Source organism: Onychostruthus taczanowskii, unplaced genomic scaffold (assembly GCF_017590055.1).
Source record: "Onychostruthus taczanowskii isolate IOZ18803 unplaced genomic scaffold, ASM1759005v1 scaffold94, whole genome shotgun sequence".
NCBI classification, from domain to species: Eukaryota; Metazoa; Chordata; class Aves; order Passeriformes; family Passeridae; genus Onychostruthus; species Onychostruthus taczanowskii.
In genome coordinates this window covers 776,494-848,582 of record NW_024507435.1, presented here as the reverse complement: position 1 = coordinate 848,582, position 72,089 = coordinate 776,494, and the positions used below count along the sequence as shown (strand labels likewise).

General features: G+C 39.0%; 1 long non-coding RNA gene across 2 annotated transcripts; it reads left to right on the top strand.

Annotated features, from left to right (window-relative positions):
• Window positions 1–22,820: 22,820 nt before the first annotated feature.
• LOC121347822 lies at window positions 22,821–69,942 on the top strand. Of its 2 annotated transcripts, none has more exons than XR_005954284.1 (5): window positions 22,821–22,946; window positions 63,770–63,885; window positions 65,612–65,643; window positions 67,114–67,366; window positions 69,003–69,942. It is a non-coding gene; the product is annotated as an uncharacterized LOC121347822 (long non-coding RNA). The 2 variants fall into 2 exon arrangements; XR_005954283.1 differs by lacking the exon at window positions 22,821–22,946 and adding an exon at window positions 63,067–63,180.
• Window positions 69,943–72,089: the final 2,147 nt, after the last annotated feature.

The following is a 72,089-nucleotide window of genomic DNA, read 5'->3' as shown; positions in this document are numbered from 1 at the left end:
TATAATTTTGCAACTTGCCTTAAATTGAGAATCTCCAAAGGAAAAGGACAGGGTGTTTTACTTTGAGTCTTGATAGAAGGTGTAGCACTGTTGGAGTTGAAAGATTTTGTCACCAGGAGAAAAGCCTTTTCATATTTAATGTTTGAAGAACAGATCAAAAACTCCTATGTTTTCCACAATAATTCTTGAGTGTGACATGTTGAACAAGTCTTACAAGGACAAGACTTTCCTCAGCCTAGAATATATCAGTTAAGTCCAACTGAGATACAGCCTCTTAAGCTGGAAGGTTGTCTCTTTGCTGTGTCCATTAAATCGTCAGCTTCTTTGTTGCCAACACAAATGCTGATTAGTTTTAATCATGGTGAGAGAAGCCCCGATTTCTTTATAGACAGTTCACTGAGTGGGTCACTGATCCTTTTCTAAGATTGCAAAAGATCCAGAGGGGCTGAATGCTTTAGCTCTTACAAACCCCAGGTCATCAATTGAACTTTTATATTGGCAGAGGGAGTCCTCATTTCTTCCATGCATCTTTTCCTGTTTTATTCATTGAATCTTCTCTCAACAAGGGAGTGGTAGTTAAATATTGGGATGTTAAAAAAAAAAAATTACAAAAATAACCTTTTGTCTTATACTTAGAGACCTCTGTCTGAAAGTAATTCAAAAGAAAATACTCAGGATGCCCCTGTCTTCCCTATCTCGTCTCTACAGACTTGTGAGGATGGTGCATCAACTTTTTAGTGACCCTTGGTTTCTCTGGGATGTCAGTGCCCCACGTAATCTCAAGGGAAGAGAAATGCATTATGCTAATTTTCCTTCTAGGCAAGAAGTCCACAATTCTATCTAACTGCTTATTCTTTAAAACTGTGCTTACTTTGTACTTTCTTCTAGGGCGTGTGCCAGTAGTCATGACTCACAATAACTCCACTAGAAGTGATATCGGGCTTTTACTCCAGGTTATAACTATCAGTCCCTCTTGAGTTATGGGTCAAAGGCAACACAGAAAAAAAATTTGCACTTTTTTGGGGAACAGTGAGGGGAGAGACTTTTTGAAGTGCTCGGATCCTGTCAGAGCTTTGCAAGGACTGGAATGGATTGAACTGCTGCCAGGCTGCAAGAGATCTCTCAAGAGCTACCTCCCTTCCCATCTATCTTGGACTCACGATGAGTGAGGTGAACCACCTGCTCTGCACACTTGCCTCATTATGTCACAGTCTGAGGTGCAAAGTCCTGCTGCAGAGTTTGGAAGAACCCTAGATTCCTTTAATCTCCTTGTCAGAGCAAAGTATCTCCTGTAAAACAACATGCCATGTAGTCCCCTAGCCTGCCTCCAAGGCGTTTGACTCCCAGACCTCTCAGAGAAAACTGTGCTCTGCATCAGGCACAGTTTTGAGAATACTCTGTTTCTCTTACAATGGCAGCATTTTTATGGCAGAAGTTTTTCATATCTCCCAGCAAGGAGAATGATAAAACATTCATTCAGTGGTGGGCTGTTCCTTTTGTACGTACTGTTCATTTGTACAAAGTGACATTCTCTTCCAGCTTTATGGAATCACACCCCTTTCATGTATGGCATATGAGTTTTCCTGAATATTTGCACCACTTCTGGGCTTTTATGTTGATGCCTTGAGAGGTTACATAGAACACAGGCTCGACAGTGTTAAAGGAATAAAGCAGGTATTTATTAAAAGGACTTCAAAGGATACACCTTGGGCAGTCCCACAGCCCGTACAAGGCTACACTCAAGATGGACAGCGGACTGCAAGTTTTCACACTTTTATAAGTTTTGGTCCATTTACATATTAGAGTTAATTGTCCGGTTACAGCTTCAGGTTATGAAGTCCCATCCTCCCTTGCACTCCTCAGTTTGCTGTTTATACTTTTTGGGCATGAAGCTGCAACAATGTTCTTTGTTCTCCGGCTGGAAAAGGATTGTTTTGCCTAACTAAACTTTGACGAGAACGGGCTAACACTTTATATGAAGTTCAGAGTTATATACTAGTGCAGCGCAGAATCTGGAAAATGTAAGAGCAAAACCTTATGTCATCTATGTCATCAGTGTCATCCAGAGAGTAGTATAAGTTCCAATTACATTTGGGAGGAAAAGCCCTAGAAAATATTCGTCATTTCCAGCATCACTTATTGCAGACAGAGGTAAAAATGGAATTAGGCTGGGGTCTCTCCTTTAAGCTGAAAGAGAGATGATAACTGTGTGGTAAATCCTTTGTCATTGGAGAGAAGTCCCAGTCCAAAGCTCACTATAGCCACAGAAATAGTCTTTATCTGCCATTTTGTGTTTCATGCCCTTTTAGGCAGTACCTGCTCCTTGCTGTCATCTCCCTGTGAGTAAAGAATGATGTAACAAAAAAAGGCATTTCTTAGCAGAATTTTCTCTCTCCAGATCGATATGCAGTTATGTAGCTGGCATCAGGAAGAAGTGAAAGGGCATCACCATCAGGAGAGAGTAGGACAGAGAATGCTTCAGCTGGAAACAGATCTGTGTAGCCATGGCTCCACCAGCTTCAGCAGTCTTTGAACTTCCCTCTTAGTGGTTTCTCTCATGTCAGGTGTTATGTCTAGATACTAAATAGCTGATACTGTAATTTGCTTTAATTATTTGTAGTTGGTGTCTCTCCCAATAAGGATTTACAGAAATTTTAATTTAAAGAAATTTAAAGAAATAGTTAATTCCTAAGACTATTGATTAGGGAGCGCAGTGAGTGTAGATTGTAATTTGCTATGGCTGTTGTTATCTGAGAGTGGTGGTTTAGGCTGTTTTGTTTTGCTTGGACAGTCTGTTTTCTAAGTGTGTTTTTTCAGTTGTTTAGGTACACAAAGCTGTGATTTTCAGTGTGGCTCATTCTCTGGATATTCTCTAGGATTCATGGGTAGCTTCAGAAGGCTTTTTGCTATCCTCTCTTACATATAGATATATTGGATATAAGACAAGGAACAACAACATCTGTTATGTGTTCACAAGGAATAGATTCTATATTTGAAACTTCTGACCAAAGACTGGACCAAAGACTGTTGAGCAGCAGAAGTTTCACAAGATTTTAATCCCTCACCTTACAAGTTCACATAGGTTCTTTGGTCTAAATCTTCAATGTTTCATTGAATTATTTGAATTATTTGTTTTCTATTTTTATTTGATGACAGTTCATTAAGGAGCAGAACCAAAACTACAGATTTTCAAAAAACTAAGATAATTACTTCCCCAGTTATTATTATGTTTAAAAATGACCCCAATACTAAAAAAAAAAAAAAAAAAAAAAAAAAAAAAAAAGACAATATGTCAAAGATGACAACCTTTAGATGCCAGCTCTGTTATAAAATAATTTTTTTAAAAGCTTTGATTTTGTTATGGATCATGTTGCACTCTCTGACTAAGGTCTGCACTGAGGCAGAAGTTTGAAAATTTCACTGGTGGATGAATAAAAGGGAATTAGAAAGTTATTTTTAACCTCACCTCAGTTTTTCATAAGAGCAGTTCCTTTGACTGAAATGTACTTGTATTATATTGCTGTGCATAGGTGCAGCCTGCCTGCCCAAAGCAACATGAAATGAATGCGCTCAAAACTGAGAAGCAGAGCTGGTCCTAAGACAAAATGTCAGTGTCCCTGAAAATGTAGGAAGTTTAAATCCCAAACCTGGCCTATTTTTCTGCAATTACTTCAGTCCAGCCCCCTGATCCAAACTCTGCTGAACTCTGGGAGTATTTGGATGTGGTTCCAGAGTCTGCAGTCTGAATCCAGCTATATCTAGGAGGACAGATTTGTAAAACAGATGTTTTCCCACTGGAAGTATGTGCATGAGCCATATTAGTAAAACAAAAGGGTTTGTCCTGCAAAACATGTCTGAAACATTCCCTAATGTGCTCAGCAAACAGAAGAGGAAAGTTTATTCTCTGGGCAGCAAGTTAATGTCTCTCCTGGAGTCAGTTTGAAATGCTTTCAGTATGGCTGGCATCTGTCACCATGTTGAAACAAAAACAGGGGCTTTGAGGAGTGTTGTAGAAATATGTTATGTCCTGATTGACTTGAGGGAATGTTTAGGACAAATGAAGTATCAAGTGGTTATTCTCCCATCCAAAAGGTGAAATCCAAGCCATAATGAAATTTGTGCAATAAATCTCATTCATTTCAGCAGGGTTAGGATTTCATGCCAAGCCTTCAACATTGCAACAGGACTTACCTATTTCATTTTTCAGAAGATCTGGAAAATCTGCGTGCATACACATTGGACAGTGTTTCTTGAAGAAGACAACTTTATGCACCTGTTATAGCCAAAAGCTGTATGGTACAAAAGGTATTTGCTGAAACTAAGCCATCACCACTATTGTGGTCTTAGCTGATGGAAAGGCACTGCTACTTTGAGCTTCTGACAGTTGTTTGAATGTCAAAGAACAATTTAATATTACCAGTGTAGATACTTGAATCTGTATTTAGCTTCCTTTATTTTTTTTGGTGGCCCAAACCCAAGTAATTACCTATCTAAATGTGATTCTTCATTTCCTTTGGCAATGAATCTTCATCTGTCATCATTTTAATCCATCTACTGAGGGAAACGATACAGACTGCCATACCTGAGAAAGAAAGAATGCTATCTCAGATTTCTCTGTGCTAGAAGTATTTCAACAGATGCTGGTTTTTGTCATGCCTTAGAACAGCCTCTTTATCTGAACTCTGAATACTGCTGTTTGTCTCATAAATATTTTCTAACATTTAACCACTGTGTATTTGAATTTTTGAATGACAGACTGTAATTCCTCTTGAGCCGTAGTAGCCTAACAAGTTGACATCTACTTCAATTTTATACTGTGTTTCCTTTATCATTCGTTTAATGATTTGTGTGTTTACAGTCTGAAGTATTCAATGCATTAAAGAAAACAATTATTTTGCAGTTAGATGAAATAACTTAAAAATTCTTCAAATTATAGAAACAGATGTTATAAATCATGTTACCACTAAAGGGCTCTGCACTGGGCATGAGAAAAGAAACAAAAGCAACATCACAATAAGGGACAGTCCCCCAATAAACCCTCTAGCAGCCCATACAAAATGGATGAGGGAAAGAAGAGATGAAAATGTTAAAAGGAGTTGCTTATTGTTACCCCATGGCTTTACCATAAAATGAGGACTGCAATCCAGACTATTATTTTGAGTGCCTTTACCCTGTTTGTTGAACAAGGATTTCCTTGTGACAGGTGGATATATTAAACTCCTTTCCAGTTCTATCCAAGTAGACAAACTCTCTTCTTATTCATTCTAGAAGTGGGAAATCTGAGCTACTGGGAGGTGAAGACATGTGGATGAGATTAATATTGAGAAAGGTCAGAGTCTTTTTAATAAGAAATTGAAGTCCCATCCATATGCTGTGTCCTGCTGAGTGTATTCCCTTTCCAACTACGCTGTAGAGCATAGAGAAGCTGTCAGTCATGGAGCAACCCTGAACATCCCAGTATTCCATTTTGAATGCACAGTACATACACACCATGCAAAAAAGTTTAACATAGTCTCTGGTGTTTCCATCGGAATGAGCAAGGAAAAAAAAAAACATCTTGGCAGTCTTAACTTTTACATTAACATGTAATATTGGGTATATGCACAGGCAGCTGCCTGAATACTATTTAGGCTGGGTGCTGAACTAGATGCATGCACTGACAGGCAGTAGTTAAGCTGTTCTTATCTTTTTTTTTTCATGTCATTGATAATGATATTCTAATTCTTTTCATACCGTGTTCCTTTGGCTATGTTTTGATAGCATGGTTGTTATTCCGATGGTCTGTGCCATCCTGTGACAGTGTCATTTCTGCCAGAGGATTTTCCCTTAAATTTTGGTTTTGAGTACCTTTAGATATATTTTTTAAGAATCATTACTACTCTAAACCACATGGCTGTACTTAAGCACAGTAGTGTAAATTAATGTAGTCATTTTGGGAGTTCACAAGAATGTTTGCAGTTTATAGCACCTGGAAATTGGCTTTGCCACCACTGGACATGTCAGATTTGTTGTTGTTTTTGAAAATACAATTGTTATTTTAGCAGAAATGGAAGAACATTTCAGAGTGTTCTACAAGATAATAACTGATCTGTATTTTTTTTTTTTTTAAAATTTTTTTTTTTTTTTTTTTTTTTTTTTTTTTTTTTTTAATCTACAGTAGCATATAGTAAATTCAGAAATTTTTGCCCTGTTCAAAAAATTTACAGTATTCTTGTCAAATTTTTGTAGCGGGCAAATGTATTGTAAATTGTGGATGACTAAAGGGGTCTAGTGTATGCTGCTATGCCTTGAAGACTGGACTACAGGAATCAAGGAATAGATTTTGATAATGTTTCTTATATACTATATTCCTTTTCAACTTTCAGTGGGAGGACACCTGAGGTAAGACAATATGAAATGTAAGAAAATTAAAATCTATTTCAAAACCAGTAAGTAGGTTTTTATAAAAATATCAAAAAAACCCCACCAAACCCCAAAAAAACACCCCAAAAACCAACAAAAGCCCCCAAACTTGTTCTTTGAACTTTATACTTTGCTAAAGTTAATGCCATTGTCATAACCACACAGGCAATTTACCAAGAAAATTATTGCTTTTCCAGTGTCTAATTTGCAGACAACTACTGGTCATACCAAATCATACAAAAAAAAATTTAAAAATCTATAAATTACAGTGACAAAAGTAGACTGATGTCCATCCAAAAAGCCTGATGTGAAGGAAATGAGACACTTCTATTCTTTGGAGAAGTCATGTAAAATGTGAAAATGAAAATTTGTCTTAATTTTTTGAGGTATTCCATCTAAAAAATGGCAATTTCTACAAGTTTGGCTGAAAACCAATAATCCTTAGGTTCTTTATTAACTGCAATTGTCCTTTCATCTTTGAGACTAGAGGAGCAGGGATAGAGAAGGATGGGACAGAGATCAGACTCAGATCTATAAGGATATTTTGGGTAATTTAGATGTTTGGGAGACAGAAATGTGGAGAGCCATCGGAGGGAGCAGCCTGAAGCTTTTGAACTGCATTTCCACTCAGATTTGGAAAACCACATCAAATTTATGAATTACAACATTACTCCCATTTATGAAGCAAGTAATTGTGAAATGCAGTGTCAAACTTTGTCCTTCATCCACTGCTAAGGGCAGATTACTGAAGATAACAGACTCCTGCTTCCCATTGCTACTGGTTACTCTATATAATCAGTAGAAGACAATATGGCAGAGGCAAAGACTGAGTTCCATTGTGCTTCCCTTTGATGAAGTTTTATATATTAGTTTTTAACATAATTCTCTTCTCTATTTTTTTTTTTAAATTTATGTTACACAACAATGTGGTTAGAAGCCTGGGATACCAGCCCTCAATTTGTAAATTTGAATTTGGGTCCCTTTACAGGTTCTTGTTGCTTATGCACATGACCATGAGTTTTCTTACATTGGCTCATTATCATTCAGTAGGACTGAGTAAACCTACTCAAGGAAAAAGTTGACGCTGACTAGTAAATAAAGATATTACTTGAACATTTGTGCCTCTCTGATAGCAGGATTTGGACAGTGTGCAATGGGTAAGGTAAGATGACAGGAGGGGATTGCATGATTTTGTTGCAAAGGCAGCATAATCCTTGCCATCAAAATGCAATTCTACCCTTTGTATCAGCATTTAATTTCTGTATAAGTCTGGGAAATCCATGGACATAAACACACATTTGGGCAGCTGTTCTTCTGTGTCCCACTGTGGTGTGTTTAGTACTTACAACTGAATTTTAACTTTTCTGAAGTTGTCAGTGCACAGAATAATACAACAAGCAAAGGAACCTGAAAAATTGGATTTTAGGTTTTTCAACTGAGAAATGAAGAACTCCTCTAAACTCATGTATATGCCTTAGCTCTTCATTTATTACATAAGAAAAATCCTATGTTGTCCTTCCATACAAAAGTCTGATAGACCATTAATAGTTTGGAATAAAAAACCCCACAAACATTAAAATGCTGGACATCAATGAGGAAATTGATATCTATGCAGAACAAGACCTGTATTCTGTCTCTGCCCTGAGGTTACTCTATGAGGCACTATGGAAAGAATATTGATTCCCATTCTGGAAGTGTTTTCTTTCCTGTAGCCTGGTAAGCCAGGGAGTATGAAGAAAATACAGTGTGACTGAGTGGTTAAATACCCACATCTCAGATAAATATCCACAGACTTGACTTTGTGGTCAAAATTTTCTACAGCACCTGATATTTTGGAACAGAAAAGGTCTAGACAATTTCTTCTGCGTTGCTTGTAACCCTGTGTAAGGTGTTTTGCCTGTAAGATGGTTTTAACAGCTATTAGTCAAGAGATTAACACTTAATAAGCCCTCTGTAAGTAGGTCTTTAAGGTGACAAGCTGTGTGAGAATATCTCCTGAATTTTGTTCAACCAAATGTGCCATTCCGAGGGTTTTCTCAGGCCCAATAACAGTATTTAACAGCTTTTGGTCTCAAAACACAGGCAGTGCTGCATACATTATAGAATTACAATGTGCTGAAGGCAGCTTTGACATCATTCATCCAAATGGTCAAAAGTCACTTCCAAGTCTCTTTGCTCATTTCCAGGTTCAGAAAAGTTCATCCCTTGGGAATGAATTTCCTGAGTTTTTTTTTTTTTTTTTTTTTTGCTTTGAATAGCTAGCACACCCACTCAAAGCCACATCCAGCCAATCGATGATGATGTAGAACCTCCTGAAATGATCCATACAATCTTAAAATAGTAGTCTTTATTTTTACATAAAACAGAAATGACATATAGTTTTTCCTTTCTTTTCTCAAGATAAGCTGAATATCTTCTGTGAGTTTTGCACTTTAGTTACTTTTAGAATCCCAGGCTGAATCTCTTGACCCGTGCATCTGAAACCCACTCTAGCTGTGTTTTCCAAGCCAGCACTTCATTAATTACTATTTTAGGGAGATGAGGTTTCTGAAAACTGAAAGAAAAACTATGCAAGTAAAAGCAGAGATTAGTTTCAATTTTAAGTTTTATTGTAAAAGTATGCCAGACTTGTTACTGCTGTAGTCTGCCTGGATAAAAGTCTTCCTTTAAGACAGTGCCTTGTAATTTGTCTCAGCCTCCATAATGTTAGTGAGATATTAATATATGCATGAAGAGCAGCAGTCAATGTAATTAAAGTGGCAAAGTGATAAATGCATAACCATTTTGCCTGGTAATATTGTGTGTTTAACAGGTTTATTTGTTCAACAGTTCTTACTTTAATTATATTTTGCCATTTGGGAATTTCAAGCATATAACAATCATAGCTCTTCCACGAATATTATTCTTAAAATAAGTGTTCATGCATTATTAAAAATGCACGTGTGTTTGCTCATTTATTCATTTACAGTGATTTTTCCGTCTTTTTTAAAAACACTGATTTTTTTATTTTTCCAGCAAACTTGGAAAGAAAAAACAACTCATCTGTTACAAGAAAAGATACAAGGCAGATTTCTTCCTGTGTGTGAGCTCTAATTAGGACTTATGCCATATTTTATGACAGAGAATCTAGAGGCTGATGTCACTTGTTTTGAAGGGATGGTCCCAGAACTTCCCATGGATCCTGTGAATGTACAAAAACAGTGAAGGAAAATAAACAAGGTATTTGTATAACAAACACCCAGACACAAAGGAGTGGTGTCAGAGTTTAATGTTGGTGTTATTTGGTTGGGTCTCAATTGTGACAAAATAGTCGCTTGGAATATTTGCATATTTAGACAAGGTAAATTTTGGGTTAAACCTACCTGGGATAAAATTCAGCTCGCACAAAGAGACCTATAAGGCAGACTGCACAAACTGGAATACACTTTTATCCCTTTACACTGAGTAGCTGAGCATAGTTTGATTGTTGAGGAACACAGAGAAATACCCATTTACAGGTGATTTGTACAGTTGGAGCATGTGCACTGTTGAAATTAGAGACCAAACTAGATTCTCAGTTGATGTAAGTTGATATAGCTGAACAAAGCATTTAAACTTGCATTAGAAAGATCTCATTTGGACTGTGACCTTTTTAGAGTGATCTTTTGTGATTTTTGTCATAAGTCTCACAATCTGCTTTCTAAATCTCTATCTCCTTGAATGGTGGGATTTCAAAGAAGCTATAGCCTTTTCTCAGGGTCCTGGAAATCCATGCTCTGGCTGTGAAAGAAGCTTCAAAATACATATCGTGATGATTTAAAGTAGTGAGAACAGAAATAGCAATAACTTTGCACCCCAAAAAAGTGTTACTATTTTTAAGTGAATGTTCCTATTTCTTCATTCTTATTATACTTGTTGTTTTTGAATGGTGATTGCTGGAAATAGAGTCACCCTGAGTTTTCAGAAAGACGGTAGCTTCAGTGCTTAGGACTGCTTTTTCAAGCTCAACAGATGAGTTTCAGAATGTTTCCTCCCAGAAATCTGATGGATGGAAAGGTAACAAGCTTCAGACTGATGGTGATGAGGTCTTATTTGCTGGAGCACAAAAGTTTAGTGAACAGTCCACTCCAGCTCTAATTAAAAAAACATTACAGCTCTAACAGTTGCTGGCCATGAATTATTCTGAAAATGTTTAACCTGCAGATAAGAAACCACTATCAACCTGTCACATTTCCCCCACTAACGAGTTCAGCATCAGTTTAAAAGGAAGTGCAATTCATGAAGCAATGGCTCTGTGTCATAAATTATAGGGGTCCGGCACACATTACAAGGACAGAAACAGTAAAATAGCAAGGGACTCTCTCTTTGCTATACACTGACAGTGACAGAAAAACAGCACTCCATGGGGTTTAATCTACCATGGCTTGTTTATTCCCTTTCACATCCATGCCAGTTCTGAAACACATGACGCTGTATTCCTCCACTACCTGCAATTAACACAAGTATTTATTTAATGCTTTATGTGAGAGAAGGAGGTTGTCTGATATAAACCACTGGACTCTAATCACTCAGGCAGTGGAAAATGATGTTGTCACTTGATCCTTCCTCTCATTTGTTTCCTTGTTTGCGCATATCTGTGCGTGCTCTCATGGGTTGCTTTGGATGGTTTTGGTTTTTTTTGGGTTTTTTTGCCTTTAATAAAGTACGCAATTCATCTCTGAATCAAAATCTTATAAAAAACATCTGGTGATTAAAAATCATGGTGTACACATTCAGAAAAAAAAGAAATTCAATAAAACACCTTCATGAAATATCTAATGAAATGAAGAAGAACTTTAAACCAAAAAAAATCCAGAGGAATGTTTTCCCAAATAGTAACAGCTACATGATATGGATTAATCATGTTTGCTCTTATGAATGAGTGTGGTATGGTAGCAGGAACATAGGAAAATATTCCCAAAATCCTTCCCCAGTTCTGTCATTATTTATGGGCTTGTCTTTCATGTCTCTCCCTTCCCTCTTTTGAAAACTAGGTAAGCAGAAAACATGTTTAGCTTTATCACAATAGTACTTAACACCTTATAAAGACAGATTATGATATTTCCCTTGTAAATTTGCACAAAAGGATGAAGGGAAGAAGCCTGTCCTGTGAAAGGGATGGCTGCAAGCAGAGTGACAAGCTATGGGTGCACAGAGAACAGACAACAGAAGAAGGGGGAAAACTTATCAGTGGTTACAAAGAAATGCTGAAGTATGAGAAGGTGGTCTTATTATCATGTTTCAGGAACAAAAGGAAGCAACTGTAACTGGTATTTCTTTCCTGTGTGATACAGGTCTTTGTCACTGAAAAGTGGGGTAAAATAATTTTTTTATTCTCTTACTTCTTACTTAACTCCTTCAACTAAACTATTCATTTTGCATGCAAACTAAAAAAAAAAAAAAAAAAAAAAAAAAAAAAAAAAAAAGTATAAACCCTAAAAATTGCTCTTCTTGTGCTTTAGTGAATAAAGCCACAGCAACACATCTTCATTTCATTCAGATTGGACTCTTGTTCCCTTGGGCTTTACCTCTGACTGGAATCTGCACAGAAAAACCAGCTATTTACATCCTTGTGCTTTGAAACATTATGAGGCCTTACTCTGATTGCAGGCATTTGCCACGGGGTCATTAGAGCTTGGTCTTTGTACAAAGACTCAAGGTATGAGGAATCACAGAATGAAGGCTTTGGGGTGCTTATCTGTTCATCATGTGTTTCCAGCGTTTTGGCAGGTAACCCAGATTCTCCAGCTCTCATAACCAGTGACACAGTCCAAAATTCCTTAAAACCAAAAAACTGGAGGGATTGCTATGGAGATTGGGTCTTGGAAACAGTTCCTTGTGGCTTGGAGAAACAGGAGTTATGCATTAGGTGCAGAGATTTAAACTTTGTCAGCAAAATCAAAAGCCTGAATACTGGTGCAGTAATCCTGCTTAAATTTGCTATGATTTCAGGATATTATCGGATGGATTCATGATGTTCAAAATGTTTATTTCAGGCAGACATTGAACTATTTTAGGGAAAAACCATTTATATTATCAATGAATTATTAAACATACACCATATTTTTTTTACTTGCTTTTTTAGATAGTCTGTAAAGAGGGAAAAAATTATTTTGTTTCCTAGTGTTTTTATTTTTCTGTCTTTGAGAAAATTATAATGCACAGAACTAAGACTAGAAGTTGATACAGAGTTATGTACTGGTAGAGCAGCTGTTTGACATTGGTCTTCTTTGGTACTCTGAGCAATATCAATACTATGAATACTTTAAGCCTTTCAGTTCCATAGCACTTGAATTGCAGCTGACTTGTGCCTTCGCTATCCAGACCCTTAAACTGCTTTCTAAGCCTTATTCCAGTTTATCTTACTGTTCTTGTTTTTGACTTTACTCTTTGATTCTTCTCTGGTACTTTACTGGATAAATTGAAATCTGCACTGGAGAGTCCATTTGTCTCCACAGAAAGGAGTTAATCAGTATCCCCAAAACACTGTGAAGGCTATCATACAAACAGGAGTACAGTGCCTAACAGTGCCATCAGAAGAGGGCCAGCAAAGGGCTGTTGCTTTACCCCTTTTAAAAGCAAAAAATCTGCAGACATCTCTGAGCAAAAATCATCCTGCTTTGCTTCTTACTGGCCTTGTCAGTTAACACAAGGAAATGAACACCTTCTCTTAAGGAATATATCTGTAGCAACATCCAGGTCTTTCCTACTTTCTTGAGTCTCTTTTTCAACTCAGTTTCAATTTGCCTGCCTCAGGTAAGTTGACCGACACATCCTGCTTCCAGGGCTGATAAAGAATCTCTGCCTTCCATGTCCCCTCCAGAGGTGTCTGGACTGTCCATGCTTGGCAGTGACATGAGACTGCTGAAACACTTGTGCTGGGGATGCACCCGTGTCAGCAAAGACGTGCTTTACCCTGCACAGTGGAACTGCCTGTCCACTGGGGTCAAACAATCTCCTCTGTTGAAAGGATAATCTGTGCCTCTAAATACTAATCTGACTTTAAGTCTGCTGAAACTTTATGGGCTTCCCAAGTCTTAGATGTGGGTTAAGCCACAGTTTGACTGCATCTGGGTGTTATATGTGGACATATGCCCTCTCCTTAAACTGTTAATGTTTCCACAAAGATTAAACACGTCTTCCTATCTATCCACCTTCCTAGCCTGATAGGTGATATTTCTTCTGAGGTTTCCTTCCTCTTTAGCAAGGGTACCTCTCCTGCATCTTGACCTAGGGAAGAAAACGAAAGAGGAGGCTGGACAAAGGGGTCTACCAATTGATAATCCCAAAGCACAAAGTAAGAAAGCTTCTTAAATCAGGAGATACTGTGGCAGCACATCTCAAATAACTGTTTTGCATTTTGGCCAAAATATATTTTTTTTAAAAACATCTGAGTCTTTCAGCCTCCAGCAGAAAAACAAAGCAAATAAAAAAACACCAAATGAACAGACCAAATAACTGAAGACCACAGAGGGAACATCTACTTCTAGATACAATTTCAACATGTTGAAGCCTGGCATGTTTGTTGATGGGTTTATGAATACTTTTGAGCATTTGAAGAACCAGTAGATGGTGCTTAAGAATATGCTGCACAGTTTCTTAACTTTTTAGCATCAATAGCTCTTATGGTAATTTAAGTTCCCTGGGAGTAGTTTATCTGGTACTGTTTTAACAATATTTTTACACACTAAGGGAATGGGCCTCCTACACAGAAACTTTCCTGCACAGAAACTGTATAAAACACTTCAGTGCCTTATTTGCAGTAACTAAGTGTCATAATATTACTACAATGTAGCTTAAAGGCATTATCCTTTCTGTGATCCTGTATGGATCACCCAAGGAGGAGATTTACTATGACTTGCTCAATCTTACACTGAAAAATCACAAAATGGCCAGGAGTGGATACTTGAATTTGTTTGAATTTTGTTCTAATCCTCAAAATCCACAAATACGTTTGTGCTCTGTAACACCTCAAGGAGAAATATCATTAATTTTATACCGTAAAATTGTCAAGGCATGGAAGAAATACAGATGAGACAGGTATTTAGAAATAACAATGTTCCTTCCTTCTTTATCCATTAGTGAATCAAGAATGTGCTATAAATATCAGACAGAGAAATAATTACACGATTTTTTTTTTAAATTTAAATCTGAAAGCACATACTCACTATAGCTGAAGACTATCCTCTTGTATCAAGGATGAAAACTGCAGTATTCAAGAATTTCAAGATGAACAACACTGTCTTAATGCATACCTCAAGCAAAATTTGCTGGCTATGAGCAAGAGCTCCTATAATTTTTATTCAGTTTATGTGAGTAGCTTTCTCTACATGACTCCTGCATATGACAGTCTGTGGAAGGGGAAAAATGTCATTGTATGTTCAGTTGTGACTTTATGCATATTCAGTATTTATGGTGGCACCGCTTGAGCAAACCTATGATTAATGATCAGTGCCATCCATCTTTCCATAAAAAAGGCTTCCTCAGTGGCAGAAATGCAATGGTGCAAATCTCAGATAACATAAAATTGAGGCCTAGTCTAGCTTTTCTTTTAATTTTTTTTTACTTTTATGTTACATGTCTCATGCAACAGCTCCAGCCACTATCAAAAAGGTTTAGTTTTAGGTGTTGTGTAGGAAATATTCACTAAATGTTTTCCTAGATAATGCTTTACACCTTATTTCAAAGTATTGCAGGTCTCTTTTGAAATCTTGTTAAATCTTGCTATTTTCTGAAGTTTTGGCACAATGCTTTTTCCCCATCCACTTTCCTGTTTATAGCTCCATAACTATTCCTTAAAATGTGGGATGAAGCTATTTGAAGAATGGGATCGGCTCTGGCAGATGATAAAATTTAAATAAATATAGTTACACTTGGAACACATAGAAAATGGAGTTCTCATAACCGTTACTGTAGTAAATGTTACAAATATTTTGTTGGCAGACATTTAGGCTTTCTCTAATCTCCTCTGATTTAAAGTACATTGAGGCTTCCTTTACTCTGTAGCACTTCCTAATCTTTCAAAAAAGTTGAATCAAACATAATTTGATCATGGTAGACTTAGAAGCCTTAATTGATGATTTCAAATCGAGAGTACAGCAGTGAATTAGGAAGTAGTAAATTTACCTTGGGCATAACTTTGAATATTGGAATTTTACTTGTTTTTACTGGAGTAGAATAGCTTCATCAAATTTTGCACAACTACTTCCCTATTCAGTCTGTAAGCTTTCAAAATTTTCCAACTTAAATACATCCAAAAGTGCATTAGTAACTTCAAAGGAAGAACTGTCTCTGTAACTGTATAGGAATTAAAGCAATACCCATCATCAAAATGCCAATGTTGTTAAAAGAAAAAATAATGTCTTTTTCATCTTCCTTGCTGGCACATGTTCACTAGCCATGTATGGGTCCTGCTGACAAAGAATCAAAAGATTACCTTTGTCTTTACAGCTAAATATGATGATGTACGTGGACATTTTTTTCCTTGACGTGCCAGAATCTAGGCCAGTTCTTCATCAAACAATGTCTCAGGAGTTGGATCTGGTAATCTGGAGACTGTACTATCAGGACAGACACGTCACAGGCTACTGGGGTTATTTGTACCTGTGCAAAAGGGTGAAAAATAAACCTCACGTCAACTCAAAATGACATCGTGCTCTTTCTCATCTTCTCAGTAATCTTTCACAAAAAAATTGGTGTCATAAAATGAGATTTGAGGAGTCCAAAATGTATCATCTGAGGCTTTTCTTTTAAATCAAAGCATGGCTTGATGAGTTCCACAGTACATGCCTAACATGATTAGCTCCTGGATGTTTGTCCACACTTTCCCACTTGTACCTCAAACTTCCAGGGGCTGTGTTTGGGCTGAAATTCAGGGAACATAGAAGAAAAAACTCTAAACTGAATGCATCCATGCCACTTTACACCCGGATTAAAAACCCTGTTTAGTGGTGTGCTTACCAGCATCTGAGATTCAAGTCCCTTCTAAGGATAGAGGCAGGTTTTGGAAATTAAATTTCAATTTGTGTAGAAATCTGTTAAGTGTTTTAAAAATATATTTTTTAAATATGTGTTTTAATATTGGACAGATTTCTAACTTCTTTAATTCCAAACATCTCTCAACCCCCAATTGCAATGGCAGTTTTTACTAGCTCCGTACGTTAGTCTGTAAACAGCAAAGTTGTAGGTATTCTACCATCTAAACTAGGTGCTTATAGGATCCTGTGTCTCATTCCTGTAGAATCAAGGGCACCTGGATGCAAGTCCTCTCTGTCTATCTGTCTAGTATTAGCATTGGCTGCATACTGCCAGTGTGAACCCAAATGTAAAGAAACCTCCCTCTGGCTAAGCCATTAAATGCTGTGCCAAGTGTATCTCAGCTGGAAGTGGCTTTTTCTGTATCTTCCCAATCTCATATGAGTTGTTTTCCCTTCCAAAGGTTGTGAAATACCTGGGTCAGCAGGTATAATAGAAAGGCAGGTGGAAAAAAGATATTTTTGCCACTCCTGAGCCCCATTTCCAACAATTTATTGAAATAAGATGTCATGCATGCATATGTATAATTGATTTCAGATGTATGATAAAGTTGCCAGAGATATACTCAGCAGAAATAACTGTAATTTTTTCAGATGTGCTCTTTTCCCATCAACTTGGCCTCCAGAACAAAAATTCAGCCTGGAAAGAAATGTATTCTTACTGCCGGGTGCCTGCTGCTGTATCTCCTGTCCTCAGCTGGGAGAGGAGGGAAGATTGAATGCAATCATGACATCTGCTAGAACTGGACTTGCTCACATTGCACCTTAACGTTTTTGCAATTCTGATTTCTTTTGTAATCATTGTTTTAGCCCTGTTCTCTCTCTGATATTGAACTCTCGTGACACTACTTCAGGAGCAGCAAACAACATGCTGCAGTGAGAGGAAAGACTCTTTTTCAGTGCTTTTAGCAATGTGACCTTAAGTATTGATTTATAGCCTGCTGCAGTGCTCTAGTGCAAAAGGGAACTGTGGTAATTAAGTTAGTATCTGCGCTTTCTAAAATAGTGCTGAGCTGCAACAAAAAGGGAGCCTTTATTTTTCCTCTCTGCCTCTCAGTGAATGCAGATGCAGGCACTGCCCTTTGACCCTGCTCAGCTTTCCCCAGCTGCAGATTATTTTTCTCACTCTGTGCCTTTAGGTGCTGATAGACAGAGTAGAACCCATTAATTCTTGTGTCTGACTTTTTTTTTTAGTACAGGCAATGGAGTAAGTCTCTACACTTGTACCTGACTTTTAAAACATTTTTTGTCCTTATGGGGGTAAAAAAAGAGCAGTGGCTAAGGAGATATAGGAAGAATTAGAAAATTCAGCAGAGTGGTGGTCACGATGTGGCCCAAACTAGAAAGCAAAACCTTTTACATGAAAATTCCCACTTCTCAGCATGACACATTATTCTGAAACTCATGTATAAGGTAACAGGGTAAACACAATGAGAAATCTCTTTTGTATTCCATTATAGTCATTAGAGAAATAGGCCACAAAAGGTAATGGCAATAAAACTGAGTACTTTGCAGTGAGCATGTAAATTACATGTTAATGTATGCAAATTAGAACACCATGTTCAGTGTCCATAAAACTACAAAATACAGCTAATTAATGGTAGGTAAGATGCTTCATTTTATATTCACGGAGTTGCAGAGGAGGTAGTATATTTTTATAATTGTGGAACATCGGCCTTGGGGAACACATCAAACATTCGGTTTCCCTGCTCTGGCAAATTCGTCCAGCACACTGGAAGTAATTGCCTTTCTGCTTCCTTACCCAAGGTCTTACTCTGAGATCAGTCTCTGATATTAGAAGTAAAAAAAAAAAACCAAAAAAAAAACCAAAAAAAAAAAAAAAAAAACAAAAAAAAAAACACTGAAACAAAAAAACAAAAAGATTCCCAGTTTAACAATTACTTTCTTGAGGAACTAGTTCTTATTAGTGCTAATATTGTGTCTGTTCAGCAAAATGCTTAAACACATTTGGTACCCTTGGCATAGCTGAATGGATTCTGTAACTGAATCCCCAGATTGATATAGACTCCATAAAGCCCAGCTTTTTAGGTAATCTGTTGCCAGAAGAATTCACAGTTCAAGTTCCCAATACAATATGAAAACAGAGCACCTGAGAACAGATTTACAAAAAGTGACTCATCCAGGAAAAGAGGTGAAGGGAGCATGGGGTTCAAGCCCCATTTCTGGAAGATACAAACAGCACCAACAAGGCAAACTTGTCTGCCCACATTCTTGAATTCTGCCTGGGACACAGCTCTGGTTTTAAGGCCATATCTATCCTGGGCCTGAAATTAATACCCCCATCTTTTCGACTATCCATCTGACAAAGTGCAGGGGCCCAGGTCACGATGGAACAAAGCCCTGTTAAAGCCATGTGTAAGTATGTGGGTGCCTATGTGCATGTCTGTGTGCAGCCTGGGAGAATGCTGCAATCGGAGTGGAGTGAAAAAAATGAGTATTTGAGGTACACATAAACATTAATACAAGCAATGCCTATCAGTGAAAGGTCTTCTGGGTTCCCTTTTGCTGTAAATGTGCTTGCACTCTAATTTGGGTCATAGAATCACAGGATCACAGAATTGTTTATATTGGAAGGTATCCTAAAGATCATCTTGCTCCAAACCCCCTTTCCATGGACAGGGACACCTTGCAGTATACCAGATTGCTCAAAGCCCCATCCAGCCTGTCCTTGGACACTTCCAGGGATGGGCCATCCACAGCTTCTTTGGGTGTCACTGTTCCAGTGCTTCACTGCTCCATCAGTATCACTGTTTCAGCCTCACAGCCAAGAATTTCTTCCTAATATCTAATCTAAATCTGCTTATTCTTAGTTTGAAGCCATTATCCCTCATCCTGTCACTAGAAGGCCTTGTGGAAAGTCCTCTGCAGCTGTCTTGTAGCCCCCTTAGGTACCTAAAGACTCTATAAGGTCTCCCCAGAGACTTCTGTTCCTCAGGCTGGACAACCCCATGTCTCTCAGCCTATCTTCATGGGGAAGGTGTTCCATCCCTCTGATCATATTTGTGTCCCTCCTTTGTACTTGCCCAAATGGGTCAACATTATCTAGGGGGCTCCAGAGCTGGGGCACTGGGGCACTGGGGCAGCACTCCAGGTGGTGTCCACAGTGGAGCAGCAGGTCCTACTGGTCACAAGGGAGCTCTCTGGATGTCTATCTGTGTGCCATGGCTCTGTGGCCATGCCACATTCCTCTGTAGGTCGCTGGTGAGAATCTCTGTTGAGCCCATGCAAAGGCAGATCAGCTTAGCTGCTTTGCACAGCTGCCTGCACTGTCCAAGCTGGTGAGCAGCTTCCCAGACACAGCACCTGTGTCCCTGCACCAGAGCAGCTCCAGGATGTGCTGCTCCTCCTGACTGTCACTCCACCACAGTGGCTGCTTCTCTCTGCAGAGGTCCAGTGCAGCAGAGGAATGAGCACTTTGGAAAGAAATCCCAGTTATATGCCACAGATGAAGAGCGGATGTGTTTTGTGCAGGGTCTTATTTAATAGGCACTGAGTTGAGTGATCGTGATGAATGTAATATGTCTTGGGTACCCGAGACAGAGGTTATAATTTGCCAAATACTTTTCATGAGCCAGCAGTTCTCCTTCTGGAAAGCTGTTCAGCTTCAAACAAAACATTTATCTTATGTGCATGTATGTGTGGGTACATATACATAAATATATATAAAATCTGCACCTGTTTGGCAAAGCAGTTGGATTTGGATCAACTTCAGGTAAATGCTTACCTTGCAGTTCATGTAAAAATTAACCCCATTGCTAAACATGTGTCTAAGTGTTTTCTGATTTAAGATGGTTTTCAGGATCAAGGCCCTGAAGAGGACAAATGAGTGCAGCTGTTTCAGACAAGAAAACGGAGGCTGTCATAAAAGAAACACGAAGACCCAAAAGTACATGAAATAATGTAAGGACTTTTAAGCAGAAGAAGGAAAAAGATGTACAATAAAACTAACATGCTTACAGAGAGAAACAATCCAGAAAATAAATGTCAGAATAGGAGAAAAAAAGGGAAGGAGAAAGTGGAAATAGAGGATACTGGAACCTCAGTTTAAGGCAGAACACCTCTTCTTATGTTTATATCTTAAATAAACATGCTTGACTGACACTCACAAATTCTGTTTGTACCCATACTGCCTCACATTTTGTCATGCTTCCCTCTGCTAAAGAATTTTGAGAAAATATGCTTGGAAGCCTCATATTGCAGGGACTCTAGTTACAGGATAGATGCAAAAAAATGAGTGTACAACTTTATTTCCTATGGATTAAAGAAATAATTGGAGGGGGTGGGGGGAATTCTTCTGAATGGGGTATCTGAGCAATAATTCTCCATAAGAGCAGACCTTTAATTGTATGTAAGACATCTTTCAGACTATCAAGGAACTAAAACTGCCGTGCCACAACTGTACAGCAGTGGCTGTCACAGACAGGGCTGTATGGAAAACTGCTGATTCAGCATGTGATATGCAGAGGTCTTGAGCTGATGCAAACTCGTGATGGCTATAAAAGGTCTGTGAGGAAAATGGTGCTGTATTTTGATAGAAGAAAGAAGACAGATAGAGAAGGATCTGACCAAAACCTCCTCCAAAAAAATATTCTGGTACTAAAGCTTTTCTAATGTCTTCACAGAGCTTCAGGCTAATCAGATGCTCCAAGTTATTTGCATTAATTATTTACATTAGAGGCAATTGGGAAGTAATTTTTTTCTTTATCTCTGTCACCTTTTAATTCTGAACTGAAACTATTGGAAAAGTCAAAGGTCTTTACCCAGGCTGGGACCATTAACACAGTTCTTTTCTCCCCTCTCTCTTGCTTTCCTTTGCTGCCATGTGCTATATATCTTGGACAGAGCACAGCAAATCTAAAACTGATGGCCTTGTTTCTTTTGCTTTCTTGGCCCAGCACAAGCTCAATACCTGCACAAGAGGGGAGCAGGATTAGCTTGGGAAAGAAAACAAAAAAGCCTCTGCCAAAATAATAATCATAATATTAGCACACAGCTGTAGGGAGTATTTTTTTGGCATCTAAAGCAAATGCTCCCTGCTCTCTCCCTCACTCTGTAACCCTACTTCTTTCGCTTTTTAGTTTTTCACTGCCTACCAGATTCTCTATTTCCTTGTCTCACTCCAGAGTCCTGTGGTCGCTCCTTGGTGGTGGCAGCAGCAGAAGTAACTAAAGGGACTTGTGTGTGTGTGTGTGTTGGTGGTGACTCACATGCATATGATATTCCTGCAAACTTGAAACGTGCTTCAACAACTTGATGCAATTTTTTTGATCTTGATCTTGTTCATTTGGAGGGAGGAGGAGGGGAAAAGTGAGAGGGGGAGAGAGAGAGAGAGAGAGGGAACGCTGCTCTTGGCAGAAGATAGAGGCAATTGGCTGCTTTATGGCTTTGCCTTGATGTGTGTTTAAAAAACAGCTCAAAATTTGGCACAGAGGTATTTTTCCCACTTGTTTTACTTCTAAATATTCTTCAAAAGCTTCCATGGGATATAGATATTGCTTTGATCAAATGAATATACTTTATGCTGAAGTTTCTAGTTAATACTGATTTCAACTCATATTCTGCCAATTTTTTAATTTCAGATTTGATTTCAGATTTTCTGTAGCCTGTAGACAATAGAAAAATAGGACAATTTCCCCTGTGGATCCTGTTATTTTACTGATGTGCATCGAAGTTTCAGAAGATAAGGAAGAGTGAGTGAAAAAAATATTATCAAACTTGCTTCTTCAGCAAAATGTTAATGTGACCAAAAGGCTGAATGTACACAGGGAGTGTATCCCTGACAAAGATGTTTTGGAAAAGGTTCATAGCTTGAATTATCTTCTTGTAAAGCCCCCATATTTGCATTCTTACCTAATCCTTATCTGAGCTGTTTGAACCACTCATATTTGAGAAATTTTCCGGAAATATCCAGGTATGGGCCATGATGTGTGAGTCACCAGGCTTCTTGCTCCTGCTCAGTCATAAACCATCTCCTGACAGCAGCCTTTTTCACACTGCTTGGGACATTTATTATCTCATTTGGAACCTATAATGTAAAGACATTGATTTCTTCCCTCCATTAAGTTGTTTTTTTGAGTATTTCCATGAGCCAATGTTGATTAAACATCACTGATAAAAATAAAAACCCCAACACTCAAAAAAAATTGTGTTATGATGCAGTCCTCACCCTCCAGGCTGTGTTACTGTTGTGTTTCTTATTTTAGCTGCTTTGGGAGATGAAAATTTGCCCTTGCAGTACGGTTCTGCTGACTTATTAGACAACACCAGCGCTGCAGTGTGCATGTCACCTGCTGCTTTCAATTAATCTCAAATTTCAAGTAACAGTCACATACTTTTTGTGGGCTGCCACAGTCAAGATGTTCCTTCCTGGTGCAGTTGCAGGATCTGATAAATAAAAGCAGCAGACGACTTTTAGTGAAGGATTTTGGATTCTGGACCTCATGTCACTAACCCAGAGTTGAAAATCCTCAGGTAAAGAAAGAACTTGATTCATTTATTTTGCCTGAGACAGATATATATGGGATGATTTATTTAGTTGTGAGTAAATAAAGGTGCTTAGTAGGTCATGCAAAACCACAGCAGCCTCTCGTCGCTTGTATCCTACAGCACCACACTGATGCCCTTACCCTTTGCTGCCTGCACACAGGGGAGGGCAACAAAGGGAGCAGTGTGGGCTGCCAGGTGCTCTGCTGGGGGAAAAATGAACCCACTGCCATGACAGTCAGGGATAAGGGGATTCCCATAGGCCATACTAATTCAGGGGCTGTGATTCAAGACTAATACCCTCAGTTAACATCCCGTGACAGAAAACAGATTTACCTTATGGTGTATGTTACAGTCTCCCACAGGGGGGAGCATCCTGTCCTTCAAACATGCAAAAATAGAGAGCAAAAATCAAATTCCAGAGAGAAAAGTCCACTTTTGTGGCACTTTGCAGCAGCTTTTACAAAAGGCAGGAGAGGGAAGTGCATGTACTCCTTAGCTGACAAGCTGACTGATGCCAGAGAAGTTCAGCAATGACAAGCATGCCATTATTTTCGTCCTGGAGGTCTGCAATGTCATGTGCTTGTGATCTGTCTTCAGCTCCTGGACTCAGAGGAGTTGGATTGTCCAGGCAGCACTGCAGCAGCAGAGAAGCCCAGCTGTGCCAGGGCCATAAACAGAACAGTGTTTTCTGTTTAGTGCCCACCAGCAGGAATTCATGTTATTTACTAATACTTCACCATATGCCAGGACTTCACTTGCCAGTTCATGAGCACCACCTTGTGCTTTCTGATTTAGATGGGTGGCCCACAGATGATGGGTGTGAAGGACACCCCTCTCAATTAAAACCGTCCTAAAAATTATATATTTTTAAATATATTTCTACTTGGAAATGTGAGTAGTAGGGGTGTTGCATGGTGGGGATACATGTGGCAAGCGGAGAATTCTCCAGGAGGTGCCTGACAAGGTGGCTCAACCAGCTGGTGTATGGAGGACACTTTGGTTGGTGCTGTGAGTACTCCTGATGTTTCCCATGTGGTGTTGGCAGTCAGGAGAAGTCAGGCAAGCTGGGAATATGAATCAGAGATCAAAACAGCATGGATGCTCAGTCCCCAAAACTGCTGCCTGAGGTGCAGTAGGTGTAGCACAGGAAAGGATGGTGTAGACACAGGCAGCTGAAGTCCCCAGAGGGCCTTGCTTTTAACTCTACTTGCACTTGACCTTTCTGCTGTGGGAGCACAATACATATTCCAAAGCCAAAGATATATCACAGAAAGGTCCTGGTTCCTCCCCTCTAACCCTAGTTTTAAGCCATGTTGACCTCAGAGAGCACGAGACTGTGTCTTTTTTTTTTTTTTTTTGTCTTTGTGAAAGGAGTCTTGTTTGCTTGCTGGCCCTTGCACACCAAGGCACTGTTGTGTTACTTAAAATTGTAAATTATGTCTGTTTAAGAAAATGTCAGTGTTTTTTAAAACAGAATAACAGAACTGGAAAAGACTTGGCTGTGCTGTTTGTTACACAAGTTGCAGGCAGGCAGAATGATGTATTCACCATTATGAGCAGATTCAAGGAGACGAATGACTGCTGCACAATACAGCTTCAGTTCTTCCAAGTAACATGATAGTTGTTTCTTTGCTTGCCAGCAAGATTATCTGAGCAATGTAAATGCTGGTACACTGACGTATAGGAGAACCATCAATATGGGACTGTGCCCACCAACAATAACTGAAATGACTTTTCTATTAGGGGAAAAGAAAAGAGGGTTGTAAGATAAATTCATCTTTGATGGAGGAATTTGATTTCTGTGGCACCTATCATTGTACATGCAGATATTTCTTGTATATTCCTCAGGAGTTGTGTAAAACAGTTACTCAGATGTTGGATAGGACAAAGTTATAATAAGAATTTTTTGTTGACAGCCTCTAAAATCATGCTAGGAGAATCTCTCCTACTATATAATGCTGGTAAGTGCTTGAAAACCATGTTGCTTTTAACATAGATAACTCACTGCAAACCCCAGATCCTTTGAGAAAAAGAGTGAATTCAGAGAAGAAAAAATATTCTGCTTCACCATTAACACCTGCCCTCAGAGAAATTCCTCTTTTCCCATCCCAAATGGAGACTCACTGTTCCTCAAAATAACAATAGGAAAAAAAAAAAAAAAAAAACCCAAAAAAAAATAAAAAAAAGACCCAAAAAAAACAAAAAACCAAAACAAAATTAAAAAAAATAAAGAAAAAAAAAAAAAAGGGAAAAAAAGCACCTGGATTTTTGCTGTCAGTGTTAATTTTATGTGGAACAATATACAAACACACAGGAACTTAAAGCAAGATCTGTTGTGCTTTTCAGTTTTTCATCAGGAAATGCCATAAGAAAATGGCCTGGACATATGGACCGTTTCCCTCTAGTTGCATAAGAGTCTGGCTTGGCTTTGATTCACCTTAGATATTCAGAAGAAATTAGAAGGGACTTTGCACTGACTTTGTAGTGGCTGCTTGGTATATTTTTGTTTGTCCACTTGTTTTGAAATACTGCTCAATGCTTATACTCCCTTCCTCAGCAGAGGTGCTGTCTTTCCTGTGTTTTTTCACCAAACACTGAGGTTAAGCTCTGCTCTTCAGTGATATCATTTTGGAAGCCCACAAGTGAGGCTTGAGCCACAACAAAATGGAAAAGATTATATTGACATATGTGTTTTCTTACTAAATAAGGAGAAAAAACTAACAGCAGGCTTCAAATTGGATTTGTCTGTGTGGGCATACCATGCTTGACATGAAACATGTTTACCAAATTTTTTTCCCATGAGAAACACAGTTTTCCTCATCTGACACCCAGGTTTCTCATCAGAGAAACTGGGATAATATGGTATTTCAGCCACTGCTGTGGTGACTCAGAGCTCTGGCACCTCGAAGGTAACAAGTCTGAACTCTGATCAGCCTTTTGCCTTTTGCACCTGGGCCATCAAGGACTAAATTTTTTGGTTTTCTTTCTGTAGGTCTAGATTTTGAAAATTTAAGATTTTCAGAAGAGATTAGAGGTCCAATGCAAAGGACATTGAAGCCAAAGGGGTCTGATTTTCATTGAGTGACTAGTAGTTACTCTTGAAACTCAGACCAACTTTGAAGCCTGAGATTCAGACTAGGTGTCACTAAATATAGCTAAAAACTGACCACATATTTCTATTAAACTGACATTAATGGGTACAATGCTATGATACATATTTCCTTAATGTTCTTCCAAACCAGAACAAATTCATCTCTCTGTCTGTCAGCTTCTAGCTCACAGGTAAATGGGAGAATCTAAGTCTGTTCTTCAATGTGTGATGGGTTTATAGAAATCCCTGAAAGTGCAGCTTTTGGATGCATTGCAAAAGAGGGGAAAATGTTTTCCTTCTCTGGCTAGCAGCCACCATCTAATTTTAGCTGCAATCTTCAAAGGCTGTGGAATAGGCACTGCCTCTTCCCCAAAATGTGATTTCCCTGGCCTTGACACACACTGGAGTAAGTTGCTATTCACTGCTAAATTTGCTTGCGTGCAGCTAAAGCCTGATAATCTTGGGTCTCAACTAAGCCAAAGCTCTTTAACTTGTTTTATTCTGCTAGGCCATATTAAAGAACAAAGCAAAACAAAAAAATCCAAATGAAATAAACAAACAAAACCCAACAAACCAAGTCAAACCAAAAAGCCATCTTACTACACCTTACTATTTAAAAAGAATTTGGTTAAGTTGGTAACAGTCCAGATACTGAAGGAAAAGCTTTTCATGTTCCAAGAGAAGATGGTGTTCCTGGATCCCTACAGAGCCAACACTTAAGCATGGAGTTCATGACGAAAAAGGGAAAAATAAGGTGCTATTTGTCTTTATTCATAGTTTGGTGGACAGTTTCAGACATAATTGTATCTATTTCTCTAAGTTCAGTTTCCTGCACTATTTGGGTATATGCTAAGTGCCTGTGATGTGTAAGGTGCTCATATTAGTAATATCACACTGCTAAACAGCTGCTACCTTCCCTCCCAGACAGGAGTGTATTGACAAGGGGAAAAAAGTCCTGATACTTCTCCATTGTTGTGTCTGAATATCCTTCCCTCTTCCACATCTGTATGTGCATGTGTGTATATAAATATATATATATACACTCTCACATGTAGTGTGTATATATGTGTGTATATATATATATATATACTTTCACATATATATATATATATATATATATATATATATATATACACTTACTCTCACACATGGAGTTTTCAGTAGAATTCCTGACAGATTAAAGGTTATTTTATTGGCATATTTATACTACTTCTTATGTGCAAACAAGTTTTCCTAAACTCATGTTTGCAATCCTCGAATTAAGACTGAAGAATATAATGGAGACTGTGAGTTTATTACATATTTAGAATTACTTTTAGACATAGCTGCATTTTTTCCCATCTCAATTACTTTTTCAACTCGGAGCTCTTCAAAGTGTGCTGAACATACCAGTCTACAAAAGCTAAAACATATTTCTCAGAGTAGGAGTGTCTTCTGCAATGTACAAAAATAAAAAAAATAAAAGAAAGGGAAAGAAAAGAAAAGAAAAGAAAAGAAAAGAAAAGAAAAGAAAAGAAAAGAAAAGAAAAGAAAAGAGAGGTGTCTCCTGTTTAGCATGGCCCTACTTCCCCCCATTTTGATTCTACTTCCATTTCTCACAGAGATCAAGTAAGGCATTCAGGTCTTTCATTTTAAGTGCAGGAAGCAAATGGCTCATACCCCAGCAGCTGTCTTTTAGAGACTAATTTCTGCTCTGACCTTGCTTTCTTGCCTCTGTTATTGGCATCAATCCTTGTTTAACAGAATGAGAAAGTTGCATAGTTAATTATTCTGCTGTCCAGTCCCCCTCTAAGTCTGTCTTCTAACAACAAAACATAGGATCACACATCCATGTGAATGCTAACTTTATTCCTCAGCTGAAATACCATGCTTTATCTGGCTGAGGGTGGGATTTCCAAGGAAGCCTAAGAGCGTTAGGTGGCTGAATCTTGAGATTCTACAGCCAGAAAAAAACCCAAAAAAACAACCACAAAAAACCACCAAGAAAAAAAACAAACCCCACACCAATTAAAAAATGACATTCTAAACCTCAAGGAATGTGGAAATCTTCTGGTATCAGGAAAAGAAATAAGTCCTTTAAAGTCTGATTTAAGTTCTTGACTAAACTCATGGACCACTGGGGCCCTATTCAAAGGGTTATACTGCATATTGACAGCCCAACACTGCAAAAAGCCAATAAAAGGAATAAATAGGACACGAGGGCTGGAGAAAAGGTTCATACTTGTTTTTCTAACCATTCCATTAAAAGCAATGAAAGTCTGTTTCTTTTCTCTTCACCTTCACTAATGACTCTTTTCCAAGTAGTTCATGGAGACTTTTAGAAAGGTTTCATAGGAAAAAGAGAACCTGTATGGCAACTGTTGGAGCAAAAATTGATTTCCCCACTCCATCTGCCTGGTGTCTGGTAGGTGTATCTATAAAAAGATCAGAGAGAATGCTTGTGTCAGTCAACACTTTTGAAAAACAGGTTTCAGATAAGTAAACATCAATTGATTCAAGTAAGGTGATCAGATGCTCACAGAGTTCACATATGTTTGTGGTTTACTTTTATTTTTTGAGATGCATTGGCCTCAGCTCTAAGGGTGGAAAGTACATGAGGAATTTTAACTGCCACTCCTCAAAAATCACATTCTTGAGCAAACCTGGCTTACTGGAGAGATTAATTTAATGTATAGACATAAAAACAAAACCTAGATTTCCAAAGTTCATCCTTGGAATATGCTTGTCAAGCAGATTTCAAAATTTTTATTCTTTCCATGTCAACATCCCACGGCTACCCCAGCAATCACACTGCAGCTGAAAAAAACTAAGCATAAAAAACAGGCATAAGACCAAAGACTGATATTTACCCACTAGTCTGAATAGGAGGCAATGCAAAGTCATCCTGTCTGGTGGGAGTATTGGAAAGGGCTAAAAGTTTAAGCAGGATGTGTGACGTTCTTTAGTGGCATAGGGGGAACTGCTGGGGATGAGGGGAAAAAAAGCTGGTTCCTTCTCATTTTCCTTGACATAACTCTGGATCCCGGAGGAACTGGGGAACCAGGAACTGAACTGACTTCTGGAGGTGATGAGTCAGCAGCACACAAGGCTGGAAATTGAGGAACTGCACTTCAGATCCTCTGAAAGACACCTTGCTGGACTCAGGAGCATTTAAAGCAGCTTGCTTCTCCTTTTGTCCTGATATTCATATTTCCTCTGATCAATGGAAGACTTGCCTATATGCTTGTCTGGTCTATTTTCATGTCTGAACTAAGAAAATTTTTATATCATGAGCTATTCTAAAAAGGAAACACATGGGCACTGCATAGCTTCTAAATCTGCACGTTTTAAGATTTATGCCAGGCAACAGCAGCAGAGGAAGACTGTGAGTCTTAAGAAGGTGGAAAGAAATCCTGCTCGGAAAGAAATTGCCTTGGTTTGGCTTATTAGAAATCTCTCAAAAAGCTGAGGTGGTAAAAGAGGAATTTTACCAACCCTTGCATCCAAGTAAGCAGCAGCAGCAGCTTACTTGCCTCTTTCTGGAGCAGTGACAGCTGTGTGCAAGATAAGATCTGTGAAGCCCTTGGTGTGCTTCGGAGAAACACAATCACCCAGACTAAGAACATGTAAAAGCATTTCACTGGGCCTCAGCTCTACCGCCATTGTGTGGGGTAGAGAGACAGGGAAAAGACTGAGAAGTTTGAGGAAGGACAGGGAAAGGCCATTGAGAGATGGAAGCAGGGGAGTATCACAGAGTTATGTTCATCCATCAGCTCTTCCAGCTCGACCTGGAGCTGAACACCTCATATCGACCATGGAGGAGTCAGTGCCCCTGCATCGAATAGTGAGCAGGTGTTTCACTTTAAAACTGCTCCCAGTTGGCAGCTGGGATTTTTATGAAGGGATTACGAGCAGTTGTTTCACAGAAAGAAAGAAAACACTGAGCAGAGGCACAGGGACTGCCCTTGATGTTACCATTACCCTGCTGGCCCACCACATCCTCTGGTCTAAATCACAGAGGCAGATGTGCACAACACTGACCTCTTTGTCCTGCCACCAACACCTGACAGAGTGCAGGCAAACCTGAGCCTTATCCCTTCCTCAGGGTTGGAAATGACTCCTAGGCCCCTCATAACCTCTTCTCCAGCTGGCATTTCCCTGTCTTGCCTTGTTCCCCAATGGCTGTGTGTCAGCTCCTTGGCCTACCTGTCTGTATGCACAGCTGAGAAACAGCTGTAGAGGTGGAAACACTGCAGCCAGATGCTGCTGACAGAGCAAGGAGAGGAAAATGAGAGCTGCTGAGCATCTGCCAAGACAGAAGCAATTCACAGCAGCTTTATTAAAATGCCACAGTGAGAGCTATGTGAAAAAATGTCATTTTAACCTTTTAGAAATGAGTCCTGTTAGCATGGGTGTGTGACATTTTTGAAACTCTGCTTTCTATAATTTCTTCTTTCATCTGGAGTTATCTTTTCATTCATACTCATGCAACAATATTTTTGGGCAAATTTGCATTTTCTGGAGAACTCACTGGTCTTTAGCTGCAGTTGAATCTTGGGATGTTGGCCCCTGCTCCTGTTCCCTGGGACAGGAGTCTGGAAAACGTGAGGCCATCTTTCCAGACCCAGAGTTTTTGTCAGCTCTGTGGTCAGGAAGTGATTCCACTGGTCTGCCTGGCTGCCCATTGTGAGCAAATGTGTGGCAATGTGAGCAAATAGGAGCTTATGTGCATTGTGCCAACTTACACAGCTGCATTTGCCTCAGGTGGGTATTGCAATCAGGGAAGCAAGCAGAGAGAACTGTCACCCTTCCTTTTAGCATGTTATTATGGTGGGATTTTTTCCATTCAGGTAGATTGGTGAGTCAGAAGAATGTAAGTAAGAAAGGCTTAAGTCCACAGCAGTTGGAGCTAACACACGTGAGGTTTACACTCAGCTTTGTCACTCACCTGCAAGGCAACTTCACAAGAAAAGAGTGTCGTGTAAACAAAGGCAATTATTTGTTATAGAATATGTGATAGTACTACAAATGAGCTCAGCTGAGACACTTTAGGAATTAAATCAACAGAAATCAATGTTAACATGAGGACCAGGAGACAAAATGAGAAAGAGACAGCCCAGAGACCCTGACTGGGTGTTTTGAGTGAATTCTTAGTGCATCTATTTGTTTTGGAAAAATTATAGCTAATTATTGTCTTTACTCATCTATAATTGCTGCTGTCACTGTTTCTATAGTTCGTTTTGTTTGTAAGACTGTATGTATCATCAGTGTTTTCAATGATACATACAGGACACACATCTCTGTTTCCTGCATTTCACTAGGATATGCCATATATTGTTTTGCTGTCTTCATTTGGGCATGAATTCTATAATTCCTGGGACAAAACTGTTGATAGAACTTTTCTTCCAGCCTGGTAGACAGCTGGCGGTGGTTTGTGGAGGGCTAAGCTCCAACATCAAGCTTGTTGTCGACAAGTCTCTTGTTGCAGAGACAGGCTCAGTGATGCATGGGAAGACTGGGAAACTGCTGGCAGGTTCTTGGCTCCTGTTGGTTTTATACCTCAGTCTTCCAGGATGCTGTGCACTTCTTCTCTAGAGATTTGTAGATTCAAAGTCTCACAGAATGGTTTGAGTTGGAAGGAACCCTAAAGAACACCTAGTTCCAGCCCCCCTGCCATAGGCAGGGACATCTTCCCCTAGATCATGTTGCTCAGAGCCCGATTCAATCTGGCTTTTAAAACTTAGTGCTTTGAGGTCCAGCATACCTTGTTTGTTTGGCTGGATGAACACGCAACAGTTTTTTAAAAAATGAACTTCTGATTCAAATTCCTATTCAGTACAGAGATATTTATTATTATTATTGCTACTGTTATATGCATTTTAGATTACACAACCCAATAACTCCACTTATCTGGTTAGACATTTAAAAATATCTTGTGCTAGCTATTTTACAAATGCCTAAAGATAGTTGCTGTTCCAAATAGCTTACCTAAATTTCACACGCATAGCTCATTCAACAAACTTTCTGAAATCTTTCTGAAGAAAAACACTGTTGCTGTTATAGGATCAATAACTTTCTAGGAGTTTATGCTCAGTATGGAAGTTGTATGTTTTTAAAAGGTAGGGAATGTAATGGACATTTTCCTTCTTTTCCTATTTTTTTTATCATCTTTGCATTGTTTTTAAAATTTGTTTCTGATGGTCTGTTTCCATTATGCTTATATCCTCTTCTGATGAACACTATGTATTTAGTGCAATACAACACTATGTTTTCTTTTGTACTCAGAGGAAAGACAGAGTATTTATGACAGGTGCAAAATGAGATGAAAACTGACAACATATTAAACACTTTAGTCATAGGAATGAAAAGTAAATCTCACCATTCAGGAAATCACCCTCTTTCCCTTTCATTCAAAAGCTGCTGTGTGTCCTAGGAAGCAGAATTCACAGCTCTGTCTTCTCAGTTTTGTCAGGTGGTTTTGGAAAGGAGATTGTATTAATCAGCCAATGGACCTGGAGTGGAGGTAGCAAGAAACATGTTTTTGCCCCCAGAATTTTTTCCTTGCTTCACTTTGACCTCTTGTTTTCTGGATTTGGCTTCTCAGTTGATGGCTACCAGCTGTGTAGGACTTCCCGCCCCATCTTGCTTCTGTGTGTTGCTTCTACAGGGAAGTCTCATGAGGACAGAAAATGATAAGCAATCTGTAGGAGTCCCTTCAGATAGTAACCCCCTGAAAAGACTTTCTAGACTAAAATTAAAAAAATTGGCCCTGAGAAAGAGTAAAACTGAGTAGTACAAAGTTTTTGTAGCTTTTGCTGAAGAGGCAATTCAGATTCCTATTAAGATTCTTATCCAAGGAAAGAACACCAAAATCTGTTCAGATTAGATTAAACAGAAGAGAATATTTCATAGAAAAGTGATAATTTAATCATGCAATATCTCCATATATAAGGAAAGAACTACCCTGGTAATTCAAGCTAACTAATTTTTTTTGGGGAAGTCCCCCTTTCACGTTCAGCTCCCCTTGCACTGTCCTCCCATCCAAAACCACAACAGAAGGCGAGATGTCTCGGAATAAAGGGGCCACATTTTTATATGGTTTTATATTCTTTTCTGGTGCTAATGAAACTTTAGATTATTATAACAGATGTATCCTTGTATGTAGTTAGAGAAATACTTATAAAAGTTACATAAATATATAGATAACTTATACAGATTATACAAATAGTTGCTATCCAGACTCAAAACCTAGGGAAGACTTTGAAGATAAGAAGAACAAGGCTGTGCAAGGCATTTTGCTTTACGGATACCCAAAAGGAAAGCAAAGGTAAAGGAAAAAGGAGACATGCAAAAACCAGAATCAAGTCAGAATGAAAGAGGTTTTAAAAGATTCCATAAATTTAGATATGAAGCACTCAAGGGAAGAAATTTTTCTCCTGAACAGCTCTGCAAAATACCACTTGACATCCCACCTCCCTTTCAAAATTACATCAATAAATTAAATTAGCCTAAAGCAAGACATGTTAAATCGAATACTTCAATATTTAAGATTTTACAGAAAAAGAGTGACTCTTCCATACATATGCCTACCAGCCTTCAGTTCAGCTCCTGGATTTCTGGGTGAGACCACTCAGGATTCAGGGATTCAGACAGGAGGGGAATTTTCGAGACTAATGTTGTTTACTGTTGAACTATACCTATGGAAAAGTACTGATGGATTTTGAAACATGGATAAAGACAACAAGCTGGGGAACTCAAAGACATGTTAAGTTTTACATCCTTCAATTGGAATGGTTTGTCTTCCTGCAATACTGGTGATCCACAGCTCCTATAGATGTCATTGTCACAGCTTCCCTTCCTTCCCTCACATCAGGTTTTCCTCCTCAGACTAACTAATTGTTATAGCTTAAAGATAAATATATATCTACACCTAATCAACCCACTTATGGTCATCACCATTAAGAGCTTGCAGTGTCTTTTTCTTGAGTACCTGCTGACAGTATGTTAAGAACTTATAGTAAATGCTGATTTTGTAGTACCAATTCATGTACCTATCACAGTGTAAAAGACTTGGCCTTCTGAATAACTCAGCCTATGTATGCCAGACTCATCTAACTGATATAAAAATTGTGAGTTATAACAATGTGTGTTTTTTTTTTTGTTATTCTCAATAAATGTGTTAACCACTACCTGTCAACATTCTCATTTGACTTGGTTTTATTTTGAAGCCTGTAACAAAAGTTGGCAAAGGCTGAAGTGGGCAATCAGTTTTACTATTTCAAGTACAATGCTAGGTGATGTCCCCAAAATCATATATGAAATCTTGCTCTTTAAAACCAGTTGAAACTAATTGCAATTGAACTATGCAGGAAATTTGTGAACTGGAAATTTTTTGATTCTGCTGTTTAATGAAAGAGAACATCTAGTGATTTCTGATCCCTAGTGCTCAGTCTTCACTTGAAGAGCCCTGTTGAAACAGAGAAAATTGCACAGCACTTTTAAATGCAGAAGTAGGGAATTACAATATATTAGTATACCAGGGCTTTATGTACCTATAAGCCTAGACATATGTTCAGCACATCCCAAGCAAGTGTTCATTGGCTTTTTTTTTGTTTTGAGACTGGACTGTTTCAAAGGACAGTTTTATCTAATTGTTCATTTATCTGTGCAAACTTTAATAGAGCTTACTATGTCTCATCTCTTCTTTTTTTCCCCTGCACAACGCTTTATATGCACAATACGTGCTTTTTAGGTCATTCTGCAGCAAGAAATATTCAAATAGATACTGATGTGACATATATGACTTTTACTTCAGAAGATTTTTCCAGAAAAAAGGAAAAAAAAAAGCAAACTCTCTAATAGCCTTCACACAGCTCACATTTGTAGGCCAACAGCAATCTTCTGATCTAAACAATGCAGACTTAAACCTCTGGTTCTTATTTACATTAGAGACACTGAACTGGAAAAAGTGTAGGGTAAAGAAAAAAAGAAGGAATGAAATGTCTCTCTCAGAATGATGAGATAAAATTCAAGAACCTCACTCTTGTTTAAAAATAATTTTATAGAGAAAATATTTCTCTGGCTTTTGTCACACTACCACGAAGAATGTGTTATTCATCAGAAGCCTTTGCAAACTATTTTGCTATTGAATATGTGGCTTCAATGTCATAGGACTAGGACTTTAAGATCAGGACCACCTAGGAATCCAGAGGAGGATTTCTAATCCAACCAGCTCAAACCAGAAAATGGTAAGTTCAAGACTGTTTCATCTTCCCTCTTTTTTTTTTTTTTTTACTTACCACCAACTTTTTCTTTCTCTGTCCTGAATCAAAAGTGCTATTCAGCCTGCAGCCATATGTGAGCAATCACAGCTTGATACAGGGTACTAATAACACCTACTCCAGCCATCTACTCTTAAATTGGAGCGTTGCCATTGATGTGTGCTGGCGATGGCTCTGGCTTATGTAAGCTGCACTTGGGAAGCAGTAGGCACCATGGGAGAAGGAGAAGGAGCAGGAGCCCCGCACTCAAGGCCAGCAGCAGCACCAGGCCCCAGCAAATGGAGCACGGCCATCTGAAAATGGAGTGGGGTCAGAGATCACCCCTCAGCCTCATTTCGTAAGTGGCCCTAATGTGCTCCATAAGTATAGATCAGCAAAAAAAGTCTGAGTCAGGCTTCAGATTAACATTTGTTTTTATTTTTCGGTGCCTTCAGAACACACAGGGGTCATTAAACTGTTCATGCTGGCACTATTTTGCATTCATGGTCTGGAGGAAAATAAAGTCCTAACCTCTGACCTTTCATTAGAGTAGAGCACACAGGAGGTTAGAGGTGAAAAGGAAAAAAAAGGGGGCAAAAAAGTGTTATTCTCCCTCAAAAAGAAGTGGCTCCTGTTCATGCTGCAGGTCTGGCTTGTCATTAGCACAGTAATTGTCATTAGCACACTATTTGCTAGTAGGTAAAGTTATAATATACTGTGGTACAGTGAAGTACCACAGAAGATTAATTTTTTTCAAGCATAACTGCAATAGCCCTTTCCTCTGAGTTTTTTATATTCTTTGAGAAGAACAGCAGCGTGGACTTTCAGGATGAGGGTCCCTGCTGAGATGGGTCTCAAGTCCAAGGCATTAAAACTGTTAGTTTTGCTAATGACTCCAGTATCCCTCAATATTTCATTCTCAAATTATTTTTGCTTTATTTATGTTAACCACTTCTTAGGATTTTTTTCTTTTTCTATCTTTTTGTTTTCTCCCCAAGAAAAATAGGTTGTTTTTGCAACTCAGATGCATGTGCTTCCTCTGAGGAAACATGTATTTTTCCTGGTTTTCACCCAGCATTATTAAAATAAATACCATCCATAAAGTCCAGTAGTTCACTGAAGTACTGAAATGAGGGAGTGGGCTTGTGACAGACAGACAAGCCAGCAGACAGACAGAAGCAGTTTCAGAACACTTTGCGTGCACTACCCATACCACCTGAGTATTTCAATGAAAGGCCTGATTTTCCACTGCTTTTCCCAGTCTAGTAATTGGTACCGATGTAAGCTGACTATAAACTGCAGCTCCTGGCTCAAGCCATGTGATATACTTGCTCTTTCCCTGGCTTATACAGATGCACACCGTGCCAGGCAGTGTGAGGGATGGGAGCAGACCGGCAGGCCAATGAATCAGCTGTGCGTCTCAGACCTCTCCTATGAAAGAGCAGGAAAACTAAACCCACATCCCAAAAATATTTCAGCGCCTGAGGCTGGCAAGGCTAGCTCTGGAAAGGACTCTGCTTCTGAAACTACCCCTGGGACTCACCAGCTCCCTGCTCCTCCCCTCCCCAGTGAGAGCCTTCTGGGCCAGAAAAAGCAAATTCATTCTCCTCTGTACCTGGTTGTAGTTAGACATTTAGGCGCAGCTCCAAGGAGACCAGGGCAGATATCCAGGGAAATTTAAACCTGCAGCATGCTGCTAGAAATCTTTTGCCAAAATGAATCTTGACTAAAACCCATCAGGATGCCATTCCTGATGGCTCCTGTGATATTTCAGAGTTGTTTCATGAAGAGCAGGAGTGTGTTTGTGAGGTTGGTTTGGTTTAGTGGGAGTTCAAGACCCCTATGAATTAGGTAGAAACACATAAGTTGTGTTTGACAAAAGGATATTTGGATGGATCCAGAGCTGTAACCTCCTGCCAAGCTCTCTAGAGGTACAGAGATCCGTGCATGTTTCCCTGGTTTTAGTTGTACCTCCCTTCTTCTACTGATGCAGTTATACCGAGTAATCAATAAGTCTCACCCTTGGTACATATTTTCAAGCAGCCATTCAGCATAGTTTAAAGACCCAGTGTATTTGTTTTATAAATTTTCTGTTGTTACATTTAGGATATTTCAATTTTAAAATGTTTTGATTTGGTTGGGGTTTTTTTCAGTTAAATATGTACCTTGTGTTTTTTAATTATATAATATTGTTTCCTTCCCTCTTTTGGTGGCCAAAGTAATAAGCCAATAGAGAAGACATTTTAAAATCCATATCTGGGTGTAACATGAAAATTTCACTCTGCTATGGTCACACTGCTATATTGTGCAATAGGGAATGAAAGCAAAGACGTGTGATTTATGTAACTATTCCCACTGAGAACTGTGAATTTTAAACTCAGAGATTAAATTCTCTGATGGAATTGATGTCTGCAATCGGGTTACAGCACAGCTCAAATTTTTTGAGTGTGAATGAGGTAGGAAGGATTTTATTCTGTGGATTTTTTGGGGAACCTGAACCTGCATGGATTTGTCTGAAATAATCATGAAAGATTTGTAGAAACCTTCACAGATAAATTAGCTTTGTATTATACAAATATTTGAAATTAAGTTTCCTCTCCCAGCTATTTCCTGAGCTGTAATGCAAAACAGAGGAGAACTGGAGCAGGCTGAGATGTGTTTGCATAGGTATTTTGAGCAGATAATCCACAGCACAATTCCAGTACCTAAGCAAATAATGGGGAAAATTGTGAGTATTGTAACTGTGTGCCAATTGTAAAATTGTTTGTGTGCACCAAGGAGTTATTCTTAGCCTTTACCCTTAGTTACCTAAGGTGTAACTGAGATACTGCTCAGCTCAATGCCAACATTGGACTTCCCAGAGCAAATGTCTAGGGCTGCATGGATGTTAACAGAGTTTAACTTACTGTTGTCAAATCTTTCTGAATACTCTGGAGCCACAGAGCTGTAGGTATGAAGAGGTATAAAAAGTTGATATTCATGAAAAATGCAGGGTGCAAAGTGAAAAGCAAACTGCAGCTCTGTAAGGAGGAACATTGCATAATTTTGCCTCTGGAGGAAGAAATGTGCAGGGAAGCTACAGATAAAGGCCTATCAATAAGCATTGCCACTGGCTAATTCCCACTCTCAGTACATTTATTCTGTGCCAGCTTTTCTTTCCTGTTTTTTACTTGTGGTAATCATCTAGATGAACTTAAGAAGCAACACAATTGTTACACTATATACAATTATGTAGTCTTGGTGTAAAATCACATTAATACAATTTTTTTTCCAAGGTCTGACTTCACTATTAAAACACGAGACATTCTCCTAATTGAGTTTCCTAAAACACTTTCTTGAAGTCAGCTGGGTCCTTAGAGGGAGTTATGTTAGGAAAGGCTTTTCTGAATCACACCTGGTAGAGAACCATAATTAGCCTTCCATTATTTACAGAGGGCAAACAGGCACCTAACAAATTTGGATCTGTGGCTGAAAGAAGCTGGTTGTGGGATCATATCCTGGGCTAAAGAACCCTCTGTTGCTTTGAGACATTATATTTACTGTGAGAACACAGACAGCTATCACAAGTCAACTTGAGTTATGCAAATATGGCTGTAAGAAAGGCAGAATATCCACATCTCTTTTTAAGGAAAAGAGAAATGTCAGAGGGCTTTCTTTTTCCTTAGAGAAAAGGAAAACCCAGAAATCTGAGGCAAAATTAAAATATTTGTCTTTATGAAAATGAAACTTCATTTTTTAGAAACAAAAATGTGTGCTGATTTAGCTATTTAAAGATACCTAGTAATTTACAAAATATTAATATATCAAAAAATTTATGTAGGTACCTTGCTTTTGAATAATAGTGGTTGCAAAAAATGCTGAAGGTGGTGTTTTCCTACACACTTGAGTGTATTTGCTGCCTGTTGATACATCTCTGTAATAGGAAATAACAATTAAATCTTGAAAAGAGAGAGCAAGACTGGTGGTGGCTTCTACATGAAACAAGACCTCATTGCTTTCAAAGAGAAAACCAGTGACCTTGTAGCTCTATAATACAGATAAGGAAAGCTCAATTCCAGAAGCAAAGATGAACATAGGTATCCTTTCTCAAGAGAGAATTTCTCTCTGCTTGAGTGTAGACACTGCCTCCTCTGGTTCTTGTCTGGGTCCAGCAACTTTTTGACACACTCTGGCCTAATTTTAAAACTATATCCTCTGTTATTCCTTTTCTCTCAATAATAAGGAGCCATTGGACTGCTAGTTACAAAAATATGCTTGTGAGCTTCAGAATTAGTCAGGTCATCCACACTTGCACAGGTTGTCAACCTCACAGAGTTTCCAGGAATAAACCATTCCTCAAGTCTAGTCAGGATATCATGTCTGTAACAGCCAGAAACTTAGACTCAAGTTTCTATTTTATAAACTGCATTTCACAGCATGTCTGCCATATTTTATCCTACCTTACTGGCCCAGATCTTTGCCCAGCCCTAACCTATCCCCAGCCCTAACCTCACTACAGATGTAAAAATTTTGGAAATGTTGCAAGTTTGAAAAACAAATATTTTCCTTGGAAATTATGGAGGGTGAGGAGATGGAAGGAGATATTCAGAAAAAATATCTGTTTAGGGAAAATTTCCAGTACCATTGTAAACATTACTTTAAACATTCTATGACTGTTCATTCTGAGACAGAGTATTGGACATTGGAGTCTTTCATGTCCTTTTTCCCTACCAGACCCAAGGAAAAAAAAAAAACCCTTCCAACATTAACTTTTTCTGTATGCATTTCCAGGATTTTTTTTCCCCAGGCCCTGAAGTTTCTAAACATGTTTTAGACCCTGAAGTTGAAAACATGTAGGTTGTATGACACGTGAAAGTCTGAGTCACTTGAGGGAGTGGTCGTATTCACAGTGTACTAAATCTGCTGGAATAAAACCCTTTCTTCCTGTGGAAATGTGGGAAGAGCTCTCCCAGACAGTTTCAGGCCTGGAAAAAGTCTGGTGTGGTCAAAAAAGTTTGGTGTGTTCCTGGTTTTCCCCACCCAATTCTTTCAGTTTTTCTCTTGGTAGATGCTGTTCCATCCTCCCTACTTTCTTGCACTTAGGCTTAGGCCATCTCAGCTCCAAGATCTGAGCGAGGCTCCAGATGTGATAGAGAGTTATTTATCACGGGGCCATTGCTTGCTGTTCAATAACTAGGTTCTGCAGCTGGGAGGTATTTGGGTAATGTGGAGGTGTATTGTGGTTGGGATCCATGCATGCTTTCACACCTGCACCCAGCTGAATGTACCCAGGGAGCACAGCTCACACAACCCAGCGCTGTCAGGTTTTTCTTTACCTGCTATTTAGGGCTCAGCTGTGTTTTCCTCAACATCTCCCCAAGTTGCCAGTCTAAGCCTTTACCTGATGAGTGATAACCCTGATTTATGCAGCTGGGATGTGGACTCCTGCGGCTGTTCCTGCTGCCTGAATGTTTCTCAGTGTTGTCAGGGGTTCATTATAAGGAAGAGATACAGGATGGAACCTGTCAGCCTGTGGGCATGGTCTGTGCTACAAGCCATAATGCATGTGGCACGCTGGAAGCTGCCACACTGGCAGAGTGAAGGCTGCTCTTCCCTACTCTGGTGTGCTTGCACACAAATACACACACAGACATTTATAGGAACTGGTAGTCAGCCCTATAGATAAGGGAGAAGAAATATGGGTAAGAATAAATAAATATTCTGTATGTGGCAGAGTGCAGCTTGAGCTACCACATACTTAAATATTTCAAGCTTTCTAACACCTCCTGCAAAACAAGGAAAGTGTAGAATCTGAAAGTGGTTTCTATGTCTGTCTTTAATTAAAGTATTATTTTGTGTTTTTACTAAGTCAGTGTTTCTATTCCTCCAAAGCAAAACTGCTTAATTGGTTCAAATTTCTAAAAGCCCAGTATTAAAACTGCATTAGAGAAGAGCAAAAAAAATAATGACAAACTACCTTCAAAACCTTGTATGATGTTGTGAATGAGTACAGATCTATCTTTCTTGCCTACTTTCCTGCAGGGTTTACACATTTTGCTGGGAGACACGTGGGCTGATAAGGCAGCATGACCCGGGCTTTGATGTGCAGCCTGGCCACCAGGACAGCTGGCTGGAGAAGTGCTGGGCAGCAGCAGCTTGTTCTCAGAGATGACGGGTCAGCTCAGAGCTTCAGGGTGGCTCTTGGGCTCTCGCCAGCACCTTGTAGCCAGAGGATGCTATAATTGGCTATAGTATTTCATCAGGGTGACAAACAAACCATTTGACCAGCAATGAAGCTCTTTGTTGCCCTCTGGAGGGACAGGAATCAGGTTCATCAAATATTGAGAAGAAAAAGGGGAAATGAGACAAAAAAAAAAAAAAGAAAGGTGTTTCAAAGAGTTTTGAAAAAAGACATATCCTTGGCAGCAAATGTTTATACATTTCAGGTTCTTTCAGAACCCTTCCCTTGTTCAGTGATTTATACACCTGGCTGTATTTTAATGAGATGACATGTTTAATGCTTTAAGAAGATAAGGGGTTTCTTCTCAAGAAAAAGGGATATGCGTGTCCTTTTTATCATTACTTTTTTGTTTTATCTGGAGGAGATAGTGTGGTGTTTGCTGAAAATTGGTTACATGTGTGTGTCCAAAATATATATTGTCTATCATTAAGTTGTTCACAATTGCTTAATTTCTGCTGCCCAAATAAAGATACTTGATCTTGTGAAACCACAGCAGACAAGAAAAAACAATCACGACTTCTTAAAAAGGCAATAGTGTCTGGAGGGAGGCTATAAGGAATGTTCTGATCCATTTTTCTCAAAGGATCACTAGAAACACAAAATGTTTTATTCTAATGCGTTATACTTATTTTTAAATTGCAAAGCAGCTGAATTAACTAAAAGGTAGAAGGAAAATCATTAAGTACAAAGCAAAAATAGAACCAGAGCTCCATTAGCAAAGTGCCTTTCTCTGCTGTCTCAGCTTTTCAAGGGTGAAGAGATGACAGCTTCTTGTTTAAGTTTTCACAGATTTCTTTACAGGAATGTAACCCATGAACTTGAGACTGAGATATATATATATATATTATACATGCATTCATAAATGAACATTGATCAGGTTTTGGAATACTTGAGGATGAACACGTGCTTCTTAGGTTCCTTCACCATCTTACAAAATTCTATATATTCCAATGTACCTTATGCTTTACAGGATATTTCTGGCTTTTGCCTTTTGAAGACCTCAGAATCATAGATTCTATGCTGAATAAGGAGATCAAGTGGCTACATGTGGGAGCTGGAGTAGAGATTTTACTTTGATTAATACAGCAGATTAATAAATATTTTCCAAGTAATTTTATCCTGAAATATAAGGAGGAAAAGATATTATAAACAGAGGGGAAGAAACCTTTACCATCAGCCTTTCATTTTTTGTCTGATCCTGTGCCCTGGTAGCTGACAACAGAGCTCCCATTGCCTTTGGTGGATTTGCCAGGAGAGTAGAAAAGAGATGCCAAGGATTTTAGGTCTACTTTTGGTTTTACAACATCTTTCAGTGGATGATGAGGCTGAATATGCTGCAGTGTTCACTGTAGCTAAGTCTAGGCTGAAGGGACACCTGTCCCCTGTGTTCTCTCACACTATAAGTGCTCAAGCTGCTCTGCCCAAAGTATCTCTCCTTTCCCATTAAATGCTTCTCCCAGTCCTGCCTTGAGCAAACCCTTCGAGGTGCTCCCTTTTTCCCTGAAGGAGCTGGAGATGGGATGGGAGCCTGGCAGGCTGCTGCTTTGAGGGAGTTGGGGCAGCTGTGTGTCTGCTTGGCAGAGACTGCACTGCCAGCAGCCCCCACCCTTTATCTCTGTACTGGGTTGTGAGTGAGAGTAGCTGAGCCATCTGGGTGGCACCTGCTTCCTGAGCAGCTTTCCCTGGACTCTCCTGGGAGAAGAGAGCAGGCCAGGTGGAAGTGCTTTACTGGCTGGATCTGGCACTTTGGCTGCTGGTCAGTACTGGTGTATACGAATGGCTGGCTGGCTTAGACCACAGTGCCCCACAGAGCAGTGTCCTGTCTCTGGAGGTAGCTGAGGACAGACATGTCAGGCAGGATACAAGAGCAGGTGTGGGATAGCCACGTATTTCTATTCCCCCCGCCTCCCAGGGCTCAGGGATGTCCTGCAACGGCAACCATGCCTCTGTGCTCCGAAGTCTTTTGTTAACTTTTCTCCTGTTGTCTTGTCTAATCACTTCTTGGAACTCTACAAGCTTTGGCAACAGCAACATCCTGTGGTAATCAATTTCCATAGTGTAATGGGTTAAAAAAAGGTACTTCCTCTTTTTTTTTTTTTTGTTTTAAACCTAACACCTGCTAATTTCATTTGAGTCTCCTAGCTCTGGTGTTGTGACAGGCTTAATCCCCCTGCACCTAATCTGTGGTGTTCTTCATTACACAGACCTCTGCATAGGTCTCTTCTCATTATTAACTCTTCCTTTTAGGAAAGCTGCTCCTTGCCAGGTTCTACAGGCCTTGCAAATGGTTTTAGCCTCACTGATACAGAGAATGATTGATGCTTTAAATATTCATCAGGTGTTGCAACATCTCTCCTAAACACAGTCTTCTTTTTCTCTTTAGCAATTTAATCTCATTGTATTCCAGGTGGCATCAGTTGCAAGTCTGTTCCTGTCTTGAGCTTACTGCTGGCAGATTACAAATACATAACAATCACACAGAATGTTTTACAGATATGACTCAATATGAACACCTATGTGATCTGTCTCTATGGTAGTTAATTTCTCCTACATTTACCTGATCCTTGGTCAAAATAACTCAATTAACATGAAAAAATAACCTTTTTTTGTATTTTTAATATGTGAAATAACTTCAAAGATGAACATACAGAAAGTTGTGATTTCATGCAGTATCCAAGTTTAGTGTCCTCTGTGTTTTAAATCAATAAAATATACAGGCCTGTAAGCAATAGGGAGAGGGAGACTTGCTAAGTTACTGGTTATGAAAGGTGAATAAAAATACAGGGACCTACAGAACTGTAGCCGAGCTTACTTGGTGGGGGAAGGGAGCTGAGCTTTTGACTGGCTCCTTCTCTTCTGCTTGAAACTGCTGCTCAGTCCCTAAAGTTGCCAGCTTGTCTATTTGATGGCTTGGCAGGGCTCTGCCGGGAAATGTGCAAATTGCAGCTTGTGGGAACAGGGGAAAAACACAGAAACAAGACTAATGTGGAAGAGGAGTATCTAACCTCACAAAATCAGTTTTTAACCTGGAACTGCCAGGCCTGGTTAAGGAGAAGGATTGGTTTCTTGTAACTTTAATCACATTTGAAGTAGTTAGCCTATTAAGCCTTGTTTATTCCATGATTCTATTAGCAGCTTTGATCCATGTCTGCAGCTCTTCCCCACATTAGGGGATGTATAATGTGTGGCTGCACAAAAAGAAACAGGAGGAAACCTTTTGCCTGCCCCTGTGATAAAATAGCTGCCTTGTGTGCAGTTCAGGGAGGCTGATGAAGCACTGCCCTATCCTGAGCATACATTCTCCTGGGAAAATGACAGCAATCTCTGGGAAAGAGGGTCGACAGAGGAAGTAAACATTGCATGGCTGGATATGGCAGTCACACCTCTTAAATAACCATCCTGGAAGAACTAATCTCAGTAAGCCAGTGGTTAGTAAAACAGTGGTATTCTGGGTTTGGTTGGGCCAGAAATACTGCAGGAACAGGAATATATAAGATATTTTGATACTTCTGCTGTCCCTTTCAGTCAAAGCCTGGCAGAGCGGAGGCATGGGAATCTGCAAAAGAAACCAGACTGAACTTTTGATCTTAAAAAAAAAAAAAAGAAAAAGAAAAAAAATCATGTCACTTTCTTAATCCAAACCCACAGGCTTCAACTTTATGAGGACACTCATGTTTTTCCTTTTTTCTGTGGTTAGACACCCATGATAGAATTGAAGAGTTATGCTTGTGCTAGACAAGCTACAATTTAATACCCATTAAATACTCTGTAGATGGTTATAAAAAGTACTCTGGATTCAAATTGCCTTGTTTCATGGTGAATATATTTATTTTCATTTTCCTTCAATCACTCAACAGTCTGATGTCTTTTACAGCTATGCAAATGACTGTTTTGCTGTTTCCCTCAAAGTTTTGCCAGAGACAGGCAATTCAACTGCCAGCCATTCCTCCTGTTTAATGCAAGTACTGAGACATAAGCACAGGTCTGGAGTAGTTGCAGTTCCTCTACCAGAGTGTGCTCTAACTTGCAGAGCAGATTCGGTTGTGCCAACTTGAACACCTCCTTGACACTGGAGATCAAGAACAGGTTTTATGGGGTAAGAGCTGTATCAGAACCAGGATTCTCTTCCATGTGTCCTTCTGACAAAGAGCTAACATACAATTTCATAGTTAATGAAGAAACATTTTGTAATTGGGCTTCAAAGTGGCTAGGAGCTGATTCTGACACCCAGGAGTCTGCAGTTCTGCTTCTCAGTTGTCTCACTTGTAATGGGGGTGTATAATACCTATCACCCAAAGGTACAAAGTCTTTACTGATTAAAGCCCTTAGCCTGAGGCTGCTACTCTCCCTCTTGGGTTCTGTCCCATCTACAACTCCCACAAAGTTGTGAGTCTGCTGACGAGAAAAATCAAGTCTTATGTCTTGGGAAGCAGTCCACAGTACTGTCTATCTCTTCTGTCAACAAATTCAAGAATGACCTTAAAGCTCTAGGCATTCATCTCTCTGTTGTCCTTCAGATCTTTGCTGTGCTTACTCCTTGCTCTCCTTTTTTTCCTTGTGCCATTTTCATGATGCTTCTATTTTTTATCTCCAGCAGCCAGTTCTTGTTTTTGTTGTTGGTGTTTTGGTTTTTTTTGTTTTGGTTTTGGTTTATTTTTGTTTTGGTGGGATTTTTTTTGGGGGGGAGGGGGGTGGGGGGGGTGGTGGTGGTTTCTTTTGTTTTTTCTTTGCTTATTACTCCTGAGCTCTAGATTCACAGGTGACATTAAAAGCCTGGCAAATAACACATTAAGTTGACAAAGAAAAGCTGGATCCATGAGACCAGAGTGGATATAATAGTATCAGAATATAGACAGAAAGCCTACTTCATCTAATTCTTTCCTTAAAGCAAGAATTAACCCAAAGTAGACCCTTCAACCCCAGCAGATGTTAATTTGTTCTTAAAAGGCTGTACTGAGTCTACTCTACTCACAAAATTCCTGTGTGGTCCAGCCTTTCCTGCCCTCATGACTGGAGTTTTTTGGTAGTACTGTTCATACAAAGAAAATTGTGCTTCATTTTAGTTGACTTGAACAACTGATCACCATCTGCTTTACAACACTTCTTTTCTACATCTATGATGATTTTCCATCTGCTGTACTCCTACCTAGATCATGTCTGTATTCAAAAGATGTTGTAGAGAATATTGATGTACTTTTCCTTGCAAAAGCAGCATTATAAAAAATCTTTAGCAAGCAGCTGCCACTGTGTGCATTGGTGAGGATGTTGGGTGTGTAGGTGGTGGAAGTGGACATGAAAGTGTCTAATATTTGCAGTGTTTCTGTGTATGTATTTATCTCTGAGGACCCAACAGAAAAATATTTTTTGAATAATGTTTCCTTGTAAAAAAATCTAATTCAAAGAAGTAGTTGTCTAGATCTGAATTTGGTCGATGCTTCATCTCTTGAAAGATTTTGTCCCTATATTGTGTAAGAATTGGTCAATTTTGCTATGGCTGTATTGACATGTAACACCTCACCTTCAGAAAACAAGTCTACTGTCATAAAGTTGATGATATGCTCATACTAAATCTGATTGTAAAAAAACATCACATTGTTTTGGGAATGCAACTGGATAAAGACCTGGGCAGCCTGGTCTAGTCCTATGCCTGACTTCAATTTGGGTAGAAGGTTAGATTAGAGACACTCAAAGTCTCTTCCAGCCTGAACAAGTCTAATCTTGTGGTGCTGTGACTTTCAGACATGAAACCAGGACATAGACAAATAAAACATAAAAGCAAAGTTTTCTAAAAGCAAGTTTAGTAAACATTTCCTGAGTCAGAGCTCTTCACTTCTAGCACTCATTTTCTTCTGTGGAATTAGTCAGAAGAGCAATCCACTACAGATTTTCCCCCAAATACAAATCCGATTGATACTCATGATATTAGTCTTAAAATAACATTTAATTTGTCTTAAGTCCCTAAATAAGTCCTTGTGTCTTCTTGGTGTTCTTTACTTCTGGTGTACTTTGGCTTCCTCAGAAGTGCAACAGATCTTCTGCCTTCCTGCCTGAGTTTCTGGTTCTCTCAGAGTCTACATTTCCAGTTGTTGTGTGGGTGCAAAGGTATAGGAGCTGAAGTGCAATCATTTGATATATCCTAACAGACACAACTCTGTTTGCCAGCAGTTTACCAGGGAGTCTGGAGGAGCTGAGAGGACCATTCACTGCATTCTGTCTCCCATCACTATGATTTGCTGTGAGTGTAGTGGATTTTGGGGAGGGGACATCAGCAAATGAAAACAACTTGCAGGGCAAATATCTGAAATGGGCTAATGTGGAAATTCATCCACCTGGTGCAGGTTTTCTTCATGCTTTCCATTCACTACCTGATCTCTCAAAAAGCTGGTTGCTGCTGAGCATCTCTCGCATTGGCTTGCGAGCTCCCTCTCCAGTGATACACTTACCAGGAGGGCAGCTGGATGCTTTGTCATCCTCAAAAGAGTCAGACAGACATGGTTCCAGTTAGGATGCACCATTTTGTAGAGAGCACCAAGCAGAGTCATGTTACCAAGCTTCTGTTTCTGCTCAATAGTAAAAGCTTCTGGACTCTCTTTTGCTCTATTTGGTTCTACTTCAAAAAGCTGAATTGTGTCTGTGTGTGCCCATACAAGCATATAAAACCTATTCTGTAACCACTCTGTGCTGAATGCAAACATTTGTCATTCTGTTTTTTGTATATGTGGGCCAGTTGGCAAGTTTGTCACAGCAATTTAACAATCAAAAGTGGTAATGCCTAAACATTGGTCTGTTTTCAGAAGTATACTTAAAATGAATGTGTCTTCCAGGGCCAGGTGCTGATTCCCCTAAGGAGTACTCAAGCAGTTCTTTACTGCTCTTGAAAGTCTGTTTTAGGCAATAGTAGAGTTGACACCTTTTGAGTAAAGGCACCATCATCTGGACTCAAGTGAGTATTAAATAGATGTAAAAGATAATGTCTCAGCTGGTATGTTCCCTATGTGTATATGCTTGTTTATGTTTTTTTAAGAATAAAATTATGAATGTTCTAGTTACAGATGTCATTTTTAATAATCTTTTATTTTTTTACCCAATATTAAAAAGAAACTTTGTCTATAATGCACAGGAAAAATGCCTAAGATTTGTTAGATTTGAAATCTGAAACATTGATTTTTCAATCTTGTGATAGAAAACTGTCTTCTGCAACACAAAATCTGAGGCTTGGGGTATGATATTCCTTAAATTCTAACCAAAATTTCCCTCTGCAAATTTGGCTTATTAATTCTGCAACTGTATCCCTTCCTCCTCCTCGGCAATTCTTTCCTCTCCATGTGTGAGCCATGAGCTGTTATGGATGATGAAAAAGTGGAATATAGAGGTGGGTTTGCCAAATACTAGGTTGAATGTTTCCCTTCAATTCAGAGTTTGAACTTTATGGAGAACAGGAGAACCCTGAAGTCTTGCAGCCTGTAGTTTTCTGTTGTTAGCAACACTGAGTGGAATGTATTTTCTTATCTGTCTGCAGTCTGAAATGTAATCCTTTAAATGTATGAGGACTTTTTCCTTCTGTCTTGCTTTAGAAGTGTAGCTTTCCTTATAAATCTCATCCACTGTACAATTAAGTGCTCTCTGTTTATGGTGTATGTACAAGGCAAAAGATTAATTTTCTAATGGACCATGGAAAATCCTCACAGAAAGCATCTCCCTTCTTTACAAAAGAATGTAATGTGCAGGACCAAACTTGTCAGCTCTCACTTATTTCAGTTGAGACTTGTTCACTTTCAAACAGCTTTTTGCAGCACACTGCCACTCTCCAGAAAGGAGAAAATTTCTCAGTGTGATTCAGTGAGTCTTCTCACTCATTTAACTGCCAGCACATAAGAATTCCTGTCTCGTGAACAGAGGCAACAGGAAGGTGCTGTTTGTGAGTCCTCTCAGCTTTGTGAGCTTTTCAACATGAGGGATTGTCAGAGAAAATTCTTTTCTAAGAGAAAGAGTCTCTGCTCCGAGCCAGCAGAACCTTCTTCATTTTCTGCTATGGTGATAAACATTGTGTTCCAGCTGTAAAATAAGTATATTTGTGAGAAAACAACCCCATAGTAGTGAAGGTCTGTAGCAGGCTGAGGTCAGAAAAAAAGATGGGTTATTTTGCCTTTGTTAATCCTGCATATTCTTTGCTGTCAATGAATGATGTCTTTCAAGGGAAAAGTACTCAACTCTTTATGCGTGCACCTAAGTATTTAACAGGAAAGAAAATATTTATCTATATAGTCCCTATTGTGTCTAAAAGAATTTGGGTAGGGTCCAATTCACCACCCAAAGAACCAAGCAATGAAATAAAAATTTGGTCTAGGATAATAACGTACATAACATGATATAAAGTACTATAAAAGTTTGTTCAATAATGATGATAGTAAAAGAAAGCATAAAAGAGAAGGCAAAAGGAAGGTAGTTTTACAGAGCAATTGAACCAGAGGCCAGGAAGCCTTTTATGGCTCCTAGTATCTCAGTCAAACACCCTCAATGTTACTGGCAATTCAGAAATGTGGCCTGTGTTACCCAAACATAATGCTCTACAGTGCCTGTGACCTGAGGCAGACAGTTTTACAACAGAGCTCTTACTCAACAAGGTCAGGCTCAGGAATTTGTGCGGACAACAGTTTTGTCAGCAACCATCTGCACTGATTTTGGCTGGGGTAGAGTTAACTTTCTTCACAGTGGCTGCTATGGTGCTATTTTGGATTTGTGCTGAACAAAGTCTTGATAATATAGAAATGTTTTTGTTATTGCTGAGCAGGGCTTGCACAGAGCCAAGGCCATTTCTGCTTTCCATAAGGCCACAATATTGAGGAAGCTGGAGGTACTTGGGAGGTTGGGAGGTTGGGAGGAATCATAGCCAGAACAGGTGATCCAAACTGACCAAAGGGATATTCCAGACCATGTGGCACCATGCTCAATAGATAAACTGGGAGGAAAAGAAAGAGGAAAGGAAGGATGTTTGATGGCATTTGTCACATTGACACGTGACGGGGCCCTGCTCTCCTGGAGATGGCTGAACACCTGCCTGCTCATTGGAAGCAGTGAGTTAATTCTTCAGTTTTGCTTTTCTTCTGTGCATGGCTTTTGTCTTCCCTGTAAACTGCCTGTATCTCAACCCATGGATTTTCCAGCTATTACCCTTTAAATTCTCTCCCCCAATCCCACTGGTGGGGGAGCGAGTGAGCAGCTGCATGGAGCTTGGCTGCTGGCTGGGGTGCAATCACAATGCCATCTCAGGACTGCAAGCTGTGGAAGGGTGTACAAAATTCCAGTTTGAGAGTGTCCTCACCTGCCATCCGCTGCATAAAGGTTGGACCTCTCTTCCACACAGATGACAATTACAGTTTGCAATAGCTCTTGGTTCTACTCTCTTGCCCTTTTTCTTGACCTTCTGTTATCTACAAAGAAATGCACATGTGTTCCTGAACTCTATGCTGATCTGATAAAGTAAGTCTAAGTGCTTTCTTCTCTCATCCTACTGCTTCCATACTGAAGTCTGTAGCAAGATCTGTCAAGCAGTGGCTGGCTTCAAATATTTTTTCCCTTTCACCAGTTAACTGGTTGTCTATGCTTCCCATTCCAGTGAGAACTGTGATTTTGTTGGTTGTTTTTAACTAATAACCACAAGCTTTACTGAGAAGAATATAGCCTGAAAGCATTTAAAGAACTGTGTGTATGGTCACAAATACAACAGGCATCATCTTCCCTGTGAAAAGGATCTCATACCCTGATGTAGAAGCTGGGAATTTGTTCCATCATATTGAGAAATTACTCAAACCAAAACTTCAGCCATCTGTACTACCAGAAACATAATCAATCCTAGCCAGTAAATCGTAGCATCTCAATGTTTTGAGGAACACAGACTCTTCAGAATGTTAAAACACTGTTGAATATTTACAGTGGGATAGGATTTGTAAGGCCTCTCATGATTAACTCTTTCTATTTAAATAGCTGATAAACTGCAGTGTGAGGAGTTATGATGTGAATTGGGTGGTTACGTTTTAAACAGGTTCCTACACTTTTTGCAGTTGGAGCTTTTATATCTGAGCTATAACCCACACAGGAGCAGGACTATAAACTCTTGTTTCACAGTTCAGATGTGATGGATACCTGTACTCATATGTGCTTTCTTTTATTTTTGATCATGTTGCAGACCACCTGTTTGGGTGATTTTTCTGAGCTACAGCTAAGTATTTTTCTTCACAGCAGATTTTTCTCTTTTATCCAATTCTTAGTTTTCCACTTGTCAAATAACTTCTTAGATAAATAGGCATGATTTTTTTTTCCTAGTTTGCCTGCTAATCTCTGTTAGGTAACAATAAAATGCAGCAGTTACAAAAAACAGACATTGATAGGCATGCAGCATCCCAGATCAGAAAGAGTGCATTCTTTTTGCTGGCTGGAAAACACAAGTACAAAGCCCTCCATGTTCTCTCCATTATTTTGACTTCTACATCCCAGATAAAGGTACAGGAATGGCTTGGCTCATTCCAGCACTGCTCACTCTAGCATCAGCTTTCTGTGATGCTGCAGATGCAGGGCATCCACTCTTCCTCCATACAAGACTGCCAGACACAAAAGGGCCTATCCCATGAATTCCTCAGCTGTGTATCTTCACCTGTAGATATGTCATCATGATAATGTTCACTGCCAGGACAAGTTAGAGCAATTTTACCCATCTTTAGAAGAAAAAGACACCCCTTACCTCTCAAGAAAACCACTTCAGGAAAGGCAGTGTAAAACTTCTATTGGAAGAATCAAACTGTGGTCTTCTGTAGAAGAGTTAACCTGAACCTAGGCATGGCTTACCAATGATAATTTACTAGTTTGGCTTTTGGTGGACAAAAGGAAATATCATTGCAGGGTCATCTTCTGTTGGAAAAGGCTCAGATGGTTTACAGGCCCTGCAATGAGAGCTTGGAGAAGTGTGCATGCCAAACAGGAGCACAGCACTCCTGATAAGCTCAGCATCTGGTCAGCAGCAGCTTGCCTTGAGTGTATTGGTGAACTTAGTTCAGCCTATTGTGTCAAACGTACAATGCAGTGCAATAGTCTCTTTCCACAGGTGAAGGACTGAAAGCACAGCAGATTTAACTCTCCTTCAGCCATACATATAGGGTTTCCTGCTGTGCAGTCACTGAAGTATGTGCTGGTAAACAGCTCTTGGTATGAAGACTTGCCTCCAGAGTAGGATTTTAAATTTCTTCTCCAGTACTGTGCATACTGTGTAGAATGAGACAAATTCCTAAATAAGTGAGCAAAGAAAGAGCAAAGCTACGCTCTGGGACTGGGGAATTAAGGAAAAACACAATCGTAGAAGGCTGTTTAAGAAGATGGCTAAGTTCCAGATAGGAAAGACAAACATGACAATATTTTGGTGTCTTTTGGTATAATAACTCAAATTTAAACTGCAATAGTACTACACTGTAAGAAGGGTTCTTGGCTTTGTTGTGCTTCTTGGAAACCTCAAACTGCTCAAAGCAGATTTGAGCACTGAATGACTGACATGAGGCTGCACATCTTAGTCCTCTGCTCTTGCAGGAAGCCACACTCTGTGGTCCCCTTCAGAAACACATTTGGTTCTGTCTTGAAGATACTGAAAATCTTGCTGTTGTTCCATGTACTGAGAGCTGCATCTCTGGACACTGGTGACTAGAAACCTTCTTCTGCTTCCCAGTGTGGTCACATCCATGGCTCCCTCTGCCTGTTTTTTCTACTGCCAGGATTGTCTGATAACTTCAGTGGTTCTCCCTCAGCTTTGTGCATTTATTCTCAGAGCTTGTATTAAGCTAGGCTAGCAGGCCTTGGTCTTTTACTCTTTCTTGCATGATAGTTCTTCTGTTCTCATGGTTGGTGCATGGACTTTTTGTATTTCCAATTTTATGTCTCATAAATATGAACTGTAAGAATACAGTGTACAATGTTCCTGTGGGTGTGCTATCAACACCTTCACATAGAGCACAAATGCTGTCTTTGTTCTGCTGGATTTTAATGCTAGCTCCAACAATATTGTACGTGACATGAGTCTACCCCCTCTGATTTTTCAGTTGATTCCATCTCATAACAGATATTAATTAAATACTCATTATTAGTTCATAAAATGTATGATTTTACACTTGTTTTTCTATGTCTTCAATTTGAAAGGACATCAAGGTCTCATTTCCTGCTGTCTTCAATGTCAGCTGTGTTAGGTAATAGCTAATTTTCGTGCATTCATTCATGGTCCTCCTTAATTTATTGGTAAATAATAAGAGATCAGTCCCTGAGGAATTCCCCTTGACTAACTAGTTCTCCTGAAGGGAAGTTGTGTTTTCCACCTGCAACCAGTACAACTCAAAGTAGCCAAACTCAGTTTGCAAGGGGACTGGGGAGCTGGGGCCAGAGTAGGAACTAGCCCGATGTGGGTCTGCCCAGGGAGGCTTGTGTGTGATGAACTTTGGGGGAGGCCATCCAGAGCTTCTCTCAGAGCAGCCAGAGATTGCACAGATGCAGAACCAGCATCTCCATAGCAAGTTCCTCCTGTCAAATAAAGCTCTTTCAACAGCTCTAAATCCCTTGATCACAGGGGCATTGACCACCTCACAGGAGAGACTGTTCCTTATGCTGGGGACTGCAGGAACACCAGGAGCACTGCTGGAGGGCATGCGCCTCACACCACAGGAATGTTTGACCTTTTTTTAAGTTTCCACAGAGGAAGGTAATCAGAACATATGCTGCTTTCTGCTGTTTGAGACCAAGCATTGCTACACTGTTCTTTCACACAAGAACCAAAACACATCAGGGGGCAAATATGCATGTTTGCCCTATTCTCATTTACCAAGAACAGAATAGTGCCAAAATAAACAAATGGCGAGGAGGTAGCAAAATTTAAAAATATTTATTGTAATCATCTGTGTGTTTTAAAGTATCAGTGATAAAGTTTACATGTGCATATAGGCTTCCCTTCCCATTCCCTTCCTATTTTCTTCTGTTTTTTGTAACAGTTGTCCTTGAAGGAAGCTACTACTATTATATGTGCATGAATAATTTTTTTACTCTGCCTAAAGAATTTTCATCTGTGTTAAAAACAAAAGAAGATAAGCATATCATATATCAAAATGAGGTCTTTCTGATTCATATATTATTTAATCCCACATTTAATCCCTCAGACCTGTTAGAGTTTGCTGTTAAACAAAGTTGTCCCATTTACAGTCCAGGACAAATTTGTTTGAAATACAATCCTAAACTTCATCCCAGACTGCCGGAAAACATCTATCCACATCTGAAGAGGATTAAATGCAAGCTCTCCAAAGCCCTGTCTATCCATCAGCAACCCTAAAAAGCCTATCACTATAGTGTCTAGACACTGAGATAACCCTCCTGATGGAAGCAGATGGTAAAGACATCCACATCATGGATTTCCATGAAAGATATAATGACACAAGGTTAAATTAACAGTCTCTTGGCACACATTTTCATAGGAGAAAGACACTACCATATTTAGATACACAGAACAGGAGGAAGTAAATAGTGATTTTTTAAATTCACTTAGACTGAAAATTCATGAACCTGAGCCTGGATTTTAGCAATAAATGAAGACCAGAAAAAGGAAAAAAAAGAGGAAGGAAAAAGCTTTGGCAGGGATTCCACAGCAAATTTACTTCTCCGGAAATGAAATCAAGGAATCCAAACAATCAAAAATGGATTAATAATCCTTGAAAGAAACATTATGGAAAAGTTTTTATTCTGGTGAAATAAGTCCTCCTCAACAGTAGATGTAAGAAATTTAAGATGCTCATTTAAGACTTAGTAAGAATAAGCTCTTCACCAGCCAAGATGTGCACATGGAATGATTAATAGACCTAAATCCTAAATATCCTGAAACTGCCTACTCAGTCAAGGTCTTGTTGACTCAAACAGTCTGACAGAGCACAGCTCTTGGGAATTCCATGTCCCCAGGCGAGCACAGTCCTTCAATCAGAATCGTCTCTAAATAAAGATCCGCAAAAAAATTATATTTTACTTTTTAATGTTTTCAAACCACTCTTTTTCCACTGATCCTGGATACCTGGTTGGCTTCATCCTCACCAACTTGAATGTACCGTTTCTCAATGGGGTGCCCATAGCAGCTTTGAATACAAAAAGTATCTGTGCAGTTGTACTGTGAGTGGGGCAGAGCCTTCTAGAATGAGGAAAACTGCATCTGATGCCCTTCAGGCCCTCCTAAGACTTCAATTTTAAGTAGCAGAGATCCAGGTTAAAATGGAGAAGAGTGGAGAAGAGCTTCTAGAGAATGGTGCAGCACTCACAGCGAGACAATCTGAACGAAAAAGCGTGATCTTTTTCTAGCCTCGCAAAATAGAAGTATATAGAGTGATGTGACTGCTTACTTAAATGTCTTAGGAGATGAGACTGTTACTTATTTTAAAATTAGGGACTATATTGACAATGAAAACAAGTAGAATGTAATTGTGGATTCATGTAGCCTCAAGAAGGCTACCATATTAAAAAAAACCTTGTTATCAGAGAGCATGTGGGTGTTGGAACCTACAAGTAGTAAAATGACCTGAAAGACCCAGACCAGTTTTATTTATTGATGAGAGTCTTGCTGGTATTGTGCCAATATTGTTAACTGACATATCACACTGAAATAATTATTATAATTTATTTTAAATTCATCTAAAAGTCAGTTGTGGAATGCAATATATAAATTAAATAAAATTAATTTCCCTGGAAATCCTCCCTTTGAACAACAGGGTATATAAAAACTGAATGTTAGGCATTATTAATTTGATGTAATATATTTTCAGGATACTTTGCTACATTACAGAAAAAGATGTTTTTGCTGCAGGTGGTACCTCTGATGTTAAAAGAGTCTACATGTCTAATAGTAGAGTGTCTAATAGCACTCTGCCTTGTCTGTTGGCAGAGGGAATTCAGAGACACAGACCCACAAAACAATTGCTCTCACCCCTTTTTCCTGTCTAGACTGACCTCCCCTACCCCTTCCTTTCAGCCAACACAATTCAGCTACGTTTTGTTTTGTTTCTCACCAATACAAACACATGTTTGGGTCATCCAAGATTAAGACAATCTCATACCTTATACCAGCTAGCTTTGAAATCATTGTGGGGCAAAATCTGATGGCTCAAATTCTTCCTTTGAGTGATATTGGCAGAAATAGAAATTAGTCAGAGGTTTACCTGAGCTCAAAGCCATGGTGCATTAAGCACTGTATGAACAACAGACAACCTCACTCCAATGAGTGAATAAGCTGAAAAAATCTCAGATGGACAAAATGGGTAAAATAAAACAAAAAGAAGAAATTATTTACTCAAGCCATGTGCCAGATGAAAAAATACCTGCGAAAGGAAGCAGGGGAAAGAACTCCCATATCTCAGCCTTACATTTAATAGTAATAGTACTTTGGATGTGCAATGACCTATGGACTGTGATTAAACAATCTATAGCTACATGCACAGACTCCTCAACAGCCTATATATGCAGGGACTAAAATAGTTCATTTCCCTTGCTAGCTAAACAAATACCAATAATTTATGAATTTATTTTAATTTTCACATTAGATTTTTAGAAAGCTGAAATTCAAAAAATTAAGTCCATCAATGTAAAAAATTAATTTAAAAACCTCTTTGAAATGATGTTATCTCAGCACTCTTTTAGTTTGCAAACTGCATAAAGAGCACCATTACAACAAAACAAAAAAAATAGTAACAAATGACTTCTTTTTCTTTATAAAATAGACTGTAATAGCTGAAAAGACAGTCAGTGGTTTTGGAGCTTTAAGATAAATTTAGAGAACAAAATTAAGATACTATAAAAGTGAATGCATTCGTACAGGAATCGCTGTCTCTTAGTTTGTGGAATAACTAAGGTGTCTGTTACTAGCACAGAAGTAGTATGGAAATAGAGCTAGCTTAGGCCAAAGGAAATAGAGTACCAAGGGGAAAAAAACCCTCCATATTAAATCTGGTGTCACGTTCAGAAAAGTCCAAATCAAAATAAAACTAAAAAAGAACTCATGGGACACTAGTGGAATGACTGAAAGTGTTTTCTGGATTCCTATGGGCCAGTTGTGTCTGTGTAAGACAGGAGTTTTTTCTGTGTTGAGAATCTGAGTGGTTACGTCTTCTGCAATCTTACTGTCACATGGATTTAGCCCTTTTGGTAAAATAGCAAATTTTTGCCTTTGTGTGGTTCTTGAGGAAGATATCTCATGATCTTTAAGGATGAAATAATGCAGGTAGAGAGGAATCTAACAACCCTCATGTGCACTAATGTGTGGCAGTTCTCTGAAAGGGAAGCCTGATACATTTTTTTTCTCTCAGAGGTAAAAAAGACAGTTACAAAGATCTGGAGATAGCAGAAGAAAGGGCGAGACAATCAAGGGAACACCCTTTCAAAGCATGCCAAATAGAAATATGCTATTTCAAAAGAGACATGTGGAAGGGAGGAGAGGAAGCAGCAGCGAGATGCGTCACAAATCAACAAAGGACAGACTTTGGAAATTTATTGCTTTCCCTAATGGCAGACACTCATCAGTCGTGGATTGGAAATGGCAGTAACTCACATCAGGAAACCATCTCTCCATCTGTGCAGTTAACACCGGTGTGTAAGGATGCAGGTACGTGACAGGAGCTTAATGGGTGGGACCAGCACCAAGTGGGGCTTGGAACAAAGAAAGACCTTATCATCTCTGGGGCTACTGAGACCACGCTTCTGTAATTGCTGCAGAAGTAGTCAAGTTCAGCATGTTCCTCACAGATGACTATGACAGACACCCAGGGAGAAAGGATGTGCAAACATGGTTTTGTGTTAAAGGAGAGCTGAGACACCAAGGGTGAGGAATACCATATGCAAGAGTGCACACTGCAGTGATATTATATATCCTTTCCCTTTTCAAGGGAACTGACGACACTGCGTAAAATGGGCTACAGCTTTTCTTAGTTTGTTCCCCTCTGGTCAACCTCCAACCAAACCATTTTTTCACAATATTATGATTATGTGATGCTTTCCTTAAGCAAGTTGCCCCTGGTAGATGCAGAAGAGCTTGCTTGCTCACACTTTCCTTCAGAGGTTGTGGCCTTGTAATGTTTGATAGCAACAACTGGCTCTGTTGGAAGCTGAACATTAGGGAGAATATTGGGTGAAAGTGGTGGGAAGGAAAGTGACCATGTCACCACTGACCTGACAAGAAGACAAAAAAATCCACAGCAAAACAAATTTCACTTCAGGTAGGAAGGAGGTAGGAAGGAGGAGGGGAGACTGTGGGACCTTGAGCAAACTGTGCTGACTGCCTTAGCAAATGGTGTTTGCTCTGCTATCATCTTTAGAAACATTCTTCATGGAAGATATAATGAGACTCACATCTCTATTTCTCTGCTTGTGGTGTACTAAGAAGATGGCAATATCAGACAGGGCTGAAATGGAAATGTGCTTTCCTAGCATATTGCTGGAAAGGGGGGTGAGTAAGAAGGGGGATGGGTGGTGGTGGAGAAGTGGAAGAGAAATCTTGTAAATGCTCTCCCAAAACTGTAAAATTTGTATGTAATTTGATCCTTTCTGAAGATTTTTCTAATATCTAAAGAGAGGGATAATCTTCAGCTCAGCATAAAATGTTTGAGGGGATTAGCTATCCTTCCGGGTCAGATGGATAGCGATAATTCACACTTCACAAGTCTCCCAGTAGCTAGTCTTTAATAACTTCAGTAACGTTAATAATTATCCTATAAAATTACCTGGCACTTGAACTGGCAATCAGTTTTACTGCCTGGAGGTGACTGTTAAACAATCTGTGTCTATTGGCAAGCAGCACTGCACGTACACCCTTGCAAACCCCTTCCCCCGTGATGGGTCTGTGAAATTGCAAGGCACATTTGACACACTCATTAGTTACTTTTTGTACCCTGCCAGTGTTCATCACCTCAGATACCAGAAGATATATGAAGTGTGTCTTTGCAGGCAACATCCACTCCAGCCTGGCACCATAAGCAGAAATAGGTCATTGGTACCTGTGACTTTGCCAACGGCAGATGAGGTCAAATGCCATAAACCTGGGCTTTAAACCACAGCCATAAGGAAGATATCCATCACTGCTACTTTAGGTATCTCTGCGCTATGCCCTGGTTCAAAACTTGCTATTGACATGTCGCAGTTGTGAGCATATGGTGTGTGTTGTTCAATCTTGATCACGTTGTCTCAGAAGCCAATGGCAGGAGCATGGGATGTGCAAGAGGAAGATAAGGTATTAACTAGGACAATTGTTTTATTTGAAAGGTTTGGATGTATTCCAAAAGAGACTGTAATTATTTGTGGTGGTGTGACTGATGCTGGTTTGCTTTATTAGCTGGGAAGACCATGATTTGATTTTGAATAAATTGGCCAATAACTGTTGCTCAAGCAGCTGTGGAATTCCCCACCCCTCCAGTGGCAAAACTTTGAATGCTGATAGCTCACACATTCCATAGGCTGAAATCTGAGCATGTTGATTTCCGATCTTCACTCTGGGATGGTTATTTCAATTCACCAGAGGCTCTTTCCACATTTGGCTTAATTCTGCAACATGAGATCTCTCAGCATCAGGGAATGCTTGGGGCTGACCTTGCAAAAGAGGAATCAAGTTGATAAGCCATCTCAGTTCTGGTGTTTGTGGCTTTCTTGCCAAATTCAAGATTTAGGGTCATCATTTCAATGAATTCAAAAGAGCAGAAAAGAAGAGAGAAGAGTTCCAGTGAACCTCATAATTTCTGAGCACCCAGTGGGAAAAATATGCCTGCAGGGAATATTATCTGATAGCGGCACAGACCCTTGTAAATTGTGACAAGAGGAAAGAATGAACTAGTTCTCAGAATATTTGTTGGATTTTATTGTTTTTGCTGTAGATTTACAAAGGGCCTATTTTATAACTTTGTTTTCAACCTGCAGGCAAATATATGTTGACATATGGCAAAAATGTGTGGCCCCATCCCTGTGCTCATGTAAACACAGGTCCAGAATTATAGACAAGGGATGAGCTATACCCTTAAGGTGTTGGCTGACTGGTGTTAAGATATTCCTCTGAGAAGACTTAAATATGAACAAGGTTCAAAACACATTTTAATCTGGAGCTGCATATCAAAAGAGAGTGATTTGAGGGACTCTGGATTCAAACATTTTCTTTTGATTTATTCTTAACTTTTAATATCAGATCATAAAAAGGACCCTGTCACCATGTCTTGGTGACATGAATAAGTAGGAATTAAACAATATTAGTCTACAAATTTGGCTAGCCTAAAAACCCTCTACAGGATTTCAGTGCTCAAGGATCCTAAAATTCAACTGGTACAACTAAACATTTAAGTATTTCCACTGTAATTCTTTGCATGTGTGAAGACAACCTCCTAGTTCAAGATTAGCCAAACTCGAGTCAGCAAAATAATATATACTTGCATCTGTGTGTAGAGACAGTTCTTGTTGAGAAAATTTGCATCTGAAATTATTTTCCTTTCTTTTATTCATTTAAACTGGATACTTTTTGTGGCAGCTGAAGATGCCTTTTAATGCTTCTCCTGACTACTACATTGTTGGTAGGAACATCTTTAACTAGCAAAAAAAGGTTTCTTCTTTTTGTGAAGAAGTGCTTGAGGGAGACTTTCAATGGTAAATTTGCAGTATAAATGTGCGTGGACATCAGCAGCCTGCAAGGGATCTACTTCAATAGTCTGCAGGATTATCGAACATGTAGGTTGGCCACTCTTTGTAGCTTTCTAGGTAATTGTGTGACCAAAGGAAAGCCCAAACTCTGTTCCTCTGTTGAGTTGTAACAGATGAAGAAGGATGTGCAAGCAAGCAACCAGGAAATTAATTACAAAACCTCCAGTTTGAAAAGACTCTTGCCCGAGTTTTTTCTGGGTCTTCATCAGAAACCTCAGAATTTATCAGTTTTGAGCCCTCCAAGACCTAAATATTATTCTGGCCTTATAGAAGAAAGGATAGTGCAAACCAAACCTAAAGGAAGTTTTACAATTTGGCTTTGTACAATCATATAATAGGTCAAGGCACAAGTTGTAATCATGGTTATTTCTTTCCAAGGGAACAAACCAACAGGGAGTTTGGCCCCTGAGCTGAAAGCACACCCAATGCATTCAGCAATCTTTAAAAAATGTATTGCTTGTTGCCCCTCACTACTTAATTAAAAGGAATGTCAGGCATTTCTGAAAAGACAGTGGGGGAGTTGTCAAATATAACAAAGAGAAAATCATTTCCAAAAGAAAGGAAGTCTATGTAAATTTTATTACCCATCTTCTTCTATACTAAACTACAGTTATGATAATTTTAAATTATTTTTCTATGGCATTTTAAAATGAAATGTGATTCTCTTGTTCATTCTCTGGCAATATGCCCTGAAATATTCCATTAAGTGTTTTCAATTACATGCCAGTCCCAATAGGATCTCAGTAAGAGGTTTTAAAATGATATTTATCTAGTACATTATCTAATGTAGTTTGAATTCTATCAATGTTGCAATAAATAAAAATAAATTAAGTAATACAAAAAGGGTCTTGTAGTTTTGAATCAATAGACTGGGTAGAAGCTGAGGAGATACACATATGTTCTCTTCTCCTTAAATAAAGGTTTCAGAACTTGGCACCAGAGCAAGTTTTTTTATCTCATTTTATCTCATTTCCACCACCTTGTATCAAAGACTATTTCAGGAATAAAAACAAAATGAAACCTAAACTACATTATTATTATTTCTGAAAGCATAGATGAGTGTATTTTTGAAACATATGGAGGTACATTATCTTCATTATGACACAAATTACTGCTCAAAGGCTGAGCTGGAAGCGGCTGCTGAGGCAGGCAACTAGGAGCATGCTTGAGTGCTTGGCCTTTCCTTGCAGCACCAGAGCAGAAGGGCGTGCACACACGTGTGCGCCTGTGTGTGCCTGTGTGTGCACATGCCAATGTGCTGGCCACTGGTGTGCCACCGAGGCAAGCTGGTCATGTTACTTGTTCCAGATAACTCATTGAACAAGTTTATCCCATTCTTGTAAACACTCAAGCAGGTACTTCATCTTACTGACATGAAGTCTCTTATTTCAGCAAAGGAAACCTCTGTATTGATGTAAATTTCTTTTCCTTCTTGTTCCAAACTTTTCATGACAACCACAGTGTTTTACTTGACCAGGTGTTTGGTTCCACTGATGTCTGGAAAGGAGGTGTGGGAGGGCTCATGCAATATCACATGGCATTACTTCTGCTCTCTCGCTTGATGGCTTGAACATTAAGCATCAGTAGGCATTCCCCTTAGGATTCTTAGTTTTAAATTCCCATTGTACTCTTGCATAGGAATGGTGGGAGCAAACAAGCCAATTCATTTTTAAATGGGACTTAACTCCTTGTAAATATAATTGTGTGATGTGGTGGTGTTAGGTATGTTGACTATACAGTCATTTCCTGGACCCGTGACTTATGTCTGCATCAGGATCTTAGGATCAATTTTCTCTTCTCTGTCTTTCTCATGGACTGACTGTGATCCTTCAAAGCCCATCTTCATAACCCTCTGTCCTGGAAGCCCCCTAGCCTTCACACTGAGAAGCTGTGAAAAATCATCACTGTTTTCATATTTGATGACAGGCTGGCTGTTGGGAAATGAAGGTAAAGAAAGGAGAGCTCCATCACTGTCCAATTTGCTTTGTTGCAAGCTTCTTAGCTTTGTGTCGTATTTTAACAAAGATTTATAACATGCTGACTGGCTAAGGCCTCAGGGTTGCTGGAAGGGTGGGAGGAGTGAACAAAAGCTGCTAATAAAAATGTAACATTACATTATGGTAATTAGCATGAAATGTGAAGATTTTTATAAATTGCTTATCTGTTTTAATTATTCTTCAGACATCTGTAATATTAATGCACAGATAAAGACGAGTTAATTGGAAAATAAATGAGAGATCTAAATGTATTTTTCCACTCTGTGTATATAAAGGGGAGCCTGGATATTAAATCTTGAACATTCAAATTCTTTTAGCTCTATTGCAGAAATGTACAAATTAATCAAACATTTAGTGTATAAAAAAAGCCTTGACAAAACCCAATTCTGATGGATTAACCAGTGAAGGAGTCCTAATACTGAGGAACCAGGACAGTTTGTTTCAATTTTTTTAAACAATTCCTTTGTCACCACCATCACCACTCACTCTAAGTAAGTTTTCCCTATGTGACATTTCCTTTATTTTTTTATACCTTCCAGAGACATGATTCTGCCATTCAGACAACAGCACGTGTCAAGCATGAACAAAATGACTATAGGATGACAGTGATTTCCCATTAAGTTTTCCCGGGAGCAACTACAAAGCCAAACTATAGGTGCGTCCCTGCTGTTTGCATATATTAATGTTATACACATACACACATACCTCATCTTTGAGGAGAAAATACAAAAACAATTAACTTTGTGGGTAACCAAAGAGATAAAATTGAAAAGATATGAGGAGAATAAAACCCAAGAAATGTAGAAGATAGAGAGATAAACATCTTTAAATCAAAAGTAGGACTTAGAGTTTCTGCTCTGCTGCAGTTTCATGTTTATTAAAAGGATTTATCCTGGAATCATCAAGACTGAGGCCACTAGCTGTTCATTTCTCCATCATTTATCTTTTTGATTTCCAAGTTATGGAGATTACAAAATCCAGTCATGCAAACCCCCTCCAAAGTGTTTTGCAGACTCCATGAAAAATACATTCAGCAAACAACACAGAGTTCACTCTTCCTTCTTTCCTACTTCCAGCCCTCCATCTCTCTAATTTTGTTTTGCACTATAATGAGCATACAGCTAATGTTAATCAGGCAATACCCCTCTCACATAAATGTGATTTGTGATTATTTCTTCTCTTTTTTTTGTAATTTATTTGGTTTGGTTTGGTTTTGTTTTTAGGGGTGGGGGTTTGTTTTCTTTATCCTGGTCAGGATTGGGAGGGTAATGTAGAGAAAATCCTCATAATAGCAGAGGGATTAATACCTAGATTATCGTATATGCTGGCATATGTGAAGCCCACTAACTGCAGGAAGCATAATTGCCAATCATTCACCTGCAACTTCTGCTTTTGAACTGACATATTCTTAAATTTCATTTGAGAAAATTGTTATCTTTCATGGGTCATTTTCAAGAAGCAGTCCAGTTACTGGTCTTAAACAACCAGTTATACATACCATATATGTATAGATACTGTATTTTGAACCAGTAATTTGGCACTGCTTAATGTTAAAATGTGTTTCTCTTGTGTTTCCCTACTTATGTGCCAGCTGTAACATGAACAGTTGCCTTCAGTGAGGCTAAGGTTTACTGCCTTCAACGTGCCTTGCTTTATGAGGCCCTATACACCAATAGAGATGTTTCCCTCTTGTCACCCTCAGCATGAGATTTCAATGGTTTCACCCCGTTTCACAGCTTGTTAGGTAGAGACAAGTGAGAGTACCAGCCAAGGCAGAGTGAGCTGGACGAGTTCACTGTGGGATCATGCCTGGCTCTTGTGGAGAGAGAGTACCTTGCTTGGCCTTGGAGGTGGAACAGGAGAACATGAAGAAGAATGTGTTTGGGAAAGACTCACTCCTTTACTGCAAAATCAGGGGCTGCCAAATGACAAACATGATTTCAGGTGCTTGAGCTTAGAATTTATGGCATTGTGCCAATTTAAGTAGCAGAAATTTTGGATTTTATTTGTCAAGCACCAAGTTCTGGTTATTTTTATTATCATTTTCTTTTTGCTTGATACAGTCACTTATGTTGCAAATTAATCTGAGAGATGAGTTGAATGAGAGGTGCTGACCATGTCTTTAATTTCAAAATAATGAAAGATTTATGATGGATACTAATGTAGAATAATAAAACCAAATTTACAGGTTTTATGTAGAGGGTTTTCTTATTTCTATTACACGTATTAAATCCTAATGGATGTGTTTTATAGATGTTATTTGTGTAGCAACTTTTTTCCTGTAACAAATGGCAAACTCCTTACAGGGATGATTCCCCCAAAATGAAATCTGGTAAAAGAGTTGCTTACTAAAAGGATCTTAATTTACCTTCATTTTCCAGTGTTGTATGAAACAGGCCACTTTACATTCCAGGTAAGTATAATAATTGTCCACATCTTATAGGGGACTTGGAAATTATGTGAAGGAGTGGACATACCTCCTTCCAGTTTTCTGCTACCTGTCTGCTTGGATACCTCCTGAGGGTGAGATGCAAGTGTGACTGGAGCCCCATGACAGAAATGTAGTTTGATTCATGACAAGGGGCTGCTTCAGACACTTGGGAACCTGTATGGTAAGGCGCCTGTCTGTAGGTGAAAAGACATGATATGAGACCTTCTGTTTGAACTTCTCCCCTGTGCTGAGTTTTGCATAGGAAGAAACCAGACCAATAATAGATGCCCACAAAAATTCCATATACATCTTGTTTCAGCCTGTGGATGGAGGCAACACATGGAGGCAATCTGGCTTTTCCCAGTCCACTTGACACTAGACTTGGAAAGTGGGCAGTGATCAAGGCAGCAGGGTAGAAAGAGAACCCCTCATCTGTGGTAGATTTGTATGCTGAACACATCCACAGGCACCATTTTTCTGACAGATGAATGTGGTTTAATAGACAGTGCAAAATGGAAGATTCTGTATGTGCAGACCTATGCAGCAGGGGAGACACATTTTAAATATTGCTAATAATTTATATCCAAGGAATCTGAGCAAGAAAACAAAATTAAGATTACAATTTAATGAAATAAAATTACCTAGCTAGATATTTGAATAAAAAATGCTAATTAAGTGGGAGGTTTGAGCAGTGGCTTATGAAAGTCTATTCTTCCTTTTTCCATATGGCTACTTTTGGTTTGCCTGTCTGCTTTTTGCAGGGTTAGCCTAATTATTTTTATCCCCTAGTGCAAAATATTGTAAATGCACACAGAGGATGCAGCATAAGCCATGTGTGTATGTTTGCTTATGCATAGAAATGTACATGAATCCACTCATGTATACATATGTATGAACTCTTTATTTTTGTGTTTATGTGGATACATATACACATGCGCTCAGTATATCCAATATCTTAAGCCACTCAAGATTTAATTTAAGCACACATGTTTTCCAGAATGATTCCTTCAGCTATCAGCCGCAGCAGTAAGCCTTCTTCTCCATGCACTATTCTGATAAAGCTGCCCTGCCATCACTGACATGAAATCTCAGCAAGCTGATGGGTAGATCTTGTTTCAGATATGCATTTTGATGAGCCTTCAGTACAAATCCAATCTGGGTTGCAAGCTAGCTGATGCATGGCTGGCCTTCTGTTCCTTATTTAACAGAACCATATTTTTCCTCATTCCATATACTGAATTCTGTTTAAGGACCTCTGTTCAGACTAAATTTGAAAACAAAATATACTTCAGCTGATATGAGGAATCTGTACACAAGAGCAAGTGAAAAGAAAGAGCAGCACACGTTTTCGGCCATAATTTAGTACACAGATGGCAACGATAGGAGGTGTTGGTTGCAAGAAATGAGTTGTTTAGGAAGATTCGCTCAGCTGAATTTTGATTTTCTTTCCAGCAGACCTCCTCACTTGGTATTGTTTATGCAAATATACCCTCTTTTCAAAAAGCGTCTGGCTTCAGAAAAGGCCTGGCAGTGGAGCACAAAAGCGAAGTTGTACAGCAGCTACCAGACCTGAAAAGACAGGCTGAATGGAGCAATGGATGCAATATGCAGTCGGCCAGACAAACAGAAGAACCATTCTTTTCTGGGTAGCAGTGGTGTGTGGAGAAGGCAGCCTATCCCAGAGGGAGGAAGAAAAGGCCTTGAGGTGGGGGTAACTGCCCTGATCCTATAGAAAAAAATAAAAGGCTAAAGGGACCAGAGCCAAGGATTATTGATGCAACTACAGTTAAGACATAAAACTGCTTTAATCCATTTTTAGGACCTCTTGTGGCACTGCAAACTTTGCCAAGACAAATTAATTGGAAATGTATGTTGCTTGTAGGTAGGAAACACGACAATGAAAAAAGTAGAAAAAATTTTTGCAATACAGCAACTTTCCAACCCCTAGGAAAGAATGAAGATTTTATTTTTTGCTGTTAGCTTTAGCAGATAAGTGCACTGAAATTGTTTTCTAATAGCAAAAATTTAGCTGAGATGAATTCTCTGTACAGCGCTGCAAATACATACTGTCACATATGGGCAGAGAGAGCAAAGGAGCACTAGTACAAGGATGTTGCATTGCACAATATGCACATAATAGGAAATACTGATTTCTTAATGCAATATAAACATATATATGCACTTCTCATCCGTGTTTTAGTTCTTCTTGTAATGTAAAAGCTTGCTATAACCCAACCATTATACAGTGAAAAACGATTTAGTTATAGATGACACTATACTCTAACTTCAGCATTAACTGCTTATTTGATAAAAATGCTATTGTCATTGTCCACTGTCTTTGTAAATCTCCTTAAATATTTGAGATAATGCTTTAGAACGCATACCTTCCACCAAGATTTTAAGCAAAAAAATGTTAGTTTTCTAATAGATTCACATTTTGTTTATATTTTTTAAGTGCTGCATATAAGTCCAGCAGGTATGTTTAGCACACAAATCACATACGACCTCAGAAACTTCCAGTGTCATGTTGTATGCCAACTGCAAATTCATCTGCAGATGCACTTACCTATTTTGCTTGGTGTTTTCAAAGGGTTTAATATGTTATGAAGGAACCATCAGCTCTGTTAAGTGAAATTTTTTGTGTCAGGTCATTTCTATACTTAATATATGAATAATGTATTTGTAATTTCGGTATTTTTTGATGCTTGGTTTTTAAGTGAAAGAGCAAGTCTAGAATAGTTGTTTTAAAGGCCAGCGATAGCATGAACAGCACAGAGAAAGCATCTTGAATTGCAGTTTTGCAAAATCTGGTCATTAATTCAACCTTATATTTTATTCTTTTTATGCCAGCAAATCTGAAAACAGAATACAAGAGAGAATGGCATCATCTGCATTTCAGTGGCCTGCCTTCCATATAAAAGCTATCTTCTTATCTCTCCTTTTTGTCCCCCTACAAGAAGTATAGCAGAGACAAGGGTTTTTTTGGAGGGTTTTGCTGTTTGAGTGAGGGGTTATATGCCATCTGCCGTCACCTTGTAGTTTGCATATCAATAAAAAAATTAATAAACTAATTTCAGGCATATATGATACAGTTAATGTGGTAGGTCCATTGTTAGGAGAGAAATAGTATATTCTTATCAGTGGCTTTAAACAGCTATTCATCATTTCTAAAGCACAATTATTTGGAATCTATTAAGCTAGAATTCATAATACCCCTGCATACTGAATTTTAAATAGAAATCTGTATTTAGATGAAGGAATACATTAGTATAAGTCATTAGAACACTGAAAATCCATGACTTGTTCATTTTTCGCTTCTTTTTTTTTCTTTTCTTTTTCAGAGAATATGAAGTATCAATGATCTGAACATTTAAAGAAAAATCCTGAGTGTGTCCTTTTATGGGAAAGTTTGGATAACAGCATGTTTAACCCTATATTCATTTTGTCTCAGATGTTGCAAATTACTGCCGAGAAAATAAACTATCCAAGGAAAAATATTTCAGTGAGCATACAGGAGGCAAAAAGCTAGCTAGCTAGCCAGACAGAGAGATAGATGGGTGCATTTGGATCTAGCTGATGGGCAGCTAGGATAAAGGACTTGGTTTCGAAATATTTCCTTGAGATAGGAAAAAAAAACATCAAAGGGCAAGGGCAGGGAATAGATATTTCTTGTTAATTTTTTTCTAGTGGATATCTCATTTTATCATATTGGTTATGCAAAATTGTTTTTACAAAGCTGATTATCAATGCATTAAAAAAATTTACTAAAAATAGAATAGAAATTGATAATAGGACTGGAGAATAGAAACTGTTTATCATCTCAGTGAATGGCAATGAATCTTCTACCAGGAGGCCCACAAACAAGTACAGCAAGGCAAAAATCCATGTCCCAGTAGAGATAAATAAATAAACTAAAAATTGCCATGTTATACTACACATATTTTTACAGTACACCTGGTTTAAAGATAAGAAAACACAGCATATAGGTAATTTACATCTGCTTTGGAACGGTGTGAGAATCATTTACTCCAGCAAATACACTGGTAAACATCACAGGGAGATGTGCAACACACACGTGCACACCTTATGTTGGTGCACTAGCACATGTGAATTTGCTCACGCACATTTTACATCAGGAAATGCCCTGTCAAGAGGCTCAGTCTACTGGATTGGATATATAGTAAACAATTAACCAATAGCATGAGAATAGGAACCTCATATCTGCTGCTTTTTAGGATCCTGAGACTGGTTAATGTGGAGCCTCAATAAAATGACTGCATGGAAGGGAATGTCATGCTTCAGCCTGATGCTTTATTATATTTGCAAGGATGATGTTAACATTCTGTTTCTGTAGAAAGAGAAAGAAATTACACACAAACAGGGAGGTATTACACAGGATTTCTGGGTGCCTTGTTGCAACACTGTGGATGGGTGGAGAGGACAGAAGACGCATATTTCATGCCATGGGTGGGCACCATACTCTGCAGACCTCCCACAAGGAGGTCTTCAGCTTCCCCACAGGACTAAAAAGCTGCGAGCCCTTGGGACCATTTTAGAGCAGAGGGTGGAATGGGCTGAAACTGAGGAGAACATTTTATTTTCCCTGAGAAAACCAAGCAGTTAATTTATTACAAACTTGTTTTTTTATTGCCTTGTTAATATAGCTCTTCATTATGGCTTTAGAGAAGGAGACTTACTTGTCATGGCCTCTGTGGTTTTGGGTTGGGCAGAGGATGCTAGACACTCTTAAGAAAGAATGCATTTTGGTTGCAAAGAACTTTCCTAAACTGATTTTCTCTGCTGTGGTCTGTGTTCCTTTTCACTATAGGAGACAGAAGACCACAGTTGTATGACTTGTATGTGCAGAACTCTGTTAGCAGCCTTGACAGGGCATTCATAAACTGGACTTCAGATAAACTAGATCTCACTAGGTCAAGCTGCCACAGCTGAGTTTGCGCTAAGTTTGGCCACCTGGTCCCCTGTTAGTGATGTCACCACTGATGCTTACACGATCACATGATGAAAGATATGACTTGTATACATGAGGAACTGGCATGAATGTGGCAGAAATGGGTCCTAGAAGTGAGCTGTGAGATGTGAACTAGCTGTCACAGTGTGGCAACATTGGAACTTTTTCAGTTTGATCTCTGTAATGGGCAGATGTTGATTAATAATCATGGCAAACTCAAAATAAGCTGACTACACCTAAATTACAACAAAGTAAATTTAGGTTTAAATTTATTATGTAATGTATGTCCCATATCTAGAGAAAACACACGGAAACATTAGGCCTGTGATTCTTTTCTTCTTGTGAGAGCCCACTTCAGGACAGACATGGTTGAGGTGATGTGTGATAACAGAGAAACTCAAGAAGCTTGTTTGGATATATGTGTATAATTTAAACCTGATGCAAAATCCCTTCTTAATTTTCAGCATGGCTTCTTTGGGCGTCTCCTAACTTGCTGAAAGGAAGTAGATTTTAAATAATGTCAAGATAATCCAAAACACATTTTTTGGCACAGCAGCAGTTGCAGCAGTTCAAAAAAAAAAAAAAATGGAGCTTTAGTTAAAAGACAGAAAGAGAAAGAAGCTTTAGAGAGGTCTTTGGTCTAACAGATTTCTCTAGGAGCCAAGTAACAAGATATTGAATAAGATTATTAAATTGTTGTGGGTGAAAAACTACTGAAAGAGCTGCATGCTCCTCAAAAAGCAGCAAAGTACATGTTCAACCTGAGAGCACAAGAAGGAGCTTTGTCTAAATGGAATTATTCACACGGCTTAAAGTTAGGTCTGTGCACAAGAAGCACTTGCAGAATGTGGTGCAGAGTGCTCATCCCTTTACAAAATCAAACCTGGCATGAGTGACTTGATATCAAGTCATTATCATTAGTAGCTCTCAGTCCCAATTAGGAAACTTATACAAAGAACAGATTGCATTGCAAAAGGATTTACGCTCATATTTTAAATATAAGCTTGAAACACATCCAAAAAGCCATTAATGTTCTCCATTAATTGTCATCTTGTTAAGTTTAATACATTAATGACTTCTCTGTCTTGTGCAGTGTTCCACATAACAGAGAGAATATTACCACAAAACCATTTTACCCTGTCAGTGATACAAGTTGAGTAATGAATTGTTACTGACTCTAAATTTAGGTATCAGGAGAGGATATGCTGAGCAAGTGAAAACACAGAAGTGAAATGACATGCCATGGCTTTTGTGGATATGGAGCAACAAGCAATCACAACTTAAAGGACACAAGTTAGCTATTGAATAGACAGAGGTCTTGCACTCACTCATGATTTGCCTGAAGATCAAAGAGCTAAATACCTCTGATCTAACACAACAAATGATCAAATAGTCAACAGAATTTGAACACCAGAAAAAATTCAAGAAATCTCTCTGTAGCAAAAGGTGATTCAGAAGG